The sequence below is a fragment of the Castor canadensis genome, chromosome 15 (assembly GCF_047511655.1).
Source record: "Castor canadensis chromosome 15, mCasCan1.hap1v2, whole genome shotgun sequence".
NCBI classification, from domain to species: Eukaryota; Metazoa; Chordata; class Mammalia; order Rodentia; family Castoridae; genus Castor; species Castor canadensis.
The window spans coordinates 63,782,735-63,854,823 of record NC_133400.1 but is presented as its reverse complement, the minus strand read 5'-3'; the positions used below and the strand labels follow the sequence as shown (position 1 = coordinate 63,854,823).

Below are 72,089 nucleotides of genomic sequence, written 5' to 3'. Positions count from 1 at the left end.
TGATTCTGGTAATTGTATATTTTGATGTACCCAAGCTTTTAAATTTGATGCATTCCTATTTGTCAATTCTTACTCTTTAGTACCCAAGCAAATGATGTCCTATTGAGAAACTAATGCCTATGCTTACATATTTCATGTTTTCCCTGTAATGTCCTGTAGTTTTTTCAAAGTTTTAGGTGTTCCATTACAATCTTTGATGTATTTTTATTGTCAGCTGTTTATGGTGTCCAAGAATTTTTGGGTAGGTTTTTTTGGGTCTTTAAGATACAGGATCATATCATCTGCAAATAAGGAAATTTTGACAGTTTATTTACCTATTTGTATTCATTTTATTTCTTCTTCTTGCCTAATTGCTCTGGCTAGAAATTCCAGTACTATGTTGAATAGGAGTGGGGATGGTGGGCACCCTTGTCTCGTTCCTGATTTTAGGGGAAATGTTTTCAGTTTTTTACCATTAAGTATAAGCTGGTTTGTCATATATAGCCTTTACAATTTTAAGGTACATTCCTTCTATTCCTAGTTTTCTTAGTGTTTTATCATGAAGTGATGCTGGATCTTATCAAAGGCTTTTTCTGCATCTATTGAGATGATGAAGTGGTTTTTGTCTTTGCTTCTATTGATGTGCTGTATTACATTTATAGATTTGCATATGTTGAACCACTCCTGCATCCCTGGGATGAGGCTTACTTGGTCATGGTGTGTGATCTTTCTGATGTGTTGTTGGATTCGGTTTGCCATTATTTTATTAAAGATTTTTGTGTCAATATTCATTAAAGAAATTGGCTTGTAGTTCTCCTTTTTTGGAGGTGTCTTTATCTAGTTTTGGGATGAGAGTAATATTGGCTTCATAAAATGAGTTAGGCAGTGTTACTTCCCTTTCTATTTTGTGGAACAGTTTAAGGAGAGTTGGTATTAGCTCTTCTTTAAACATCTGATAGAATTCAGCACTGAAATCATCAGGTCCCAGACATTTCTTTTGGGGGAGGCTCTTGATAGGTGCTCTTATTTCCTTTTGTGTTATAGATCTTTTCAGGTGATTCATATCCTCTTGGTTCAGTTTTGGGTGGTTGTATGTTTCTAGAAGTCTGTCCATTTCTTCAAGGTTTTCAAATTTATTAAAGTATAAGCAATCAAAGTACTCTGTAATGATTTCCTGCATTTCTGTGGTGTTTGTTGTCATCTCCCCTTTGTATTTCTGATTACACTGATTTGGGTTTTTTCTCTCTTCACTTTAGTCAGGTTTGCCAAAGGTCTATCAATTTATTTATTTTTTCAAAGAACCATCTTTTTGTTTCATTGATTCTTTATATGTTTTTTGTTTGTATTTCATTGATTTCAGCCCTTATTTTAATTATTTCTTTCCTTCTGCTTGTTCTGTTATTTGCTTGTTCTTGTTTCTCTAGGAGTTTGAGCTATAGTATTAGGCATTGATTTGGGATCTTTCTATTCTTTTAATGTATACACTTGTGGCTATAAACTTTCCTCTTAGGACTGCCTTTGCTGTGTCCCATAAACTGGTAGGTTGTTTTTTCATTTTCATTAACTTCCAGGAAACTTTTAATTTCCTATTTTATTTCATCAATGATCCATTCATCATTGACCAATGTGTTGTTCAGCTTCCAATTGCTTGCATGTTTTTTACTGATGTTTTTGTGGTTGATTTCTAGTTTTAATGCATTATGGTCAGATAGAATGCATAGTGTTATTTCTATTTTCTTATATTTGCTGAGGCTTCCTTTGTGCCCTAAGATATGATCAATTTTGGAGAAGGTTCCATGGGCTGCTGAGAAGTATGTATGTTGTGCAGAAGTTGGATGAAATATTATGTAGACATCAGCTAGGTCATTTGATCTGTGGTGTGATTTAGTTCCAGGATTTCTTTATTGGTTTTTTGTTGGCATAACCTATCCATTCTTGATAGGGGGGTTGTTAAGGTCTTCCATTTCCACTGTGTTGGAGTTTATATATGTTTTTAGGTCCTTCAGAGTATGATTGATGAAATTGGTTGCATAGACATTAGGTGCATATAGGCTTATAATTGTTATTTGCTTTTAGTGTTTTTCCCCTTCTGTTAGTATGGAGTGACCTTCTTTATATCGTTTGATCAGTGTAGGTTTGAACTCTACTTTGTCTGAGATAAGTATTGCTACCCCTGCCTGTTTTCAGGAACCATTGGCATGGTAAATCTTCTTCCAGGCTTTACTCTCAGCCAGTGATTTTTTCTTTCGATGAGGTGGGTCTCCTGTAGGCAGAAAAATGTTGGATATTCCTTTTTAATCCAGTTTGCCAATCAGTGTTGGGAAAGTTTAGTCCATTAACATTCAGTGTTATTGTTGATAAGTACGTGGTGATCTCAGTTATACAGTTGTCTTTGTTGATTAAGGGTTTGATAGTGTGTAGCTGAATAAATATTAGTCTTTACTTTCTTGCCTTTTCTTCTCCTCTGGTTTGGTATTGGCTGCCCTTTCATGGTGTTGTTTGCTTTCATTATCTGTGTGCAGAATTTCTTGGGGAATCTTTTGTAGTGGTGGCTTGGTGGTTATATATTATTTTCGTTTCTGCTTATCATGGAAGACTCTTATTGTTCCATTTATTACCTTCCTTCCTTCCTTCCTTTTTTTTTTTAAGGTAAGTATTTTATTTTATTTTTTTTTTATTATTCATATGTGCATACAAGGCTTGGGTCATTTCTCCCCCCTGCCCCCACCCCCTCCCTTACCACCCACTCCGCCCCCTCCCTCTCACCCCCCACCCCCTCAATACCCAGCAGAAACTATTTTGCCCTTATTTCTAATTTTGTTGTAGAGAGAGTATAAGCCATAATAGGAAGGAACAAGGGTTTTTGCTGGTTGAGATAAGGATAGCTATACAGGGCATTGACTCACATTGATTTCCTCTGCAGGTGTGTTACCTTCTATGTTAATTAATTCTTTTTGATCTAACCTTTTCTCTACTTCCTTCCTTTTTTTATAATTTAGGCTTCTTCCTTTGAAAAAGGTCTGTTCATTTCATTTGGGTCATTGATTTTTTTGGTGGTTTAGTTTTTGGAGCTCTCGATATAATTTTGTCATTAATCCCTTGTCAGATGTATAGCTGGCTATGATTTTCTCCCATTCTGCTAGCTTTGTGTCCATTAGTATTTGTTTTGTGAGAGTGGTTGTGTCAATGTTCGGTGCATAGAATCATAGTTATGTGCTATTGATGTTCTTTGTATCAACATGAAGTGATCTTCTTTGCCTCTTATGACAAATTTTTATGTTATATTAGATGTGGTTATAGCCATTTCTGCTTGCTTTTAGACTTACTTTTCTTGGAATACCTTTTTCCATACTTTCACTTTAAGCCTGTGTCTTTCTTTACCACTGAGATTTCGTAAGAAACAAATGTTTAGGTTATGGTTTTTAATCTAGTCTTCCAGTCTGTGTCTTCTGAATGGAGAATTCAGGCCATTAGCATTCAGAATTGTTATCAAAATGTATGTAGTTGTTCCTTTTATTTTGTTGTTCATGTGGTATTTGTGTGGTTCTTTTCTCATTGTCTGATCTACTCATCTTGTAAGACTTTTCTGTTCTGTATTTTCATAGTTGCATTTACCTGTATGCTGTGCTGTATGTGCATTGCTGCATTCATGGTCATGTTTTCTTTTATTTTTGTGTATTGCAAAAACGTTTTATTTTTCCCTTAATTTTGAAAGATATCATTTCTGGATTCAGTAATCTTGTTTAGCGGTGATTTTCCTTTAGGGTTCAGAATACATCATTCCATGCCCTCCTTGATTTTAGAGTTCCTTTAGAGAAACCTGCTGTTATTCTGATGGGTTTGCCTTTAATATACTACTTGGTGCTACCCTCTTGCAACTTTCAACAATTTTTCTTTGGCTTGTATATTTAGTGTTTTACCTACAATATTATGTGGTAAGGGGAACTTTTTTACAGGCTCATCTATTTTGCATATCAAGGTTTTGGAAGTTTTCAGACATACTTTATTTAACAGGTTCCTATGTCTTTACCTTGTACCACCTGTCCTTCTTTACTAATGACTCATAGCTGTGCTCTTTTAATGGTGTTCCAGTAGTCACTCATGTTCCAATTGTGCTTAATTCTTACTTTATATGCATCTGAATGTTGTAATTCATCTATATTGCCTTCCAGCCCTGATATTCTATCTTCTACTTGATCTAGGCTATTGAAGAGGCTTTCCGCTGAACATTTTGTTAGGTTTTTGAGTATTACATTTCTGCAATTTTAACGTGTTTTTTAAAAAATAATTTCTGTGTTTGCATTTTCTTCCTTATTTTATTCACCTGTTCATATGTATTCTGTCAGAATTCATTCAGACAGTTATTCACATCCTCTTCAATTTTTATGATTATTCTTATAATCATTCTTTTTAATACTTTGAGACTCTATCTTCATTACTATCACTACAGTCCATTATTGTCTAATTGTTCACTTTTGAGGAATTGTGTTTTTTTTTCTGATATTTCATATGTTTCTGTGCTGGGAAGTCTGCACCTGGGCCAACTCTTTGGTAGGACGTTTTAATCACCTGTAGTTTTTCAGCTGAAATAGTCTTAGTGTTCATGCTGGGCTCAGTAGCACAAGGCCTCGTGGTTAGTTTCTCACTATTGGGCAGTGAGAAAGATAGACAATAACAAAATCACCAATTCAAACTAAACAAAATACTTAAATTAAGAAAAAAATGTAAACATCATCTGCAATCCCCAATAACATTATTTATGACAGTAATTAATGTTTGTAGTATAGGACACACTAAGAGTTTAAAAATTATTAAAGGCTATTCTGTCCATTTCTTTAAGATTTTCAAATTTATTTGAATATAGGTTCTCAAAGTAGTCTCTGATGATTTCCTGGACTTCCATGGTGTTTGTTGTTTTCTCCCCTTTTGCATTCCTGATTCTACTGATTTGGGTTTTTTCTCTCCTCATATTAGTCAGGTTTGCCATGGATTTATCGATCTTGTTTACTTTTTCAGAGAACCAACTTTTTGTTTCATTAATTCTTTGTATGGTTTTTTTGGTTTCTATTTCATTGATTTCAGCTCTTATTTTTATTATTTCTCTCTTATTTGTTTTGGGATTTGCTTGTTCTTGTTTTTCTAGGAGTTTGAGACGTATCATTAGGTCATTGATTTGGGATCTTTCAGTTTTTTTAATATATGCACTCATGGCTATAAACTTTCCTCTCAGGACTGCCTTAGCTGTGTCCTGTAGGTTCGGGTAGGTTGTGTTTTCATTTTCATTGACTTCCAGGAACTTTTTAATTTCCTCTTTTATTTCATCATTGATCCATTGTTCATTAAGTAATGAGTTATTTAGTTTCCAGCTGTTTGCATATTTTTTGTCTTTACTTTTGTTGTTGAGTTCTACTTTTACTGCATTGTGATCAGATAGTATGCACAGTATAATTTCTATTTTCTTATATTTGCTGAGGCTTGATTTGTGCCCTAGGATATGATCTATTTTGGAGAAGTTTCCATGGGATGCTGAGAAGAATGAATATTGTGTAGAAGTTGGATGACATGTTCTATAGACATCAAATAGGTCCATTTGATCTATTGTACATTTTAGATCTTGGATTTCTTTATTGATATTTTGTTTGGATGCTCTATCTATTGATGATAATGGGGTGTTAGAGTCTCCCACAACCACTGTGTTGGAGTTAATATATGCTTTTAGGTCTTTCAGGGTATGTTTGATGAAATTGGGTGCGTTGATATTGGGTGCATACAGGTAGATGATTATTATTTCCTTTTGGTCTATTTCCCCTTTTATTAGTATGGAATGTCCTTCTTTATCTCTTTTGATCAATGTAGGTTTGAAGTCTACTTTGTCAGAGATAAGTATTGCTACTCCTGCCTGTTTTCGGGGGCCATTGGCTTGGTAAATCTTTTCCAGCCTTTCATCTTAAGCCTATGCTTATTTCTGTCAATGAGATGGGTCTCCTGTAAGCAACAAATTGTTGGATCTTCCTTTTTAATCCATTTCGTCAAATGGTGTCTTTTGATGGGTGAATTAAGTCCATTAACATTAAGTGTTAGTACTGATAGGTATGTGGTGATTCCTGCCATTTAGTTGTCTTAGTTGTTTGAAGGTTTGATTGTGTGTACCTAAGTTGAAGTTACTCTCTACTTTCTTGCTTTTTCTTTTCCTGTGGTTTGGTGCTGCCTGTCTTTTCATGGTTAAGTTGGGTTTCACTTTCTGTGTGCAGAATCCCTTGAAGAATCTTTTGTAGTGGTGGCTTTGTGGTCAAATATTATATTATTTTAGTTTCTGCTCGTCATGAAAGACTTTTATTGCTCCATCTATTTGAATGATAGTTTTGCTGGGTAGAGTATCCTGGGGTTGAAGTTATTTTCGTTCAGTGCCTGAAATATCTTACCCCACGCTCTTCTTGCTTTTAATGTTTCTGTTGAGAAGTCTGCTGTGCTTTTGATGGGTTTACCTTTGTATGTTACTTGTTTTTTCTCTCTTACAGCCTTCAATATTCTTTCCCTAGTTTCTGTACTTGTTGTTTTAATGATGATATGTCGTGGGGTAGTTCTATTTTGATCTGGTCTGTTTGGTGTCCTGGAGGCCTCTTGCATCTGTATGGGAATATCTTTCTCTAGATTTGGGAAATTTTCTGTTATTATTTTGTTGAATATATTACACATTCCCTTTTCTTGCACCTCTTCTCCTTCTTCGATGCCTGTGATTCTCAAGTTTGTTGTTTTGATGGAGTCGGTGAGTTCTTGCATTTTCTTTTCACAGGTCTTGAGTTGTTTAATTAATAGTTCTTCAGTTTTTCCTTTAATTACCATTTCATCTTCAAGTTCTGAGATTCTGTCTTCTGTTTGTTCTATTCTGTTAGATTGGGTTCCGTTTTGTTTTGCAGTTCTATTTCCTCCTTTTTTTTGAGGTTTTCCATATCCTGGGTGGTTTCTTCTTTAATGTTGTCTATTTTTGTCCTGAGTTCATATATCTATTTATTAATCATGTTCTCTGTTTCACATTGGTGTTTATACAGTGCTTCTATGGTTTCCTTTTTTCTTCTTTTGCTTTTTCAAATTCTCTATTTTTGTTGTCTTGGAATTTCTTGAGTGTCGCCTGTACATTTTGGTTGACCATATCCAGTATCTTCTCTATAAAATTCTCATTGAGTAATGGTAGTATGTCTTCTTTTAAATTATTCTTGTGAGTTTCATTAGGTAGCAACACTATTAACAACAGGTGTTCGTGAGGATGCAGGTAAATAGGAACCCTCTTACACTGTTGGTGGTAATGTAAACTAGTACAACCATTCTGGAAAAAAATTTGGAGGCTACTTATTACTACTACTTACTTACTCCAGAGGCACCTGCACACCCATGTTTATTGCGGCCCTGTTCACAGTAGCCAAGTTGTGGAAACAGCCAAGATGTCCTACCACTGATGAATGGATTAAGAAAATTTGGTATCTATACACAATGGAATTTTATGCAGCCATGAAGAAGAACAAAATGTTATCATTTGCTGGTAAATGGATGAAATTGGAGAACATCATTCTGAATGAGGTTAGCCTGGCCCAAAAGACCAAAAATCATAGGTTCTCCCTCATATGTGGACATTAGATCAAGGGCAAATGCAAGAAGGGGATTGGACTTTGAGTACATGATAAAAGTGAGAGCACACAAGGGAGGGGTGAGGATAGGTAAGACACCTAAAAAATTAGCTAGCATTTGTTGCCCTTAACGCAGAGAAACTAAAGCAGATACCTTAAAAGCAACTGAAGCCAATAGGAAAAGGGGACCAGGAACTAGAGAAAAGGTTAGATCAAAAAGAATTAACCTAGAAGGTAACACACATGCACAGAAAATTAATGTGAGTCAACTCCCTGTTTGGTTATCTTTATCTCAACCAGCAAAAACCCTTGTTCCTTCCTATTATTGCTTATACTCTCTCTTCAACAAAATTACAGGTAAGGACAAAATAGTTTCTGTTGGGTATTGAGGGGTGGTGGGGGGAGAGGGAGGGGGTGGAGTGGATGGTAAGGGAGTGGGTGGGGGCAGGGAGGAGAAATGACCCAAGCCTTGTATGCACATATGAATAGTAAAACAATGAAAAAATAAAAAATGAAAATTATTAAAGGTATAGCAATTAATAATTAAATAGTGAAATGAAGGCACTCTGAGGGAAGTAAAAAGGAAAAAAGGAATATGTGTTGTGTGGGGGAATTATATTGATGGAAGGTATAATAATTAATAGTGTGTAAGAACACAGTATAATCTTTACAAAGAAAGAGAATATAGGACCATTAGCTGTGATTCTTCTCTGGGGGCAGCAGTGGTTGGTGGTTGGCTAAGGCACTGGTGAGGACAAATGACTAGGGTGGTGCAGAAGGTACAACCTTGATAGGCCAGGTCCTATCAAGTAGCAGCAATTCTAGGTGGTGGGGTTTCTCCATGGGTTGTGCAGTTCCAGTCCATTACCCCGGTTCTGATTGGGATGAAGCAGCTCCATGCATGTGTGTAAACAGCTGGACAGGGAACAGTCATCTATGTCCACCTAGTGGGTGGGTTTGACCCTACTGAGTTTTTTTTGCTCCCATCATTTACCCTGGGGCTGTAACTTGTCCTAGACTGGATATTCAGGGCAGCAGCAGGTAGTTCTGGCTCATCTGCCATAAGGTTTACACTCCCTGGCTGGAACTTAATTTGCAAATTAGTGTGTGTGGTGCATGGCTAGTTCTCCTACACAAATACCCAGGTAGGGATGTAGTGGGTCAGGACACACTCTGCATAGCTTGCCTGTTCCCTTAGCTAGCGATGGGCATAGGGGGTGTCTTAGAGTGTGTGGCTACTCTGTGATCCCCATGAGTGAAAATTTCCCTGTGCTTCTTTTATAGTTCTGAAGTTCACTTGTTCTGAGTTTACCCTGGTCTATAACTGTTTCTCTGCTGTCCCTTGTTTTTCTACATTTACTTTCCATGAAGCCATATACCTGATATTTTGTTATAGATTATTTGAGAAAGAGGAATGTCATAGGTGTCTCTTGGAATTACCCAATATACTTTGAAGTATTCTTATACATCCCATAGTAAAGTGGATAATTATCTTCAATTGTTTCAAAAAATTGTTCTGTGCTGGGTATGATAGTGTTTACCTATAATCCAAGCATTTTGTTGGCTTAGGCCATGTGACCAGAAGTTCAGGGATAAATAGAAAGACCCTGTCTCAAAAATCCACACACTCTACATGCACACACATATGCATGCAACTGTGCATGTATACACATTCACACATAATTGTTCTTAATGTATAATGGAAATCCAATTGTCTTTAAATAACTATGCACTGTTTTCCTTTTTTCCAATTCCAAAAATTCATGGATGAAGAAAACTGAAATCTTAAATGTAGCACTAACATATATTTATCAAGGAAATTTTTAGAAATTTTCAGGGCTTGATAAAAAATGTTTGGTCATAATCAAGATGTATAATATTTTAAATCTTTTGCCAGTAGAATTTTCACATGACATTATAATAATATCAATAAAATGGGTGCTTGCTGTAAAGAAGAACCACTACAGGATAACTCTAAAGGAAGAACACACTTAACATTACCACCCTCCAAGCTGACAAATGATGTACTTGTGTGTAAGGGAAAAGGCTCATCTGGAAGACCTGTCTCTATAGAACGGCAGACATTTCTCAAACAGAAAGAATCCAGTCTTGAAAATGTCTTTCTTTAATATTCTCTGTACCTGGATGATTTCCAGTCATCTTGTAAGGATTATTTAATTGAAAATAAATTATTCCATGAAAATAAGAGACCAGAAACTGGTTCATAAAGATGAACATACTGTAAATACTCATTAATAAGGAAATGAATTATCATAGTCAAAAATAATGTGGTATGCAGCCATTTAAAAATGATATTAGCTAATTTTTTTCTAGTACTTAGAGCATCTGCTAAGTTGCAGAAAGAAGTAAACTGCTTCACTGGCACTCTATTTTGTCACCAATAAAATTGCTAGTTACTAGATTTCTGTTTGTTTATCACAATGGATAGGAGCTCTAAAATTAGACTCACATATTAATCTGCTTGTTGCTAAGGCATTGCACCTGGAGAACCTTGTTCTATCAATTCTTAACATATTGGGTAAAAATAATTAAAATCTGTGTCAAGGATCCTTAATATATGAAACCGGTAATTGGCAAAATGTTTTTCATGTCTATAAAATAAGGATATTTTCTGAATTTCTACACTTTTACTGTTGTTGCATAATTCAGTATCTTAATATGACTAATTAATTTGTATGTTTATTTGGCACAGAATATCATAGAATTAGATGATTTTGCCAGGATAGGAATACTGCCCTTGAAACTTTTAGTTTTCCTGTGGTCTTTACAAGTCTGAACAAAATGGTAATCAGCTTATATAAATACAAGTGAGAAAATTTTAAGCAGTCTTTTCATTTAGTTTATTAATTTGATGAATTAATTTTAAGCATTATTTTCATCAAATATTTCTGTATTGGCAAAACAAAAAGTTTAAAGTGTTGCAAATATGTTAAATAATCATTATATAAGCATTGAAAAACAGATAAACTAGAGAAAAATCATATCATCCTCAATCATTCCACTAAGCTATGTTTCATTTGGAAGAAGTGTCTATATTCACTGATTGAAATTCCCTTCCCATTGATTCATGTGTGTTGTGTTGAGTGTATGTGTGTGTGTGTGTTGTATGCAATGCATGTGCTTGTAAACTGAACTACATCCTAAGTTTCCATTCATTCTTGAACTCACTCTAGCAATTCTCACTCCCACAAACCCTTAAAAAGCTTACCACTGATTTTCACTTTAATGATCTAGACCTCATTTTACTTGAACTATCAGCAATATTTTACACCTCCCAAGACTTTCTTCCCTTGGACTCAGGATTTAACTCACCTTGTTTGCTACTCATCTTTGATTCCATCCATTTGATCTGTTTTGCTTATTTATCTACATCCCCCACCTTTTACACAAAAGTTCTCCTTTCTCAGGACCTTTGATCTCTTTTCTCAGTACTTTTACTACTTGTGTATGCTTATTATGCACAAGTATAATTTCAGACCTATATATCAAATTACCTGTTTAATATCTACCTTTGGTTAAATATTGGATTTCTAAAACTCAAAAAGTTTGTGAACTTGAGCTCCTGGTATATTTCTTCTTACCTGACCATCATTCCTACTTGAGTTAATGTCAACTCTTCTGGTTACTCTCCCAGAATACCCTGGTATCATTAATGACTCATCCTCTCTTTCATATGTTACAATTATTTGTCAACCATCTTGTCAGGTCTCCATTTAAAGTATTTGCAGAAGCAAGTCATAGCTTCATTATTCAAGGTTCCATAACCTGCTGTTTAGGTAAGTGTAAAAGTCAGCTAGTTGAGCTATCATTTTGTTAATTCTCCTTCAATCAGTTTTTTAAGCACAATGGATTATTGAAAAACTAGATTGTGCCATCCCTCTTCTCAGAACCTTCTGATTGCCAAAAGTGCCTCCTAATTCCTAGAGTCAATATGTGATTTGACCCATGTTTTATCTCTGTTTTGAACTTGTATTTTTCTGTCCCTTTCACTTTTACATGGATTTTCTATCTGAGAGTGTCTTGGCTTATTCCTTTTCTTTCTTTAGTTCTTTATTTAAAGGGCACTTTCTCAGCAAGGCTTTTCCTGGACATCCTGGCTAATACTCTTATCTCACCTCCCCCAGGCATATAAACTTCATTTTCTTGCTTCAATTTCTTCCTCTTAGATAATATATATTATGTGTGTGTATATTCATTTATTTTTCATAGGTGTATACTTCACATTCATTAGTAGAATTTTGTCTAGTGTCTACCATATACTCAGTGCATAGAATAGGAAACAAGATAAGTTAAGTGGCTACTCAATAAGTATTTATTAAATTAGTGAATGGAGTTTACCCATGCTATGGTTTTAAATAGTACATGAATCATCACTTAAAGTTAGATTAACACATGAATTGTCACTTTAAATTAGACTGACATGGGTGTATTCTGAGTTTTAACTTGCAAAAATATGGATTAGATTTTTTGTTTCTCTGTTGTCTGTATTATCTATATTACTGTTTTCACACTTGTGCAGAAAAGTCCAATATTATTGTTACCAGTTTTTTTCTTCTTTTTTTCTGGTATATATGGTAGTTTTAATTACAGTAAAGTGGATCAAAAGAATGGCAAAGTTCATTTGTATTTACTAAGAAAATAGTATATAAGTATAGTGCAGATTTACAATATTGTTAAAAATTGAAACCTTCAATTTTCAATACCTGAAAGTGGAAGACAAAGTTTGAGTTTACAGCTTTGTATGGTAAGAGAGAGCTTTGCTGCTCAGGCAGGGCATATTCTCATATTGCATCCTGCTTCTCTTGTACAGGGTTTTCTGGAAAAGTTGTGTGTAAGGATCAGCCAACTTCCAGAAGTTCAGTGGGTTGACATCTGGGAGAAGCCGGATTTAAAGATCATCTCAGACCTTCAGAACTTCAACTTTAAGAAAGTAAGAGGGTTGGCATGCTGCTTGGGAATTCAAGTGATATCCTTGTGAATAGTTTGGTATTCAAGGCAAGTTTATGGTAGTGCCTTTGTCTTTGATTGGCTGTCTTTCAGGAAGTAAGTGGCTGACATTGATTGGTTGGTGAGGAAGCCCAGTATCATTGATTAATTAAATTGGTTTTAAACTTGCTTGGGTAGCTAATTACTACCAAGATTACAGATCAGCCTTTTTCTATTTTTGAGGGTGTTTTACTACTTGTTTTCTGTTTATAACTTACTCTCAATGAATAGTTCAATTTGAAAATCATCTCATCATCCAGAATTCCTTAATTTTAAATTTGGCTCAAGAGGAATTGTTTAAAAATTGCTTTCAGGAATATCTTCCAATTTTATATGCCCACAAAGGTAAAAGAGTAATCTACAGTTTTGTCAATAATTTTTGTTTTATTTTTGGTACTTTTAGGGATTCATAGAAATAATAAACTCCAAGATCTTTGTGAATTTTGTATGGAAGTTTTAGTCACTTCATATGACTATTCCATGTACATATTTCATAAAAACGAATTGCAATGGGCTTTTGGTGATTACCTTTTTATAACAGAGTTGCTATATAGATGTATGATTTTGAAACAAAGTCCTTGCTTTTAAGCAGTGAGCACCAGGCTGGTAGTGTCAAAGACTAGTGTAGTATTCTTCTCTGGTTACTTCTTTTCATGTATTTTCAAAATTTTATTAAGTTTCTGGATGATGGTTGTGTGCTTATATTCTGTTCTCTAAATATAAGAGTTCCTTTCCACCTTTTATTTTTTCCTCATGAACTCCACTTTTATATTTCTCCAGTGTAAAGTCTGCCGTATGTTCAGATATGACTATTCTTATATTATTACCTCGTATACATTGTATCTTATTGTATATTGATTTGTTTTTAGGTAGAGAATATATTCCAATGTCTTTACCTGGTAATTTATCACTGTTTTATTGAAGTAATAAATGAATTCAGATGGGGAAGATTTAGACTTTTACCAAACTTTTTTTAATCCTTGGCTAGTAGAATTATTAGAAAACACTGATTCTATGAATTTTTAAAGGAATGGTCCTGAGTTACATATGAACGAAGTAAAGGAAAGTGAAAAATGTACCTCCATAGAATCTGTGATTTCAGCACTGATTAATAAATCCACTTCAGTAACCGCTGTTCTGCTGCAAGTGTGAATGAATGAAGTTCAAGTAATGTAGAACAAGAGGAATAAATTCTTTTTTCCATATGAAGGAAAGCTACAGGTAATTTGTTTTCTGGAAATGAAACAGAATTGTGCAGCCTGAAGCTGAGAATACTCAGCCATATCAACACAGAAATGTTGAAGAAATTTGAATGAATGATCATCATGGAAGCCTGATTACAGTAGATAAGTCTAAGCAACACCTTAGAGAAATTGACAGGGGAAAACATTAGTAGTTGGTAACAACTGAAGAAGAATGTGAGATTTAAGAAAGCTTTCCTTTAAAAATGAGGCTTTTAGTGTATGTATGAATACTGTGGGAAGTGATGCAGTAGAGAAGGAAATGTGGGACCTATTGATTCCCATATGGTCAGGGTGAAATTTATGTTCTTTTTCTCTTGAGGCTTCACTCATTGCCTATGTCTTATGGGGTAGACTCTCTACAACTTGCTTTAGTTATTTTTTAGATAGGGTCTCTCATTCTCTTCTTCCTCCCCCAGGTTGGCTTAGGACTGTAATCATTTACTTAGACCTCTGAAAGTGTTGGACTAAGAGGCAATGAGTACTTTGCACAGCTCCTTTCTTCAGATGAGGTTTCCCTAACATTTTTCCTTGGCTAGCCTCAAACCTCGACCCTCATGACTGATTCCTCCCAAGTAGCTAGGATTACAGGTATGAATTACCACATAATGTAAAGATTTACTGGGCTCCAGTTTTAAATTTTAATAAAAGCATAGTACTTGTTTTTTTTTCAAAAAAGTAAGAAACTAAAACACATGTAATTATAGGTCTTAAATAAGTGTAAACAGTATCAAAGTACTATTTTATCCAAAAAATACAGCATGAAGGATAATGTGATTAATTATAGAAATAATGAGTGGATTAAGAAAATGTAGTATTTATTCACAATGGAATTTTACTCAACCATGAAGAAGAATGAAATCTTGTCATTCACAAGTAAATGGGTGGAACTGGAGAACATCACCTTAAGTGATGTTAGTCAGGCTCAGAAGACCAAAAATCTTGTTCTCCATCAAATGCGGACTTTAGACCTAAAACAAATGCAGTGATATTATTGGACATGGGTCACACACTGAAGAGAGAATACATACATGAGGAATAGGGAGAGGTTGGAAACCCAAAACTTGAAAGTGTGTGATGTGCCCACTGTGGAGAAGTTAATATAGTAACATTAAAGCAACAGAGGTTACAATCGGAAGGTGAGTGGGAAGTAGTGAAGAGGTATGGTAAAGATGAATCAATTCAGGTTGTAATACACATGTGCATGGAAACAATGCTAGAAATCTCTCTGTATAGCTATGCTAGCAAAAAGGCAATGTCTTTCTTATTATTGCTTATGTCTTCTCTTCAACAAAATTGGAGATGAGGGCAGAACAGGTTCTGCCTGGAAGTGAGGGAGGTGGGGGGGAGAAGAAGGAGTTCAAGGAGGCAGGGGGCAGAAATGGCCCAAACAAAGTATGAACATACGAATAAATAAAAAAAAGAAAAATTAAAGTTTATAATGTCTTTGTTATGCAAAGATATTTACTTAGCCATTGATAAAGGCATTATTTTGATAAAAATCTGTTATTTTCACCAACACCCGTGCTGCTTCAATATAAATATGTATATATAAATAATACATAACTACCACATAAGTAACTTCAGTGTACAGTGTGCATATGTTGGGATCATTTTAACATAAGATTATTAATTTTATCAGTCAGAAAAGAAACAAAAGCTGTGGAAATCCTTAATGACTCAGCTTCATCATTTGAAATAGTCACAGACTATCATGAGTAGTCTTGCACTAATTACAAAGATATTGTGCAGGTAACTGAACTACTTAGAATGAAGTGTAAAGTTACAACACTGCATAAACATAAGGCTGTTTAATGTATATTGTAGTAATATGTATACATACTGATTAGCACTGTACCAAGGGCATTACTGTGTTATCATGTTCATGTTTGCACTCAAATATGCATTTTTAAAAATTCAGATTTGATCATGCTATCTTCTTTCTTAAAACCCAACTATTTCTTCTCATTTTCCTAAGATTTAAGCATCTCATCCTTACTATTTTATCCTGCATTTCCCTCTGTCCCTAGTGAAGTCCTTCATGTTTGTTCTTGCAACAGAGCATTTTGTTTCAATAGCTGTACTAAGTATGCTAGATATATGATGAACTGCACATACATAAAGTGTGTCATTTGATTTGCATCAGTATGTTTTAATGTCTAGCAAAGTTCAGCATCTTCATGTGCTTATTTTCCATTTGTATATTTTATCTGGTGAACTGTCTTTTGAATTCTTTTGCACTTTTACAAATTAGCTACTTGCTCTTTCTTGAGTTTTAAGAGTCATTACAAATTCTGGATACCATTTCCTAACCATTAGTATTTTTAGTACAGTTTTCCCTCAGTTCATGGCTTGAAAATTTTCCTCTTTTGATTGCTGTTCTTGTTGCCTGAGTGTTTGCTTTTCAGTTCTGGCATCCAACACCAGGTCATATGCTATGCTTCTGCTCTTTCACTGAACCATACCTGCAGGCCCATTTTCCTGTTCTGTGCATAGAAGACTTATTTGTGTATATTAACTGCATAAAATAATATGCTTCACTACAACACTTACTTAATAATTATAAGTTAGTTTGTTATATTTGCTCCCCATATTTATCCTCTTAACAGTATCTTTTGAGGGTACGTGGGTTTGAACTCTGGGCCATGTACTTTCTAGGTACATACTCTACCACCTAAGCCACACTACCAGCCCTAATAGTGACTTTTCAAGAGGAAAAGTTTTACATTTTTATGAAGTCTAATTCATGTGTTTTCTTTAAATTATGGACTTAAATTTTTGTTCATCATTAAGAATCCTTTTTCTAATAGAGTCACAGGCTTTGCCCCATTCTTTTTTTCTAGAAATTTTATATTTTCTGTGTTACATTTTGATCTATAATCCACTTTAAATCCATTTTTATATGTGACCTGAGGTATGGATCAACGTTAATTTTGTGGACAGTTATCTAGTTCCTCTAGCTCCATATGTGGGAGAGGCTGTGCTTTTCCCACTACACTGTCATTGTGCTTTTGTCAGAAGTAAGTTGGCTCTTTGCCTGTAAGTCTATTTCTGACTTTTCAATTGTATCCCAATTACTTATATTGTGTTCTTTCTACCATCATCTTATGGTCTGATTACTACAGATTTGTAATATATGAAAACACTCTCCTGTCCTTTCTACTTTGTTGATGATTTTTCACTGTTGTTTTGGATATGGTATACTTTATATTTCTGTACATTTTTAAAAAAAATTGTGCTGGAAATCAAAGTCATGACCTTGTGCATGGAGGGCAAGTAGTCTAAGACACTGCAACCCCACACTGCACAGGAGTTTTAGAATCAGGTTTTCAATTAAAAACATGCCTTCTGGCTTCCAGAGAATTGTATATTATATTGGGAAGAATTAATCTGAATAATGAACCTTTGACTCCTAAACAAAGTCTATCTTTATTTACATAGTTTGCATTTAATTATCCCTGCAATAATTTTTGGTTTTTAATGTATAAATCTTTCCATATTTTATAAGACTGATTTTTGTTCATATAATTTGGTAAAGTTAAAAATAGTATTTTTCTCTCTTTTTTAAAAACATGTTTATTTTTGTCAACACATAACACATTTGTGGGGAGCAGTGTTATCTCCTACCTGCCTTGGTTTCTCTTCATTCTCTCATGTCTTAGACTTGGGCTCCTTCTCCACTGCTGACACAAGAGCATTCTGTTTACTCTGCCCATTTTACTCTGTGTTATGAGTTCATCCAGATTGGATGATGGCACGGTGTGGGCACTATTCAGACTTTCCTCTAAAATTGCTACACATTATTTTTTCTCAGCCTCAGAAACTTTTCTGACAATCATGTGCGGACTGTTACACTGCTGAATATTCAAAATGAGCCCTCTGCTTTCTTCCAGAGTTCTTTATCTGTACTGCTTTCTTCTCTGTACTGTTGTCTTTTGACCTTGACCTCTCATGGTTTTGCCAAATCCTTCATCCTCTTATCTCAGTGAGCCTCGCAGACTTCTCCTTGTGTCATAGTCTGGAAACTGTCATGACAGGGAGCTGCAATATTGGGGATTTTATACTTCATTGTCTCCATTGCTTGAGATACATTATCTTAAAATTTTTTGTTTCATATATTTTTAGAGGTTTTGGTTTTCGTTGTTTAAGGTACGATTATTACTGTTTTTCCAAATTGCATAGAATCTCAAGCAAAAGAGCCTCAGAATTCTGTAGATCAGATGGAATGCTCTTCCTCCTTTACCTCATTAATTCCTATTCACTCTTCATTTCTCAGTGTGGCTGTCTCTTCTTTGGAACAATCCCTGTGGGCCCGTTGTAGGTCAAATTCCCTTAGGTGTTCTCAGAACAATGTTTGCTTAAATCATGTATCTGAATTTATACTGGCAATTTTTGTCTTTCTTCTCCATTACACTGCGAGTTAAACTAGGGCAGGTTCTCCTCTGTTTTCTCGGTGGACTTTAGTACAGTGTGTCCACATTGTAGACACTCACTCAACATTTTTCAGTACTAAAGGAGTGAATCTGAAAACATAAGACTTCATATACAAAAACTGGTCCTTTGTAAATTTCTGTTTGTTTTCTCCCTGATAAGGGTCCTGATGGCCCAGTAAATCTCTGTGAGGCAGTTCCTTCATGTGAGAAACTAAAAAAAATTTTGAAAGGTCAAAAGGTATACTTAGAAAATTTAAAAAAATGGAAAATAAGGCCATAAGCCCACAAAAAAGCTATCAGCAATAAAAAAGCAAATTCACAGCTAGAGAATGAGAACATGGATTTGAAGGAAATATGCAATTGGAGGTATTATGAAAAGTGTTTGAACATATATACTACAGACATGAATGGAAGTTCTGAAATTGTTGAGTTGCCTTCTGTTTTTTTTTCAGGATAGAAAACTTCTTAGTCTGGTACAGTGTGATGTTCTGGGAAATAATATGACAAATTTAAACTGTGAATACTTATCATATTTCAATGTGTATTTTTAACAATCACTATTTTAATGGCTGTGTTGAAGAAGAGTATATAGGAGTCCCTCTGTTTACTTAGCAATGAGGATTTGGAGTTGGTTTTCACATACTTGTGTTAATGCTGCAAAAGAAAGCATTTATGTAAACTCTTTATATTTCTAATTCTTTGTCTTGAATAAATTCTTTAATATAGTATTATTTGCTTAAAATATGGGAATTTTTAGAAAGTACTTTGGTAAATATATGTATGTTGTTATCAAGAAATCTCTCAGTAAAATGCAGTTTCAAAGCAAGTGTATGATATTGTCTTTTTCATCACCCCCCAATTTTAAGAAATGTATGCAGATGTACATTTTTATTTGTTTACTTATTTTCACAGTTGTGTGCCCAATGAATGGCCTCAGATATGCTAGGCAAGCTTGAATCTACCAGGTGAGACTCACAGATGCAATTTCATCCTTAAGATGCACAAAGTCAACAGTAAGATGAGAATAGAATAGTGATTAAAATATTCCATGCCTCTGTCATAACACTGACAATGTTAATTCAATTTTCTAAGTTGAGAGAGCACATTATATTTCATTATTGAGCTAATTGATTATTGATCCAAAGATAGATTTTCAGATTTCTAACATAATACAAAATAGTAAAGAAGATAATGAAATTTTAGGATAAAAAAAACCTAGAAAAGGGAGAAGAGCTATGAGACTCCTTTGTCTCATCTTGGATCATTACAATGTGAAGAAAACAGATGTGGGAAAAATATGTGATGGTGATATTTTATACCTTAAGTCATTTTTGGCAGTACTTGTAATGTTCTATGAACACAAAATTTTATTTATAATCAATTTATAAGCTTGTCTGCAAGTGACAATTTTTTAAATAAAATGATTACATTAGTCATTTTCATTGAAAAATATTTTGACTATGTAGAAAATATAATTTTGAATTTGTAATATTGCTAGAAAATTAAAAGTGTCTTTTCTATAATACTTAGCAGTGTTGCTCTGCACAGAAACTTGGCAATCAATAAAATGTTTTTTCATTATTACCTTTCAAGTAAATATGACCTTTGGAAGAGTTTTTAGTAAGAAACTAAAAGCATGAGAACTACAATGGAGAACTATTGAGAACAGAGAAATTTTATTAGGATGATGATATTGGATATCGATATATTAATATTGTGAAAAGTCAGATCACAAAATGAGCCTCCTATTGTCTAATAGATGAATTTTAAGATATGCGTATTTAACTGCAGATTTAACTTGAAACAAGAAGCCAAAAACAAAGAAAGGTTTAGCAAATTATTTAAAAACTTATGATCAAGGTAAGAGAAAATGAAAAGCAATTTAATGAAGCAGCTGGAGCAAATTGATAACCCAAAAGCTCTCTTAGGACACTCAAATCAGAACTGAGATTTCTACAATGTGAAGCCTCTTTTAGCAAGTTCCATGCAAATACAGTGAAACAGATAACATAATTACTGCTAAAAATGTCACACCTCTATCTTTATTTCATAAACATTTTTATTGATGTGCTGGGTGGGGGTACATTGCAGCTTTTAAAAAGTTCTTACAATGTATCAAATATATAATACTTAAATTCACCCGTTCCACTCCAGTTTGGAGAAATGATGCCAGCCCCTTATCATGTTTATGTGGAGGTTTGTGTTGTATGTTACTACTTCCACTATTAGGCAAGGATGAAAATATAATCATATTTTTAATGCCAGTCCTTCCTTTTGCAAAGAGTAATCCCACATTTTGATACGAAGACATTTTAACAACATTAATAAGCCATAATATTTAGGCAGATGCTCTACAACTAAGCCCCAACCCACCACTAGATCATTTACAATTATTATGTAGATTTAAGATAACATGAACAGCAAGGTCATTGTAGTTTCTTTATAACACATTTGGCTTAGTTTATTTTTTATAAATATTTAAAAAGTTAGACATTTTTTTCTTTACAGACATTGTACAAAGTGTAGAAATGGTCACACTGTGTAGAAATTTTTTTCTTTACAGACATTGTACGAAGCATAGAAATGGTCACACTGTATATAGTATTTATATCCAAAAGAGAGAAATGAGAAAGTTACTTATGCTTTACCATTGTGGTTTTGAAATGCTACTCTATGGGATGTAATTGGCATCTATTGACTCCATGCCTTTAAAGAGCACAATTTGGTGTTTGCAGTATATTCACAGAGTTGTGGAACCACCACACTGTCCAGTTTCAAAGCTTTCTTCTCCTTGAAAAGAAAACCCAAATCCCACAACTGTCACACTCCAAGATATCCATTTTCCCCAGGCCTAGAATGTCACTAAAATACCAAAATATCTTTCTATATGTAATTTCCCTGATCTGGAAAGTTCATATAGACTGAGTCATACTATGTTTAGTTCTTCACAACTTTCTCCTTTTAGCATAATGTTTTGGAGTTTATCTGTGTGGTAGCAAGTATCAGTACTTGTTTTTTTCTGTTGAGTAATATTCTATTGTGTGACTGTATCACATATCCATTCATCACTCCATTGAATTCTATGAACCTTCATTTACAACACAGACCAGACCCTTGTCATCTGTGGGTACACAATTCCAAGGAGACCACAACTGAGGAAAAAAAATGAATGCTTAGGATATATAGGGCTTGGCACTGTAATATGGATTCATTTTTCCCATAAGATTGCCTAGCTTTTGATAAGACATGTTGTTGCCTTTCAACAAATCCATGAATTTCAATTTATCATCTAAATTAAGCAATTTACTTTTACTTTGTTTTGGGGAGTATATTTTGAAATGGCAAAAGGCAGGGACACAGTGAGCAGATCACACAATGATTTACACTCAGCTGACTTTAAAAGAGGGCTGACAGAGCTTCTGTGCATTCACTGAGCTGCATAATGTACCTGCAGGAATTTAAAGAGGAAATTTAAATTTAAACAAAAAAGGAATTTTTGTTTTTGGAATTTCTTTTGATTTTTATTTATTGTTTTTGATTGTCCTTGGTCTGAACCTAGTGTAATAAATCTATGAAAGTGGAGGCTTACCATATTTTATGTGTATGATTTTACCATCTCATAATGGGAATTTGTTCTTTGGGTTAATTGGCCTGATTTCTCTGTCTCTCCATGTTTACTTATGCTGTCATTTCTGTCTTTTTAGTTTGTACTAAATTGGCCACTTTTATCCAGAACAAGCTTTCAATTTACTTTTCATGAAAAGTAAATTCTATGAATCTCATTGACTTTACTCTGTGCAGAACATATTCTCCCTTAATTTTATATTGCTGTATTGGTTTTCATCTCTAGCATGAGAAATAATCTCACCTATGTACAAGTTTATTTAGCGGTGAACAATATTTGATGTGCATATTGTTTATCCTAATGTAAATTGAAAACATTTGTGTTAGGATAACACCGATAATTTCTTCTTTGTAATGTTGACATACTAAGACTGTTAATTGAAATATTTGTAAAGTAATTAAATATAAATTCAAAGCACTTAACCTAATCGGAGAGAATTATTCTACAAACGTTCATATTTTTCTCACTTTGGAAAAAGAGCTCATTAGTTATGTAGTCTGAACTGAGACTTATAGATTTGTACTAATTTGCAAGTGGAATATTTGTGGCTACAGGTTTTCTAATGTGCCATTCCACATAACCTTCTTCTTACCAGCGCTCTGTATAAAACAGCACAGCATTAACATTTGGTAGCGTGAATTGATTAGGGAGCTTTGATTTCACAATAGTCAGTATTTTCATGTAAGTGTTGTTAGCATCCCTCTGATAGTCAAGGCAGTTATTTTCTAGGTAATCCTGGAGGTGCTTTTTTGCACTACAGTACGCATTCATTCTCTTCTGAATAATACTGAAAGAAAATGAGATATAAATTATTACAAGTGGAAAAATTAGTGGTGACTAGTGCAAGTGTAAAAGTTTCATGAAATACTGGGGATGTATACTCTGTCTCCTCATCCCCATTGACTGCTACTTTCAATGCTGTGAAAACTGATTTTTTGCACATCATATAGAAGACCACTTCCATTGGCCTATATCATATTTACTAGAACACAAAATGTAATCAAAATACAAATGCTAATAGCAAATTTCATGCAGAGCTTCCTGTGTGCCACATGCATTTCTAAGTACTGTAGATATTCTCCCCAATGTATTCTTCTCAGTGGTTCACTGTGTTTGATAGTATTATATGTATTTTACAGGCAAGGAACCTCAGGCACAGAAAATTAACTTCATAGAGATAACCCAGCTCTGAGTAGGTGGAAGTGAGATTCAGACCCAACACTGGGGCATCTGTGTTGATGCTACCATTGAAACTATTTTGTGAATCATCTAGTTGCAATTTAACAAATCACGCTAACTTATGTAAACTTTATATATCACTGGTATAGTGATGACGAATAGTAATCATTCAAATGTAGGAGTTTTTTAAACTGTTTTTGTTTATGTGGTTTTTGGAATAGAAACCTATGAATTTTAACTATGAGGGAATTTTCAATTTTCCCTATTTTATCTATCCAAGCATCTGATAAAATATGATTTACAAACAAAAATAAAGTGCTTCCTCCTTGAGCAGAGGTCAATCTACTTTTCTGTAATGGGCCAGTTATAAATTATTTTAGGACCTGTGGTGATGAGATCCCTGTTTCAACAACTGTTAATGCTGAGGGAACAATACAGAGTCCTCAAAAGGAAAATACAAACATGGGAATACCACTATGTTCTAATGAAAGTGTAGCATAAAAACTGGTGATCAGCAGATTTATACAGGAGTTTTAATTTTTTCTTTGTTTCACTTGCAAGAAGAGCAGTACCAACCCACAGAGGCTGTACAGAACTTTGTGAAAATGGAAGGTCACCACCAAAGTTATAATTGAAAGCAGTATAAAAGTAACTTTACTATTTTATATGGAAAATAAGCAATGTGGTGTGAAAATTACATCAGTTGTGATAATAAGTATTTGTGTGTTAATCCAGGAAAACATTTCATGCTATGTGCAATGAATAATTTAAGACTGTGGAGTGTCTATGCTATAGAGTGCATGCTTTGCACGTTCAAGTCCCTGGGTTCTATCCCCAGCACTCTAATTAGAAATACATATTTTTTGCACATTATCCTTAAATTCTGCACAGTTAAAAAATGAAAGATTCTAAATAATCTGCTTTTCAAATTTTTAAGAATTTATTGAATTACTCTTCCAGATATTTGTTTGAAGTTATATATTGTAATATTTATCTTGATAAAAATTATTTGATAAGATACATTTCAGTCTTGAAGATGACTGTTCCATTTTGAAAGTTCTAATGAGAAAGCAAGCATGAGAAAATGAATAATTTTTAAAAAATCAGGTACCTATAAATTTGGTAAGTCAGTGTCCAATTCATTTCTTAAACTTTTTCTTTCTTTAATAGTGGCATAATAGGAATATGTTAGGCAGTATGGAAAGTTCTCAGTGATCAAAATATTTATTGTATGCGTGTCAAGAGTACTTGCTACTCCTCAGGAAAATACCATTGACACTAATAGATGAAATTGCCTGAATTTGTAAAATTAGTGTTTTGGGTAATGAGATTTTATCAGAGAAGTATTTCTTGTCTAAAATGAATGGTTTATACATACAACATTTTAATAATCCATTCACCATTGATGGACCTGAAGGTTGATTTCACACCGTGGCTATTGTGAATGATGGTGCTCTGAACAATGCTATGCAGTTATCTGTTTGAACTTCTGTCTAATATTTTAGACCAACAATGTCCGAAGCAATTTAGGTAGTACTTGATCTATATTCTGTATCTCTCTGTAATCTGAGCCTTTCAGTGAGGTTTTAAGAGTTACTTACTTGCAGTTTGTTGTCATCATCAAGCATGGGAACATGCTCATTACACAAAAGTTTTTGCAAATGAATGATTTTCTCTTTGGAGTTCAAAAACAAATGCAGCTGCCATTGAGTAAATACAAATGGCTGCTTGCTTGAATGGGACCTGATAAAGGAATTCAGTGCTCTTAGCTTTACAGACTTGGAAACTGCTTTTTCTATTCATCTTTGTTTCACCTATGTTTGAAAGATATCACACTCCAATCTCAGGAAAGACTGATACATGGTTAAGAATGTCATTTTACTGATGTAAGATAGAAACCATATTAACATTTAGCAGCCAAAATAATTCCTGTTACTTATATTTGCCTTTATAGAAATTGATATCACAAGATTGCACTCTGAGAACCAAAGTGGAACAATGACATCCTAATGTGTTTTTTATGTAGCATCTATATTTTTGCTGTTCCATTATACAGACACACATAACAGGGAACTAGAAAATTTGTGCTGATTGGTCTTCCTCATGGCAGAAGAACACTGAAAAAATACAATTTCGACATATAGATCAGTCCCATTTTATTATAAGAATTTTCATACACACAACATAAAAATATGTTAATAAGGGAACTTCTGTGAATGAGAGTGCCAGGAGTCATATTTGTATACAAATATGAAATATTTGTCATACTGAGATATATAAAGGTATCTGAATTTGAAAATTTTATTGGTATCCAAAATCAGTTTAAAGCTCATATGTAAATAATGATGAATTTTCTGTAGATTTTCCAAAATGATCAATTAGAAATATGATAAAATCACATGCCACTATGATTTCTACTCTATTATCCAAAAATTTAAAAGGAGACAGATTTCTTTTGTGGCACTGGGGTTTGAACTGAGGGCTAACACCTTGAACCACTCCACCAGCCCTTTTTGTAAAAGGTTTTTTTCAAGATAGGCTCTCATGAGCTATTTGTCTGGACTGGTTTCTAACTGAGATCTTCCTGATCTCTGCTTCCTGAATGAAGAGACAGATTTCTTTCAGACAATTCAGTCAATAGTCCCTCATGTAGGCAGAAGGCTCACTGTTAGGGGTCCCTACAGTGCAGATCATCTGGGTTAACATATTTGTGGAGCAGTGACAGCTCTTGCTGAGTCTACCTGTGAACCAGAGCATTGACTGTACATCAGAAAGGGACTTCAGTACAAGAGATGCAGAAGGACATGTCTTCTTTGGTAAGAAAATTATTGAAAACAAAAGAAAAGCAACCAATGGAACACCTGTTGCTAAAATAAAAATGTGACCAAGTATGCTGCTTAACATGCTAAGGGTGAGCATGCCTTCCCCCAGGTTTGGAAAAACATTATTTTCCAAGTGAAATCAACCAGAATCAATATAAAATGTATTTTGTTTTATTTTTGGTGTATAATTTCTTCAGTTCTTTATATATTCTTGAAGTGAATCTCCTGTTGCTTAAACATCTGTCAAAAATTTTCTTTCATTCTGCTGACTGAATCTTCAATCTGTTGATGGTTTCTTCTGCTGTACAGAAGTTTTTTAATTTGATGCAATCACATTTTTCAATTGCTCTTATTTCCTGAGTTGTTGGAGTCCTATGGAAGGAGTCCTTGTTGTGCTTTTATCGTCAAAGATTCCCCTACGTTTTCCTCTGGTAGTTTCTGTATATAAAGGTCTTTTAACCACTTTGGGCTGATTTTTCTGCAGGAAGAGAGGCAGGGATCTAGTTTCTGTCTTCTACATGTGGATATCTGGTTTTCCCAGCACCACCTGTTAAAGAGGCTATCTTTTTTGTCAATGTAAGTTTTCAGTGCTTTTGTCAAGAATAAGATGGAAATATTTGATGTGGTTTATATTTAGAACTTCTATTCTACTACATTGGTCTTTGTGTCAGATTTTGGGCCACTACCATGCTGGTTTTGTTACTCTGTAGTATAATTTGAATTCAAGATTGTATTACCTCTAGCATTTCTCTGTTTTTGGTGGCACTGGAGTTGGAAATTGGGGCCTTGGGCTTGCTAGGTAGAAACTCTACCACTTGAGCTATACATCCAGTTCTCTTTGAGCTTTAATTATTATTCAGTCAAAGTCTCACAGGTTTACTTGTGGCTAGCCTTAGACCCCAATCTTCTTACATACACTTCCCATGTATTTGGGATCACAGACATAACCCATCATGACTAATTTATTGATTCAATTGGACTCTCACTAACTTCTTGCCCATACCGGCTTGAACAATTATCCTCTCTGTCTTTGTCTCTTGAGTAGCTGGGATTACAAGCACAGGCAGCAATGCTCAGCACTAGCATTGCTTTTTTTGCTCAAGATTCATTTGGCTAGTCAGAGTCTTTTGTGTTTCCATAAGAATTTTAGTATTGTTTTTCCTAATTCTGTACAGATGTTAATGGAATTGGGATTGGGATTGAACAGGATTTTCATATCATTTTTGGTATTATGACTATTTTGCAAACATTTACTCTGTTGAGCATGAACATGGCAGTATTTCCATTTTCTAAAGTCATCTTTATTTTCTTCTTTAGTCCTGATAATTTCCACTGAAGAGGTCTTTAATATCTTTGGTTAATTTTATGCCAATGAAGTTTTTGAGGCTCTTATGAATGGGATTTCTTTCCAGACTTCTTTTTTAATGACTTTATGGTTGACATATAAAAACCTACTTTTCTTATATGTTGACTTTTTATCATGGAGTTTGCTAAAAGTGCATATCTGATACAGGGTCGTCCAATGGCATTGTAGGGTTTTTCATTAGATCTGCCATCATAGATGGCTTGACCTTTTTTCTGTTTGTATCCTTTTTAGTTTTTATTTTTCTTGAATTATTGTTTTGGCTAGGAAATCAAACAATACTTTGAATAAGAATGAAGATACGAGACATCCTTGATGTATTTCTGATTTTATACGTAGTATTTCAGTTTTTCCCCGTTCATTATACTGTTGGTTATGGGTCTGTCATATATAGGCTTAATCTAAATGTTAAGATGCAAATGATGTACTACTAGTTTCTTTGTGGTTTATTTTTCATTGTTGTGCTGGGTAGGAGTACATTGTAGCATTGACAAAGGTTCTTATAGTATATCAACTATATCATACTTGAATTCAGCCCCCTCCACATTTCTCCTTTATCCTGCTATTCTGCCAATTGAAAAATAGTTTCAATGGGTATATTTTTTCCATTTGCATTTATATGTACACAGTATTTGCACCATAATCCTCCTCTTACACCCATTCTCCATATCCTCTCCCTCCCACTATCATCAACTTTCATCCGCTAGGCAGGACCTGTTCCTCACTTTTGTTCTCCAATTTCACAAAAGAAAGGAAAAAGAAGTGACAATTTTGCTTGCTTAAGATAGCCACATAGGGAATTTCCTGTGACACTTCCATGCATGTATGTATTAATGCCAGGTTTGGTTCATTTCTTCTTTTTTACTTCTTTCTACTTTAGTTCCTTTTTATGGTTGTTTTCAACCAGTTTAAAAGTTCTGTATTCATTCTTGCATATAGCACTTCAAACATATTCACCTTAGTTTCCTTCTTTTACATGCCCCTTGACATTTCTTGTTTCTCATAAAATTGTTACATTGGTTTTAGGACTAAATTCCACATATGAGAGAAAATGTGGCTTTTGGCCTTCTCAATCTGGCTAAATCACTGGATGTTCTCTAGTTCCATCCATTTACCTAAAAATGACAAAATTTCATTCTTCTTTGTGGCTGAATAGAATTCTATTATATATAAGTATAACATTTTCTTCATCCATTTGTCAGTACCTGGGCATCTTGGTCATTTCTGTAGTTTAGCTATTGTGAATAATGCTGAAATAAACATGAGTGTGCAGGTGCATTTATTATCATGGACGGATTTTTTATAGTTTCAAAGATTTTATCTGCCCTTATGGATATGATAATCTGATTCTTGCTCTTGGTTCTATTCATAAGCTGATTTATATTTATTTATTGGTGTGTATTGAGAAATACATGACTCACTGGTACAAAGCTAACTTGAAGGTGAATTTTTTTAAAAATACTGTTGAATTTTAGTTTTGAGCATTTTATTACAGGCTTTTGGAATTATCTTAAAAAAACATTTTAGCCTATTTTTTTTCTTTTGTTGTATCGTTATCTAGTTTCGTTAACCCTATTTTCAGAAAACGAGTTTGGATTTGTTGCTTCCCTTTGTATTTTGTGGCATAGTTAAAGCATTGCTATAAGCTCTACAGACGTTCTGATTCAACTCAGTGGTGAATGTGTCTGATCATGGGCCTTTCTTTGTTAAGAAGATTTTAATTACCATTTCAATTTAATTGCTTGCTGTTGATCTGTTTGTGTTATTTGTATCATCTTGGTTCAATTTTGATAGTTCATGTGTCAAGAAAGTTATCCATTTACGCCAGATTTTGAAACTTACTTGACAATACATTTTCAAGTCATTCCCTAATAATCTCCTGAATTTTAATGTTATCAGTCATAATGTTACTTTCTTTTGTCTAATTTTAATAATTTGGATGTTCTAAGTATTTGTCAATTTTATATATTCCTTTAAAAGGCCAACTGTTTGTTTCATTGACTCTTTGTATTTTTCTTTTTGTTTCTATTTCATTAATTTCCGTTTGGATGTTCCATATTTCTTTCCTTGCAGTAAATTTGGGGTAGGTTTATCCTTGCTTTTTTAAGAACTTGAAATAAGGTAGGTTATTTACTAGAGATCTCTTTGATGTCACAATGAAAACTCCCTGTACAACTAGTATATGGTAATGAAATGATTTTGCTAAAGTTCATTAATTAGCATATTAATTTCATAGTCTTACTTTAAGAGGCAATTATTGATGCAGTCCTAAATACTTCAAAACCATGTCCCTAAAACTTCTTTAGATATTGTGGATAGTGATAATGAGGGTAAGGGATAAGAGACTTTATACTAGGAGGTGGCTTAGAGCTAGTTTATGAAGGAACAGTAAGAAATGATCATAGCAAAATGAAAACCTAAGGTCAAATGCAGATGCTTTGTGACAATTTGCACATGGTTTTGTGTTAGAATATTCTTGGCCTATGTTCTTTATTACCAAACTGCCTTATTATTATTATTATTATTATTACCATTATTATCTTGAAAGCTGCTCTCTTTGGCTTTATTCTTTTTCCTTTTCTTTTTTTTGGTACTTTTACATTTACTCACATGTGTATACATTGCTTGGGCTACCTCCCTCCCTGTCCCCTATCGTGTTCTCCAATTTTGTCAAAGAGAAAACATAGGCATTAATAAGCTTTTTTGCTAGTTTGACATAAAGATAGCTATACAGAGAGATTCCTAGTGTTGCTTCCATGCACATGTGTATTACAACACACATTGGTTCATCTCTGCCAGACCTCTTCACTACTTCCTAGTCCCCTTCCCATAGTGGCTTCAGCAAGTTTAAGATTACTATATTTGCTCCTATACAGTGAGCACATCAACCACATTCAAGTTTTTAGGTTTTCTTCCCTTATATTCATACAGATCAATGATATTGAAGGAAAACAGAAAACTGACAATTATCTTCACATGAAAGCAAACAGTCAAAGTTTGAACCAAGAGATACTCTCAATAGAAAGGGAGCAAGACAAATGTGAATCCCTTATGAATTTTCAAAATAAGATAGATGTACAAAACCTCATTCGATATTTACAAGAGAATATAGTAGGTCATTTTCAAGTAGAAATTTATAAGCATGAGACAGCATAAAGAAAAAATTATGCTGAGGAAGAATTACTACAATTATTCTATTGTTATAGGTTAATTTATCTGTTATATTCTTCTATTCATCTCACTGCAAATTATGTTTTGGATTTACATATTATCTTTGTTTCCTCTACATCTAGCAACTTATTTTGTAGATTTCTAAAGGATAGTTGGCATCTGTTTCTAATGTAAAAATTTCATTTTCCATCACCATTATAACTTAATTGATGTTTCATTAGAGAATCAATTGATACTTTTAGAGCTAGTTTGCAGAAAATAAGACTATTTGAAGGAAAAGAAATATTGGGATATAGAAATGATCCTATTTTCTTGAATTAATCTTGTGTTACATTGCTCTATTTAAAATTTTTGAATTAATTATTATATTCTATGAGTTATACAATCACATGGGTACCAGCATGAGGATGATTCAGAGTGAGTGTTGTAGGTCATTGGCAGAGCATTTGTATAGTGCATATGAGGGTCTGGGTTCAAACTTTGCCCCACACAAGGACAGAAAGATTCAATATTTTTATGACTCATATTGAATGCAGTTGGTATTGGTGATAAATATTCCAAACTGAAACATTATATTTTGTATATTTAACATTTCTCTAGAATCAATGAGTCAAACCTAAAGAAAATAATTACATATTTATTATTTCAGATATGATTATTTTTAAAAATCTGTCCTTTGTACTTGCTTTAGAAACAAGTGGTAGATGAAGAAGATGTTTATCAGTAAATGGAAAATATTTCTTCAAGAATGAGTCAGATGGAATCCATAGCTAAAGAACTGGAATATAGATGCTCTTAAATAAAAGCTCAAGTATATTCTATTAAAATACAAATAGAAAAATATAAGCAGTAGTATGTAGAACAGGGCAAGTGTCAAATAAGCTAAGCAAGTAAGTCAAAACAGAAACAGCAAATTATTGATCTTGCTAATTTGTATCTAAAGTATAATTTGTACTAAAACAGATTAATGAGATCAGTAGTATATGAAAACTATACAATATGATTTTGGAAAACAATGTTAGCAAATGAACTTATAAGTAGCATTTTATTTCAGAAGAATTCCTATTTATTCTTTTGATTTTGTAAAGTAACCTAATCTGCATTTTCTCCAAAGCTTTCTAATTAAGGCAATTGTATTGTTACAAAATCGTTTGTCAACATTTTGTCAAATAGAAATATTTAACAAACATTACTATGGTTTGGAAATTATCTCCTATCGGTTTGTTTTTCATGGTGGTGTGTGATAGTAGCTTTTGTAAATAATTATTTTTGCTAATATGATTTACAAAACACTGAAGTTTTGCTGTTTTATTATTTTAGATACAAACCGTTAGAAATTTAATTGCTAAAAAGCCCATTACTTAGTCTCAAATCCCCAAATTACATAACCCTCTACTAAAGAGAGTTACAAGTGAGATAGATAAGTGTGACAAATGTATCTTTATGAATTAGGTTGTCTAGTATCTCATGGGCCCTCAGCATTGGTCTACAATCCAATTGCATCTTCCTAGTTTTTAACTTCCACCCCAGCCCCACCTTTTTTTCTGTCCTGGTTTCCTATGTCAGAGGGAACTGTCAGGCATGAATGAGTTCTTGAAGCTTTCTGAGTCTCAGTTCTGCTATAGAGAAGAGAGCTGTTGCTCTGTGTGCATGGAATACATTCCTTATGGTCTGGGTGCCATCCCTCTTTGCTCCAGGGAGGCCTGGCCCTGCCAGTTGTCTTCTTTCTTTCTCTATGTATTTACATCTTCAAATTTGCCATTTTCATAGTTTCATTTACCACCTAATAATGATATCTTTCATGTCTCTTTCTCTAGCCCTGACTTATCTTCTGATATCCAGACCCATGTGTCTTCTTCTTCCTGTGGGTTACTACACTAGAATTCATGTAGGCATTTCATGTCCACATTTCTAATACAAAATGCATCATTTCCTCCCCTAGCTTCCATTCCATTTCCTATGATTTTTTTGTTGTACTGGGGATTGAACCCAGGGACTTATGTGTATTTGGCAAGTGCTCTAAAACTGAGCTACTTTCCTATGCCCCACTCCTTTACTTAAATATGGTACCTATTTTAGGTTCTTTTCCTTCTCTCACCCTTTCTCATACAAGAAAATATCACAAACCAGGTAGATCCTTGCATAATCACTTACTTTTTTTGTCATTTTTTCCATTGCATAAATTCTGACATGTTCCTTTATTTTAAAATTTTTTGAGATGGAACCACCCTATGTATCCTACTTTGGCTTCAAACTCCTGATCTTTGCTTTAGCTTCCCAAGTGCTAGAATTATAGGAGTGCACCAACATACATGGCCATGTCTCCTCTTACTTGAACATTTGCAGTGAATTCTCTCTGTCTTCTAAGATCCTATCTTGTCACCCATCCTGTTCTTCACTATTTTCCTGCCATGTACACTTAGTCATCTTGCTATCCTAATCCAGTTTTTTCAATTTTCCTGCAGTTTATAGGATAGTATCTGAGTTCCTTCATCGTAGAATGCACAAAGCTCCCTGCAATTGCTTTCTCCAGACTGCCTGATTTTGGTTCCTGCTGTTTCCAACTCATTATGTAAGTCTCAGAAAAACTTAAGTATTTCAAGATTCTTTCCAATATTTTAAAATGACATAATTTATACTTACGACAGAAATTTATAAAGATAAAGTCATTTAGTTCACCAATAAGATATAACAACAAAACCTACAAATACATTTTTTCAAAGACTTTTTTCTGTAGAGAGAGAAAACATGAGTCTAAGAATTCCAGCTCAAGGGTGTAAAAGGCACCCAGACATATATAGCAGACATAGGATTAGAAAATAGTCACTATTACCCTTCTCAAGGAGACTTTGTCCTGGAACAGCTTCTCTTATCTTGTCAATCTCCTACCTTTCTTCAATTCTTGCTGAAAGACTGCTATCTCCATGAAGCTTGTGAATTTTTCCAGAAAGATATCTGTGTCCTCATTGCACTGTGTCCAGCCTTCATTATATCATAGTGCAATTCTATTTTTTGTCTTTGTACTGAACTTAATGTTCCTTGAGGCAGCAATGTTTGCATCTTGTAATTGGCACAAAATCTGACATACTTGCCTGAGGAAGGAACTCCAGAGATGTAGAGGGGAAACAAGTTGGGTTCAAGGGAAGAGATGTGTTAAGAAAGAAGGGTGAATTTTGTCAGGTGTTTGGTGGTAAGCTAAAGAATTTCCCCAAGTGCCTATTACAGTCGAATGAATGAATGGAGATAGTAAGGTAAGGCCCAGAAAGAGTTCTTTTGCAGGATCAGTTCACATCAGGTAGAGAGTGTTCATCAGTTGCAGTAGGTGAGAAGAGAGGAGGTGGTTAGCAAATGGAGACCAGTGTAGACAACTTGTTCGAGACTTCTAGCTATGAAAATGAGAACATATAGGGTTAGGATAGTGTCTGAATGGCATTTCCCCCTGTTCTTTCCTCCTAATAAATTAATGCTAAGCATAAGAACCATCTGAGAGTGGGAACTGCCATGTCAAGGTTTTGATTGTTAGGCTGAGGAGAACCTCCAGGAAAACCCATGGCCATACTGAAAAGTGCTGACTGAGGAGGTTGTGAGGTGCAGGACTTTGGGCATTTTTCTTTACCACCTTCCCCCGCTGCACATGTGCATGTACACACACACACCTCGCACACACACACACACACACACACACGCACACACACACACGGCTATGGTATCTTCCAGATATTGTCAGGAGTGACCTGGGTGGTGGAGAATCTCTCTTACCACTTCTTAACCATCTACTGCTTGCTGCTTTTACAATCAGTCACATCTGTGTCTCCCCATCCCCATAGTTACTTTATTGGTAATTACTGTGAGCTCCATTGTCTCTACATGTCTTCATACTGATTTGGGGTCACCTTCTGTTGCTTCTTCATTTTCCTGAAACCTGGCTTTTAATAAACACCACCAGCCAGTGACAGCATTTTCAGTTTCTTGTGGGAGAGTTGACACCTGTCCTTAAGCTGTTTCCAGCACTGTCTTATCCTCTCAGCTGTTCTTTAACACCAGAGCTTTGTTTTTTTTTCCTGCTTCTGGACTTGGCACTCTTCTGGAGTTTCAGAAGGTATCAGAGGGTTGTGTGGCTTGTAAAGATCTGTAGGAGAATGATGTCACACTACTCTTAATGGTCTAAAATCATGCATCCCCAGAATATTGGGAAACATTTTTTTCCTAGTAGCTTTCACTTAGTATGATTCTCTGATTGTATGATGTTTTGAAATATTTCTCAAGGCAGTCCAGTATTCATTACAGGAGACTAGACAGACATATATCAGTCCTTTTTTTAAATTTTATTATTCATATGTGCATACAAGGCTTGGGTCATTTCTCCCCCCTGCCCCCACCCACTCCTTAACCACCCACTCTGCCCCCTCCTTCTCCCCACAACCCCTTCAATACCCAGCAGAAACTATTTTGCCCTTATTTCTAATTTTGTTGTAGAGAGAATATAAGACATAACAGGAAGGAACAAGGGTTTTTGCTGGTTGAGATAAGGATAGCTATCAGGGAGAAGACTCACATTAATTTCCTGTGCGTGTGTGTTACCTTCTAGGTTAATTCTTTTTGATCTCACCCTTTCTCTAGTTCCTGGTACCCTTTTCCTATTGGCCTCAGTTGCTTTTAAGGTATCTGCTTTAGATTCTCTGCGTTAAGGGCAACAAATGCTAGCTAAGTTTTTAGGTGTCTTACCTATCCTCACCCCTCCCTTGTGTGCTCTCACTTTTATCATGTGCTCAAAGTCCAATCCCATTGTTGTGTTTGCCCTTGATCTAATGTCCACATATGAGGGAGAACATACAATTTTTGGTCTTTTGGGCCAGGCTAACCTCACTCAGAATGATATTCTCCAATTCCTTCCATTTACCAGTGAATGATAACATTTCGTTCTTCTTCATGGCTGCATAAAATTCCATTGTGTATAGATACCACATTTTCTTAATCCATTCGTCGGTGGTGGGGCATCTTGGCTGTTTCCATAACTTGGCTATTATGAATAGTGCCGCAATAAACATGGGTGTGCAGGTGCCTCTGGAGTAACCTGTGTCACAGTCTTTTGGATATATCCCCAAGAGTGGTATTGCTGGATCAAATGGTAGATCAATGTCTAGCTTTTTAAGTAGCCTCCAAATTTTTTTCCAGAGTGGTTGTACTAGTCTACATTCCCACCAACAGTGTAAGAGGGTTCCTTTTACCCCTCATCCTTGCCAACACCTGTTGTTGGTGGTGTTGCTAATGATGGCTATTCTAACAGGGGTGAGGTGGAATCATAGTGTGGTTTTAATTTGCATTTCCTTTATTGCTAGACATGGTGAGCATTTTTTCATGTGTTTTTTGCCATTTGAATTTCTTTTTTTGAGTAAGTTCTGTTTAGTTCACTTGCCCATTTCTTTATTGGTTCATTAGTTTTGGGAGAATTTAATTTTTTAAGTTCTCTATATATTCTGGTTATCAGTCCTTTGTCTGATGTATAGCTGGTGAATATTTTCTTCCACTCTGTGGGTGTTCTCTTCAGTTTAGAGACCATTTCTTTTGATGAACAGAAGCTTTTTAACTTCATGAAGTCCCATTTATCTATGCTATCTCTTAGTTGCCATGCTGCTGGTGTTTTTTTTATTAAGTTTTTAGCTATACCTACTAACTCCAGAGTATTTCCTACTCTTTGCTGTATCAACTTTAGAGTTTGTGGTCTGATATTAAGATCCTTGATCCATTTTGAGTTAATCTTGGTATAGGGTGATATACATGGATCTAGTTTCAGTTTTTTGCAGACTGCTAACCAGTTTTCCCAGCAGGTTTTGTTGAAGAGGCTGCTATTTCTCCATATTTTTAGCTCCTTTTTCAAAGACAAGTTGGTTATAGTTGTTTGGCTTCATATCTGGGTCCTCTATTCTGTTCCACTGGTCTTCATGTCTGTTTTTGTGCCAGTACCATGCTGTTTTTATTGTTATTGCTTTGTAATATAGTTTGAAGTCAGGTATTGTGATACCTCCAGCATTGTTCTTTTGACTGAGTATTGCCTTGGTTATTCATGGCCTCTTGTGTTTCCATATAAATTTCACAGTAGATTTTTCGATCTCTTTAATGAATGTCATTGGAATTTTGATGGGAATTGAATTAAACATGTAGATTACTTTTGGGAGTATCGACATTTTTACTATGTTGATTCTACCAATCCATGAGTATGGGAGATCTCTCCACTTTCTATAGTCTTCCTCAATCTCTATCTTCGGAAGTTTATAGTTTTCCTTGTAGAAGTCATTCACATCTTTTGTTAGGTTTACACCTAGGTATTTGATTTTTTTTGAGGCTATTGTAAATGGAATTGTTTTCATATATTCTTTTTCAGTTTGCTCATTGTTAGTGTTAGAAATGCTAATGATTTTTCTATGTTGATTTTATATCCTGCTACCTTGCTATAGCTATTGATGATGTCTAGAAGCTTCTGAGTAGAGTTTTTTGGGTCTTTAAGGTATAGGATCATGTCGTCTGTAAATAGGGATATTTTGACAGTTTCTTTACCTATTTGTATTCCTTTTATTCCTTCTTCTTGCCTAATTGCTCTGGCTAGGAATTCCAGTACTATGTTGAATAGGAGTGGAGATAGTGGACATCCTTGTCTGGTTCCTGATTTTAGAGAGAATGGTTTCAGTTTTTCTCCATTAAGTATAATGCTGGCTGTAGGTTTGTCATATATAGCTTTTATAATGTTGAGGAACTTTCCTTCTATTCCTAGTTTTCTTAGAGCTTTTATCATGAAATGATGTTGGATCTTATCAAAGGCTTTTTCTGCATCTATTGAGATGATCAAGTGGTTTTTGTCTTTGCTTCTGTTAATGTGGTTTATTACGTTTATTGATTTTCATATGTTGAACCAGCCCTGCATCCCTGGGATGAAGCCTACTTGGTCGTGGTGAATAATCTTTTTGATGTGTTGTTGAATTCGATTTGCCATTATTTTGTTGAGGATTTTTGCATCAATGTTCATTAAGGAGATTGGCCTATAGCTCTCCTTTGTGGAGATGTCTTTGCCTGGTTTTGGTTCTATTTCATGGAACAGTTTAAGAGGGTTAGTATCAGTTCTTTAAAGGTCTGATAGAATTCAGCAGAGAATCCATCAGGTCCTGGACTTTTCTTTTTGGGGAGACTCTTGATTGCTGCTTCAATTTCATTTTGTGTTATAGATCTATTCAGGTGATTAATTTCCTCTTGGTTCAGTTTTGGATGGTCATATGTATCTAGAAATCTGTCCATTTCTTTAAGATTTTCAAATTTATTTGAATATAGGTTCTCAAAGTAGTCTCTGATGATTTCCTGGACTTCCATGCTGTTTGTTATTATCTCCCCTTTTGCATTCCTGATTCTTCTAATTTGGGTTTTTTCTCTTCTCATTTTAGTCAGGTTTGCCAGGGATCTATCAATCTTGCTTATTTTTTCAAAGAACCAAGTTTTTGTTTCATTAATTCTTTGTATGGTTTTTTTGGTTTCTATTTCATTGATTTCAGCTCTTATTTTTATTATTTCTCTCCTATTTTTTTGGGATTTGCTTGTTCTTGTTTTTCTAGGAGTTTGAGATGTATCATTAGGTCATTGATTTGGGATCTTTCAGTCTTTTTAATATATGCACTCATGGCTATAAACTTTCCTCTCAGGACTGCCTTAGCTGTGTCCCATAGGTTCCAGTAGGTTGTGTTCTCATTTTCATTGACTTCCAGGAACTTCTTAATTTCCTCTTTTATTTCATCGATGATCCATTCTTCATTAAGTAATGAGTTATTTAGTTTCCAGCTGTTTGCATGTTTTTTGTCTTTACTTTTGTTGTTGAGTTCTACTTTTACTGCATTGTGATCAGATAATATGCACGGTATAATTTCTATTTTCTTATATTTGCTGAGACTTGCTTTGTGCCCTAGGATATCTATTTTGGAGAAGGTTCCATGGGCAGCTGAGAAGAATGTATATTGTGTAGAAGTTGGATGAAATGTTCTGTAGACATCAAGTAGGTCAATTTGATCTATTGTATATTTTAGATCTTGAATTTCTTTATTGATTTTTTGTTTGGATGACCTATCTATTGATGATAATGGGGTTTTAAAGTTTCCCACAACCACTGTGTTGGCGTTTATATATGCTTTTAGGTCTTTCAGGGTATGTTTGATGAAATTGGGTGCATTGACATTGGGTGCATACAGGTTGATTATTATTATTTCCTTTTGGTCTATTTCCCCTTTTATTAGTATGGAATGTCCTTCTTTATCTCATTTACATATATCAGTCCTTATGAGTGAAAAATGTTTGTATAATTTACTTTGTGTGAAAACTTCCCAGTTGCTCCATTTATCACAGTGATGCACTGATTTCCTCAGGAATTTCTGTGCCACCTTCTTTTCCTCATAGCTTGAGAGTTAAACACATAATTTGAATTTCTTACAATAACAGACTATAGATTTACTACATTAAACATTTTATGCAGACTTTGAGAAGTGAATTTTTAACATTTCATACTTCTGTGATTCTCAGCTTTTGTCTGTCTTTGAAGTGAAGAACAGGCAAAGTGATGTACAGTCAAAACCACAAGCTCAAGACATAAGAGAATTTTCTGGTGTAAGTCCATTTGTGAAGTAGATGACTGTGAAAGGATACTGGGGGTGCTTTGATCAGACTTTAAAGCACCCTCTTTGCTGTGGGAATAGCTTCCTGTGATACAACTCCTTGATGATGAAGTCTTTAAAAAGAAAGTTTTAGTGTTAACATGGAATTAAATCAACTTTTTCATACCAAAGGAAATTGACTAAGGAAACAATAACCTATGATATAATAGTTTCCATTAAGGAAGCAGAAAGAATGCCTATAATTTTAGCTTCTTGGGAGACTACAATCAGGAGGACAATGGTTTAGGCCAGTGGAAGACATTATCTTCAAAATAACCACAGCAAAAGGAACTGGAGGTGTGACTCAAGTGTTGAGTGTCTGCTTACAAAGTGCAAAGCCCTGAGTTCAAACCTCAGTTCCACACCCCTCCAAAAAAAAAAACAAAAATAAAAGAGGAAAACACTGTAAGAGTTTAAAAACCCATGGTCTTTACTTTGCACATGTAAGTGTCTTTCATCGGCAGGTCTGTTTGATTGTTTTATATGTTTGTATATTATTATCTGATGTTCCTCTCCTATTAATGTACTTTGCATCCAGAATTTTTCTATGTAACTTTTAATGTTGCTGCATATTTCTCTTTATTTATTTATTGAAGATTGAACCTCAGGGCCTCACACCTGCTAGGCAAGCACTCTACCACTTGAGTGATGCCCCAGCCCTTTTGCCTTTGGTTTGGATTTTATGTAGGGTCTTGTGCTTTTAACTCAGAGGGTCTCAGAGATGATCCTTTCTAACCTGCCTCCCAAGTAGCTGTGATTATGAGCATATGTTACAACACTTGACTTGTTTTAAGAGAGGATCTGGTACTAACTTTTGTCCCAGCTGTCCTTAAGCACCATCCTCCAGGTGCCATGCTCTTATATCTTCTCTCCAATGAGTTGGGATTACAGGTGTGTACTGGATGCATTTTATTTTTAGTTATTTTTTGGGAGCCAGCACTGGTTTTTGAACTCAGAGTCTCACACTTCTTAGGTAGGCTCCCTACCATTTGAGTTACTCTGCAGCCCTTTTTTGTGTTAGGTTTTTTTGAGATAGGGTCTTGCTAACTTTTTGCATAGGCTGGCTTTGAACCATGATCCTCCATATCTTTACCTCCTGAATAGCTGAGATTATGGATGTGAGCCAACGGTGGTTTGCCCATTTTATTATGTTTATGACTGGCTATTGGCCCATAATGGCTACCGTTCTCTATTTTCCTATTGCATAGCATGTTTGCCTTTTGCAATTGTAAATATACTAGTGTACTGCATTGAATGTGTGCTATCTTTCATATTTTCAATTATTTCCTTTTATACATTGACTTTTTCCTTTACCTTAAGACAAATTATCCAGTACTGAATTAAGTTAGAGGGTAGAAATGATATTTTTACCCAGGCTGCCACACTATTTAGAACAAATGTACCAGTGCACAGAGCGGCCAGTTGGTTTTTATCAGCCAGCCGCTGTGGGGTTTGTTACGTTGAAAAGCTTGTTTTTCATTCTCACTACTTCACCTCATATTGCTTTAACATATACACATATATATATATACACACACACATATATATACATATATACATATACACACATGCACACACACACCCACAGACACACACACACACACACACACGCACACACACATATATATATATATATATATATATATATATATATATATATATATATATATGTTTTGGTAACTAAAGCTAAACCTCTTTGGAAGTGTTATTCTTTCTTCTTTTTCTTGCTCTAAACTTGTGTGTGATCCTCCATTTCAGCCTTCTAAGTGCTAGTATTATATGCTCAATCCACCATTTCCTTGCCTTTTCTTTTGTATTTTTGTAGAAGGGGCAGGTACTTCTGAATAACTGTTTTAGTCAGTGTTGGCCCAAGACAAAAAATAATTAAGTTCTAGGTTTAGCACCATGTGGTCATAGGCATATTTGAAACAATTCAGAAACTTATGAATTAAATTTTGAAATGCAGTGAAAACTGATGTAGAGAAAACAGTTAATATACCTAATGATTAGAGGTTATGCTATTTAACACACAGTGTATTTATTACATAATTTTTTCTGTAGCGATTCTAAAAGTCATACAAGACTCCAATATTCTTTCAGTGGCTTTCTAGGCATTCTTTTTCTTTTTCTTCTTCTCCTTCTCCTTTGCCCTTCTTCTTCTTCTTCTTGTTCTTCATGCTGAGGATTAAACTCAGGGTCTCTGCCTCTTCCTTGAGACATGTCCCTCTAATCTTTTTCTTTTTCATTCTTGTTTTTCAGATAAGGTCTCAGACTTTTGCCCAATTTCTCTTTATCCACCACACTCTTACCTCCACCTCCTGGGACCACATGCTCAGCTTGCTCTTTGAGATAGGATCGCTAATATTTTCCCAGGTTGGCCTCATAAGCTCCACCACAGCTATTCTTTTTGTGCCTTTTGTTGTTTTGGTCTAGTTTGTTGATCTGGAAAATGCAGGGATTAAAACTGAATGTTTTACTAATTCCAAGCAGTGCTAATTTTCTTTCATGAGAAAAAATAGCAGAAGATCAAACAATATAATTTCATTGGAGATTTGTACAGCATGTTGGTTTAGCCTAAGGAGAAATAAAAACTGTTAAAGAGTTGGAAACAGGGAATGACTGGGTCATTTTATGAAAACTTCATTCAGACTGACATGCACTATTGAAGTAACTGAGCAACTGAATGTACCTCCCCTTTAAGACCCCAAGAGTCCAGCAGGTTGTGGAGATGAAGGTTCCATGAGATAGAGGCTATCCATAGCTTTCATGTGATAGGGAATATTTGTTGTTCGTATTCCTTTTTTTCAATACATTTAAAAACATTTTGTTAAATGTAAAAGCTTTTGAATTAGAGAATGGCAGGAATGGATTCTGGTGATCTGACATACAATTGGTTTAAGTACCGTAAGTAAAAGGTGAAGTAACAAATTGGGGAAGAAAGGCAGGCAATGGGCATTTTGGAAAGAAATGGCTGGAGGGTATAAGTTTATAAAATCAGAAGGTTAGGAGGATGGGATGTTTTGTCAAATGCATTTTCTTTCTTTACTTTCCTAATATACGGATGCACCTTTTGTATTTCACATGAATTTACAAATGGTGGTTTGGATTGGACAGGTTGGTTCAATTGGCCAAACAGGTAAAAAGAAAAGTCTACTCAGTTATCTTCTTATTTCAGGGTCTTGTATCAGCCTTTGCTCAGTTAGATTCCTGGGAAAACTCAAGTTAGCTCATGGTGCTTCTTCTGAAAGCTATATGGTGGTGCTGTCTGTCTCACTGTAAGTAGAGATCAGTGTCCTTTGAAAGGGTTAAAGGTCTCCAATATCAGACTCTTTCCATCCAGAATGAACATAGTGAAATGGGAAAATGATAGAAATCAGAAAGTTTTTGAGTTCTGAAGTGAACAGAGAGAAGACAAAGCATGCAGTGTACTTAGCAATGAAAGTAATGTGTAAAATGGTGGATCTTGAACTGCTACTGTGTAAAAACAGAAGCCATGAGCAGTTGACTTTTTGGAAGATGTTCTTGCTCTTTGGTCAAAAAGTCTTGCAAAATGTTGGCATATATACAAGAGCACTGAAAATAAAACAGAAGATCTGTTAATCTTGAGCAATCTATGGTGCATCCATATGTGGAGTCATGGGTGCCCAGTTGTTCCCTACACATCTCAAAACAATACATTGAATTAGAATTATTTCACTTCAGGATGGGGGTTGCAGCATGTAAATGTGAAGGAAGAAACCATAAAGAATCTATTGATAAATTCAAATTCTATAAAATTAGCAAGAACAACTCAATATTTGTTTGTCAGAATCCCACAAACAAGATGGAATGTTGGAGCCACCAGAGCAACCGTGCCTGTGTGAGCTGGCATTTGGTGTTGTATGAAAACTTCAAGGAACTGTGACAAAGGTCTTAGGACCAGACCTTGCCTGTGTGATTTGGTATTTGGCCTTGTGAGAAAGATCCAAGGAACTGAGGCAAAAGTCTCAGGACTAGATGTCTAGAAAAATAACATTGCTCAAGTTTCCCCAGATGGCTTCGTGTCCTTCAGATGTAAATAAGAAGGTTATGCTGACCGTGTGCTTCTCCTGCCTCTCTGTTCCCATTTTAAAAGAGACATAACAAAAATAGAGTTAATTTTAACTGTGCTTCCTTGTACTAATGTAACCTTTTTTTTTTTTTTTTTTTTTTTTTTTTTTTTTTTTTTTTTTTTTTTTTTTTATTTTCATTTTTCTTTTATTATTCATATATGCATACAAGGCTTGGTTCATTTCTCCCCCCTGCCCCCACCCCCTCCCTTACCACCCACTCCACCCCCTCCCGCTCCCCCCCTCAATACCCAGCAGAAACTATTTTGCCCTTATCTCCAATTTTGTTGTAGAGAGAGTATAAGCAATAATAGGAAGGAACAAGGGGTTTTGCTGGTTGAGATAAGGATAGCTATACAGGGCATTGACTCACATTGATTTCCTGTGTGTGGGTGTTACCTTCTAGGTTAATTCTTTTTGATCTAACCTTTTCTCTAGTTCCTGGTCCCCTTTTCCTATTGGCCTCAGTTGCTTTAAGGTATCTGCTTTAGTTTCTCTGCGTTAAGGGCAACAAATGCTAGCTAGTTTTTTAGGTGTCTTACCTATCCTCACCCCTCCCTTGTGTGCTCTCGCTTTTATCATGTGCTCATAGTCCAATCCCCTTGTTGTGTTTGCCCTTGATCTAATGTCCACATATGAGAGAGAACATATGATTTTTGGTCTTTTGAGCCAGGCTAACCTCACTCAGAATGATGTTCTCCAATTCCATCCATTTACCAGCGAATGATAACATTTCGTTTTTCTTCATGGCTGCATAAAATTCCATTGTGTATAGATACCACATTTTCTTAATCCATTCGTCAGTAACCTTGACATGTAATACTTGGCATGATTTTTCTGACCAAATGCTCTCTGTGAAAAGGGAGTTTATAACAAGCAGAAGTGATCTTCAATAAAGTGGGTATTGAGAAAGACTCAGTAGTCCCCTCATCTTTTTCAGCTCCAGTCACCCAGATCCTGCCAATAAACTGCAACAATGGGAAACTAAACAAATTTTAACTTCTTAGATATGTGCAGAAATCCAATAAAAACCAATCTGGTCATGGTGCATAAATCATGTGAAAATAAATAATGTTTACCAAGTTGCATGAAATCACATGACATTTTTGATCATTCAGAATGCTAAATTCTGAGATTATACCTTTGAATAAAATGATAAATGTTTAGGGAGATTAATAGTACCTTGTCTTTGTTATTAAAGACAAGATAACTATGTCCTATTTTAACTTTGAGTGCCAAGGTGATACAAATTTATCAATGTTTCCTTGCAGTAGGTCTGGTTTAGCTTGGAAATTAGGTCAGACTATTCACATATAACTTTTTTGAATACTATATCATTTACCATTGTGATACAGATTTTTTCATTTTTTTCCTCTGAAAGTTCAAGTGAAGTGTCCTGTTTTTCTTTTTTCCTAACAGATAAAAGTAAATGTTTAAAAGCAAATGCCAAATCATGTGAAGAATGTATAAAAGCAGGGCAAAATTGTGGGTGGTGCACAAATTCAGTATATAAGATTATTTGCATCCATTTTGATTATTGAGTGTTGTTATTAAGTACTAGACATGAAATTTCACATAAATCCTTTTCATGGACTAATGTGTATTGGTTGTTGAACACATTGGTCACCAGACACATGTGGATATTGAGCCCTTGAAACATGGGGTTTACAAATTGAGAACTGCCTAAGTCACAAAACATCCCAGATTTTAAATACTTGAGTACTAAAATGTTAATAATGTTCAAATGATAATACTTTATATAAATATATTGAATGTTGAAATTAATTTTTTTCTTTCTCTTTTTAAATCTTGAGACAGGATCACTTTTATAGCCCAGACTGGCTTGAACTCAAGATCCTCTTGTCTTGGCCTCCCAAGTCCTGGGATTACAGGTGTATGCAGTTTTCAGTCTTTTTCTGAAAGGAAGCCGATATTCCTGAATGCCATCTAATACTTTTTGTCACTCCTTTCCCTCAGTCAATGTGTACTGCATGTAATTTGGCACAAATTTTGCCTCTTGGATAAGGAAATGCCTGATTGCTTTCCAATCATCTCTAAGTTTATTTTATAAGCCTGTCACGTACTCCAGATTCTATTTCATTACTAATTATTATTTCATTACAAATTAATTTTAGGCATTCAGTTCTTAGCAACTTACATTTAGTAAAATACTTTTTAAAAAAATAGAATTTTGTGCATTCATCTGACCATGTGCATTTTTTCTTGTCAGGTTTTGGGTCATTTACACAAAAAATTGTGATGCCTTATTTTAATACAACACCAGCACAGCTCAGGAACCCTTGCACAAGTGAAGAGAACTGCACCTGCCCATTCAACTTAAAAAATGTGCTCAGTCTTACCGATAAAGGAGAAATCTTTAATGAACATATTGGCAAGCAGCACATATTGGGGAACTTGGATTCTACAGAAAGTGGATTTGATGTGATTGTGCAGGTTGCCATTTGTGGAGTAAGTACATTTATTTTTCACAAGGGTCTATTTTATTATTTTTGTGGATTTTAAGTGCAGTTTTACCATAAGTTACTAAAACTATGACCTCAATTACCATTTCATTAGATTGTCCTGAGAAGTACATGGACTAACTGTAAGTGTTTTTTTGGAAAGTTTCATCATTATGTCCCTGATTAACCTGGGCAGTTACTTCTTTTCATATAGTTTTAAGAACAGCATGCTAACCATTTGAAACAGTGTACTACTTAATAGTACTTTCACTGGTGTTCCTGGTGTTTGAAAGAGGCTCAGATATCCTAACTTCTGGCCTTGTATAGGAGATGGAACTGATGTCGTATGATGTATCAGTGGGAACCTTAACACTGCTCTCATGGAATACTGCCTCACACTGTTTTCTTTTGCTCAGTTTTCTTCCACTCATTATCTTTGAGAGACGTCTTTCTTCTGTGTCTTGGTAACTCAAAAAGAAGGAAAATTTGGGGCTGATGGAGTGACTAAACGGTAGAGTGCCTGCCTAACAAGTGTGAGTCTTGATTTCAAACGTAATATCACACAAAAACATGAAGAAACTTTTAAATCCCTAATTTATAAGCTGTATAGCAACATATAGAGAAATGATAAAGCATCTGCAGTTTTAAATTGCAAAATTTTCAGTGGTAACAAGTTCATCTCTATTGGAACAGTGATTCGCAATCTATGACCCAGGTACCAGCTGAGTATTTTGAAAGTAGAAGTTTCTCTCTCTGTCTCTCTTTTTCTCCTTGATAAGGTCCTAACTGATATCCAAGATAATAAGTGAAGCAGTATAGTAGGTAAAATGTGTGGTAATAAACAACTTTCCCACTCTCCCTGATTCGAGGTAGTTTACTTAGCATCTCTAGGAAATGTTTTCTTTTATTTTTAAAAGTAGAGTAACAGTGTAGTATAGAACATGTGGCTACCATGAAGTTCCAGTGCACTGATCTGTGAAAAGTGTCAATACACACTCAGGAAATATTAACTACTATCTTGTTAGTTCTGATTTTCACTAGGGTGATTGCAGTTTAAAGTTTAGTCTCAGCTTTTAAGCTGAGGAAAGAGTGGTCTTTGAGGTAGTACCTAGAACTGCGTAGTACCTGGTACCTCTTTTCTTTCTGGCCAGTTGTTTGTGATCACTGTGAGGAGGGCATTGTCAGAGCTGCCTCTCTCTGTGCCTTATTCTTTGGGATCACACTGACTCTAGCACCCATGGTTATGGCTATCTTTCTGAGTTTGTCATGCTCTGCTTCGCTAGTGGGAAGAGAGACTGATATTCTGCTTTTGGAAAATGATTGCCATTAATAAATCTAATATCTGCCTTCAAGGAATTTAGACTTTTCTGGGAGGGGCAGTACGGGATTTGAAGTCTTGCTAGGCAGGTGCTCTACTACTTGAGCCATGCCCTAGCCCAGAATTTAGTTGTAAGAGGACAGGTGGATTAGGGCAATTTAAATTTAGACAAATATAATTTCAAAACAGAGAGATAAGGATTTGGTTGCTACTTTAAATTCTTTGTTGAATAAATGGAGAATAAATTACACATGAAAAATTCAAAGTGCTGATTGATGAGTTCAAATGGGTGGATTTATGCAGACAATTCCTGCAGCAATTTTTTCTATAGTTATAAAAAGGAAGGCTTATTATGGAAGGCTGATAATGGAGGCAGATGGAATATAAGAGAGAGCAAGTGTGTGTGGCAAGAGGATGGAACAGGACCCCACAGCAGAGTAAAGAATATGGGGCAGAGACGCTTTTATTCATGCAGCAGGCACTCCTGAAACCTCTACAAAGAGACAGGAAGTGTGCTAGCTTCTTTGAGTAAAATCAATAAACAGTTTCTAAAAAAAGCTGCGTTGTCCATATGGACAACTAGGAAGAAGTTGCTGAGCAGTGATGTGGAGGAGTTTCTCTCAACAGGTTCTCTGCTGATTAGCAAGATTAATAGAATTGAGGGAAGAGAAGAGAAAACAGAATTAGGTAAAAATATAATGGTAGCTTGCATGGTTTCTGTTGAGTTATTGTGAGTAGCATTTTAAAATTGAAATCTCTTACTTTTCAAGTCACCAATTAGCTGGAGGAATGTCACATGGTTGCTGTTGTTTGCCACAGATGTGGTTTTCATTTGCTGGAGACGGGAAACTTGGCGGCATTGTTTTACCAAATGATGGACAGTGTCACCTGGAACACAGTGTATACACAATGAGCCAGTATTTTGTAAGTGCTTAAGTCCTAACCTAGCAGGTGTGTTAGTGTTGAGTTTTAGTGTCTGATGTTAATAGTATTGTGGGTAACTGGCCTGTGGCTTGTGGAAAGTCAAGGGTTTGTTATTTGGTAAGTATAGACCATGATTTAATGTCCTAGCATTTATTGCTATTGGTGAAGATGTGTGCTGTGCTTGCTCCTTACAATCACACAAGGGTGAAGGGTGGAAGGACTGGCTGAGACAAATAAACAAATTATCTAGGGTTACACTCTTGTACTACATTTCTCCTACTTATGTTTCCTACATAGCTGGAATTATAGATATATACCACCATGCCTGGCTTCTTTGCTGAGGTGGGGTCTCCAACTTTTTGCCTGGGTTGGCCTCTAATCATAATCCTCACAAGGTGGGATTACAGGCATGAGTCAACGTGCCCATTCCTAATCTTGTTCTTTTTCTTAAGTGATAGATAATAGATCCTTTAATAATGAACAGTCCTATAATTATGTGTCTTACCATTTAATGTACATAGACTATCTTACTATTTAAGACCAATTTAATATGGAGGCTCTTATACCTGCATAAAAGTAGAAGATTAGAGACCCCAAAATACACTACCCACCACAGCAATTATTTGCATTTATTATAATTTGGAAGCAGTCTTGTCTAAGAAATCCAGTTACATATGCAAATCATTTTTGTTTTCATAAACTATGGTAAAATTCACATACTGTAATCCTAGCACTCAGGATGTGGAGGCAGGAGAATCACAAGTTCAAGACCACCCTGGGCTATGCAGTGAACCCCTGTCTCAATAATACATAACCAAGCCAAAGATCAGAATACATTAGAAGGGTGTTTCACATGCTAAACAGTATTACTTCATTTCATAGGATTGCCCTTCCATTATTTACCTGATCAGAAGCTCAGTGAAAATAACACAAAGATCATTTTTGCAGTTACTGGAAAATTTCAGACCATTTATAAGAAAAATATATGTGAGATAAAAGGAACAAAGTTCTAAATCTTTTTTGTTTAGTCATTTGAGGCAAAATTACATGTCTGTATTGAATAGGCAATGGCAATGCATATGCAGACTGAATTTTATAAAGTGATTCATGTTCATTTTTATTCATATGCTGTTAAACTAGTTTTCTTTCTACTGATTTGATTCCTAAAGTTCCTTAGGAAATACTTAAAGATAAATTCTACTTGCCCAGTGAATTAGTTAAATAAACACTTATATTACTCATATTTTATCTTTTAATTATAGGAAATGAAAAACTTGATCCCTAATTCAGCAGTGGGAACTTTAACTGCAAATTCTAGCAAGTAATTCAGCTGATCATCGGTGCATACAATGTGAGTACATTTAAGTAAGATCAATTTTGGAGAAGACATTGCTCAAAGAAAGTAAAACTTCCTTTACACACAGTTAGCCAGACTAGAGTGCAATAAAAAATTAAATTCTCTATCTGAAGGAAGAACTTTATATTGTCTCATCATGGTCCAGGCAAAGCAAAAATATGCTGAAAGCATGTGTAGAAGATTCTGAACATCTTTCCGTATGTCTTAAAGCAAAGATATCCTTTTTGGAGCAGGTGTAGAATATAACTTTCATTTAGATAGACAGGATTCTCCTGGTCTTCTTTTTCGTCCCTTTGTAGATCCACCTATTTTGATGATGAGTTTTACTGGACAAGCTTTTTTGCCTTTTCTTCTGTTGCAATATATTCAGGGAATAGAATTTGCTTATTTTAAAAAGATTTATAGGATTTTTTTTTCTAACATATGAAAGTGAGTTAAAACTAAAACAAATTGTTTTCCCTTTCTAGAGTTAATTCAGTAATGTTTAATGAGTAACATTAAACATTGGATAATAAGTGTTTTAAATAAATTCGGGCATGTATAATATTATGGTAACTATTGTGCTTTACATATACCACTCTTAAAGACGCCTGCTAACTCTTTGGTTGAATTTTAGATATCTTTTACCTTATGCCATGGGTTTTGGAAATGACCAAATGTTTGGGAAAGACCCATGACAGAGAGGGATTTTGCAAATGTTTCCACAATTCCAGTTGTTCAGCATCTTTCTGTAGTTGCTTGCCATTGCAACCTCCTCTGTTTGTCCTTAGATATCTGCTATTTTAAACAGGGGCTGTCTTTGTTTTTCTGGGATATTGGAGGGCAGTATTGACAGATCTGAGGCCTCCTGCATTCTAAGCAAGTGCGACTGAGCGCCTCTCCAGCCCATTAGAATTTACCAGGGTTTTTCTTTCCAAAACTATAGTGGTTCTAAGCAAATTTGTTCTTAGACCTTAGAGTAGATCATTTTCTATGCTCCCTAGTTAGCTGAAATGGGCAGGGCCAGAGGACAGCCATTGCCAGTTGGGAAGGAAACCATCTGTTCTGCAGGAAGCCTCCTCCTACGTAATGTCAGTACTCTGCACTGTTTTAATTGAAAAATTTACAAGGAAATGCTTCTTACCTTGTATATGTTATTTTGAAGATTGGACTCTTAGTAGTTAATCTGTTACTCTGGATTTTCTCATCACTAAGGTGTATTGGAGTACAAAATATTTTTTGCAATATTTTATGCATTCAGGTGACATTTTATTTGACTTCCTTATCATGATTAGTGTCCTGCCTCTTTTATTAGCATATATTAATTGTACAAAGGGGTTTCATTGTGATATTTCCGTACCTGCATGCAGTGTACCTTGATCAAATTCACCCTCTCTATTACGCTTTTTTAAACAAATTTTAATGGATTTCATTATTTTACTTTCCTACATGTGTTCCCTCACCCAAACAGTCCTCTTTTATGCTTGTGTTGTGATTCAGACTTTCTTTTAGTCCCTTTCCTCAGAAGTCATTTTCAAAAACAGCAAATTGCAAGAAGGTGTAAAAGTAAATATCAATTATACTATAAAAATGGGATAAATGGTACAGGAGAAAATGGAAGAAAGTTTTGCGATCTCTCCACTGAAGATGAGGTATGGTGTATAAGCATTTTCTGTAGAAAAGAAAAAATATTGCTTATTTATAAGCAAATTCATGTTTTAAAAAGTTTTATCTTTATGAAATATTTTTTCATTACTACATTGTTAATTTCATCTAGGTTTTTTTCTTTAAGGTTCAATTTGAAATTAGCATAACTTCAAAAAATGTCAAATAAGAATTCTGAAACCATTGAAATTAAGCCTCTGGGCTTCACCAAAGTGGAGATTATTCTTCAGTTCATCTGTGAATGTAAATGCCAAAACACAGGCATTCCTGAAAGCCCCGTGTGTTATGAAGGAAATGGAAGTTTAAGTGTGGAACTTGCAGGTAAGCTGAGAGCCGTGGAAGAACAACAGAGAGCTGTGCTGCTTTGAAAGTTATAATCACACTGTCTGTTGAGACTCCTGTAGAAAATCTCAGTGTGGGACAAATAAATCCTTTCTTCCACCCACTATTGCTCACCATAGGATCATTTTGAAGATCTTTTCTCACTATTTTTCTTAAGAAAAACAGCTTTGTAAAATGAAAGGTTTTATACTTATGTAAGGAGTATATTCATACTGTTAAGACAGTATTTGGAGGGCTAGTGGAGTAGCTCAAGTGGTAGAGCCCCTACCTAGCAAGCCTAGGAAGTGTGAGGCCCTTACTTCCAGCCCCAGTACTGCCAAAATAGAGACCATTTGGGGTTTTTATGATAGTGTTCTCAGTTTTTTAGGGCAAAATAAGACTGTGTGAAATATATTTATAGGAAAATGTTTTGGAAAAGTATATCAAATTAGTAATGGTGACTTTTTCTGAGAAGTAGCATCAGAAAGCAAAAAATAATGCTTACATTGTACTGCATTAATTTTGTATCACTGAAATAATGCTATAAAATTAGTTAACTGTAAAATTACAAAGAAAGTGTTACTTTCTGAATGTAGACTCTACTAATGTTTGTTTTAAGTACTTTCACACTGAGGTTACTTTTTAAATTAAAAATTAATACTTCATGCTGTTTTTTTGATTGTTGTTTTGTTTTTGGTTGACGCCCACCCATGTATTCTGAATAGAGCTTTCTTTCAAATGATGGAACAGGACATTTTTAATCTAAATGTCAGCTCCAAATGACTATGCTTAGAAGGATTATTTGCCATAAGAAAAATGGTGGACATTGCTCACCATAAATTAATTGCCCATGTAAGTAGCAGTTTAAATGTTCCAGTTTTATTTCAATATTATAAAAATCAAGCTTGTCTTGAAGATCTCCTTTGAGTAATGTGTCTAACCAAGAAGATTATCATCAAAATTCTTCACCTTTCTTCCCTTTACCTACAGAATACAGAATCAGTGTATACACAAGCATTAGGTGTTCTAAAAATATAAAGGGTTTCAGCAAAGTCTGTCAGACAAGATAAATTTATTTTTAAATAAAGTGTTAATAATATTTTCAGTGAATTTTTCTGTTTTTTCAATTTTTGGAGTTGTTTGCACCTTTGATGTAAAAGGTTAGCCTATTGCTTGAGGCTTAGAGTTAGTGCACTTATAACATCAAACTAATAGCATTTCATTTGAAACTTTGTCTTAACATTCTCCATAAAAATAAGTTTATTTTGTTATAGGCAAATTTTTGTTCTCTTCACTTTGACAAAATGACTACTTTCTGAAGATAATTTTCCTTTAGACCCTTGCATGTTCCATAAGAACTTGAATGGCTCTCAGGCTTGTGTGTTTCTTGGTGCACAGGAATACTTTAACATACATATCTGTGGCAAGAACATTCTCTGATTTATGGTGAATTAAAGAGATTATTCAATTTTGTATCCTTTTCATGACTTGGTATTATTAAGTTATTTTTATTTTATGTGATTGCAATTTGGAATCTTTCTCAGGTGCAATGATGGATGAGTTGGGAGACATTGTGAATGTAGCACAGATGAAGTTGACAGTAAAGAAATGGATGCTTACTGCAGGAAAGAAAACAGTTCAGAAATCGATAGTAATGAAAGAATGTGTGTCTGTATACCGTGTGTTTATAGAAAGAGCGATAATATAACTGAAATTTCTTCTGGCAAATTCTGAGAGTGCTGTAATTTCAACTGTGATAAATCCAATGGCTTAATTTGTGGAGGTGAGAAAATCATCAGAAATGGTCATAGAATATGATCCCTGTGAGTTTGTTGCAGCATCTGAAGAGTAGTCATTGAATCAGCAGTAAGGGACAGCATTTAGGGTCAGTTCATCCTTTCTTAAACTCTTTTTCATTGTTGTTGCTTGTTTTTACTTTTACATCAATGCTGTGACTTTTTTTATCATTTTTCAGAAATGATATTTTTATTTGCAGGAAATGGTGTTTGCAGGTATCGTGTGTGAGTGCTACCCCATCTACACTGGCAGTACATCTGACTGTTCTTTGGATACTAGTCCATGCATGGTATCAATTGGACAGATCTGCAATGGCCAGGGCACCTGTGAGTGCAGTGTCTGTAAGTGTAAGAACGGAAGTTTCAAGGGCGTGCTTGTGACATGTGTCAGACTTCCTTGGTGTCTTGTTGAACATAAGTAAGCTTCTCCTAATTGCTTGAAATATTATTTACTGTCTGCTGACCTAAGTATGTATCACAGTCATCACTAGACCCAGCACACATGCTAATGTATAATACTATAAATAAAAACAAAAGCCCACTTTTTTTGTTCTTAAACATTCTTACTCATTAAGTAGTATATGCCATCTGAGACTTGTACTTTGAGTTTGATATGAAATTGGGGCTTCCTATATAATTAAATTCATGTAGTTACCTTCAATAAATTGACATTGCTATCTTTTTTGGTGTGGGACAAGAGAGCTGGGAATAAACCCCAGGGTTACATGAGCTACCACTGAGGAGTAACCCCAGCCCAAGTACTACCTTTTGACTCAACAAAATTAAAGGTTTTTTCCCCTTGAATTGTAATTGTGCCAGTAGTACATTGTTTAAATTATGCTTTACTTACATATTTAACATGTTGCAGGAATAGTATTATTACCTCTGTTTCTTTGAGATTTTAACTGAAACTTTAGTAAAATAATAAAAATTTTGTTGGGGAACTCATGTTTATTTATTGATTTATTTATTTTTTTGCCATGAAGAAATTTACTTGTTGAAAATTATGGAGCTTTCCAGCAAAATTTATCAGATTTATTTATAATTGTTATAAAGTTGAGTTGGTAAAATTGGTTCATTGAAACATTTGGCTCTTGTTATTGCTTTATGTCTTTGCTTTCATGTTAAAAATTCACGCATAAATGAGAGAAATGCCAATTGCTGATATCTGTCCCCTTTTGTCCACTCCCAGTCACATAATTCGGTTATTTTTCATCTCATTAGAGAAAAGGATCTAAGGTTCAGAACTACCAAAAGTAAGAAGAAGTTTCATTTTTCTTGAGAATGAAATGCTTCCCATCACACTAGTTTCGTTTTTTCAGTATTTATTTATTTATTTCACTTTCAAAGGTAAAATGTGCAGATACATTTCCATTCCCAATGTGCTAGAAGCAGCTTCCTATTGTCAAGAAATTGGTTTTTCTGCAGTGAAACATGGATATTCATTCTAAATGAAATAAATATAGACTTTAAATCGCCTCAGCTCATTTTAGGTCAGTTACCCTGTCATAGAATTTTGTTAAAGATGTACAGGAAAGTGGCTTTAGAGCTTTTAGGGCTTCAGAGTTGTGGAGTGATCTTTTGGACTGTGTGTTATTAATTTGAACATGAGCATAAACTACAGTATAGCAATTCTCAGTCTGAGTAAATTACATAGGATACCAAGATATGAATTTCTTTTTAGCACAATCTAGAATGAGAAATGCAATCCATGTTTATTCCACTTCACACATACACTTATATAAGTGAAATAAGTTTTAGGAAACGATATTTACCCTTCTTTTTTTGTTTGATCTTTTGTTTATTTGTATTTCAGTTTCTTTGAGACAATCTCTCTATGCAGCCCAGGCTGGCCTAGAACTCACTATGTATGTAGCTCAGGCTGGACTCAACGTCGCTACCCTCCTGTCTCCACCACCCAAGTGTATGCACCACCACGCCTGATGCAATATTTACCCTTCTTACAACTAATCACTCCCATCAGTCTAGTTTCTTAAGCCTGTTCTCCATTTTTGCCCCATGCTACCTGGCTATCTTTAGACTGAGTGGATAACACATGGGTTGGTGTCTTTAAAAAAGTGGAGCAGAAATGATCCCTGGCCTCCTGCAAAGTAGCAATACAGTGTTCTGAAAGTGCAGGTCTGTTTTGAAGTCCTGTGCAATTTCTCACACCAGACTCTGGAAAAAAGCTTGGAATTAGAAGTTTAGTGAATTTGTGATAAGGTCTAATTCTAGGAGCTGGTCAGTACCAACCTGTAAGAGGAGGCTCCTTCAATGTCCAATAGAGGGCGCATTTTTGTGGGGAGTCTTTGTAGCCAGTTGCTTCTTGGGCTGTACACACAAGTGTAATTTTTGGAGTCATGGATCAGAGAGCTCCATAGCATCACCTTTTCCTATGGTTGAGGCTCCACCAGTCATCTTGGCGCTGATATTAGTGACAGCTGTGTGGTCACAGTTACTGAAAACTAGAATTTCTTGAAGTAGACTTCCCATCCAAAATTATACTATGCCTCTGTTTATTCAAGTTCTTTTTCATTGCTTTTGGCCCAATATATCATGGCTGTAGCATACAGAATACTCTTTAAGTGAAACTCATCTTAAATAATGCATTTTAAATGTATTTGGACCATAATCCTCCTACACTTCTTGCTGTTGCTGGGATGACAGATGCATGCCAACACACTTGCTCTTTTTCTATTGAGATGGGGTCTCACCAGTGTTTTTTGCCTGGGCTGACCTGGAACTTTGATCCTCCCAATCTTAATCTCCCATGTATTTTGATATGACAGGCACACACCACTGTTTCCATCTATTTAGTAAGATGGGTACTTGTAAACATTTGACCTGGCCTGGCCTCAAACCCTGATCCTCCTGATCTCAGTTTCCCAAGTAGTTAGGATTACAGGTGTGAGCTACTAGTACCTGGCTAATTGGAGTATTTTAAGATTAAATGCAATAAACTGTTCAAGGCATGGAAAACCTTCCCTCACAGTTAATTAGGAGGTGGTGATCAATTAATTATGCTTAATTCTGAACTTGGTTTGTCTTGGACATGGGGAAAGATAATTTGTTAAAAGTTAGTGTTAAGTATTGAATTTGTTCCACTTCTTGAGGATGAAATATTTTGTAATCTTGGTTTATTAGTAGCTTATTTTAGTTGTTTTGAATTTTCTACATTCATGTACAGATTTTGTGTGAACATATTTTAGAGAATATGGTAAGCATATGTTTATAGCAAACTGCTAAAATTTTAAAAATACTCTGCATTGTTTTGCCTTATTAGATAGGTGTATGGAAATATTTTCGCCCTTGCCGTGCCTCCATATCTTTCATTTTCTTAATATTTTTTGAACATCAAAAATTTTATTTTTTCCAGTACTGTTTCAAATGCAGGTTCTTGGGCATGGTTGTCAAGGACTTTACCACTGAGCTACACCACTAGCCTTGGAAGTTTTAGGTTTGTTTAAGTACATTTTAGCAAATTTTTTTTATGGATCTTGATTATACTCTTCTATTTAAGAACTCCTTTGCTTAATCCTGGTTGTAAATGTTGTTTTCCTGTGCTACTCTTTTGGGTTCTACATTTAAGCCTGTAATCTATCTGAGTTTACCAATTAACGTGGAGTAAAGTTCAGGTTTTTATTCTTTACATGTGGTTGACTAATAGTTCTAGCACTAGTTGTTGAAGACTGTCCTTTTCTACTTTGGTTGAAAATAAGGTGACCGTTTTCTCACTCTGTGATCTATTCCTTTACTCTGTGTCTGTCTTTTATTCATTCACACGGTCATAGCACTTTGAATAGTTTTTGTTTTTTTTTTTCACTTAATTTCTTAATGATAAAAAGATGTACATATTAATGGAATAATGTGATCGTTTGATACATGTACATGTTTTATAATGTTTAAACTATGTTAAACATAGCTACTCACACATTTATCATTTCTTTATAGAGAAAACTTTCAGTATACTTTTCCAAAGGTCTTATTTAGTTTTGAGGGGCTGGGAATTGAACACTGGCCCTAGTATTAGTTTTGTGCTTTTTATGATGCTGGAGTTAAACATGGAGGCCTCTGCTTTCTCTAGGAAAGTCCTCTATCACTTGAGCCCACTTTTTTTTCATGTTTGATAGCATCTCATATTTTTGCCCAAGACTAGCCTCAGTGTACACTCTTACTACCTATGCCTTCAGGTAGCTGGAACTATAGTACACACCACCATGTCCATTTTGTAGGTTGAGATGGGTGTTGCTAACTTTTTGTTAGGGTTGGCCTTGAGCCATGATCCTCCCAGTACAGAACTGAACTCTATGAAGATATCATGTGTCTGCTTTCTATGCAAGGATTGGATTACTGGATCATATGGTAGTTGAGTTTTTAATTTTTGAGAATCATGTTTTCCATAGTAGCCATACTAATTTACCTTATCTCTAAAAGCATGTACAGTTTCTCTTTTCTTCACACCCTGATTAGCACTTATTTTTGTGTATTTGTTAATAGTTGTTTGACTGTGGTCAGATGATATCTCATTTTGGTTTTGATTTTCATTTCCCTGATGGTAACAGATATTAAGCATTTTTTCATATGTCCTTTGATGATTTGTATGTCTTCTTTTGAGAAATATCTATTTAATTATCATTGTTAAATTGGTTGCTTTTATTTTGTTCTTTTCTGTTGAGTGTTTTCAGTTATTTATATATTCTAGATATTAGTCCCTAGTGAACACATGATTTGAAAATGTTTTGTCCTATCCTATGGAGGTCTCTGAACTCTGGAGATCATTTCATTTGCTGTGCAGAATTTTTTTAAGGTGCTTTATTTGTCTAATTTTGTTTTTATTTTTCCTGTGTTTTTGTGGTGCTTCCTAAAAAGTCTTTTCCTATTCCAGTGTCCTGAAGCATGCCACCTATGTTTTCTTTCATTTATGCTTCATTTCATTTTGAGTTAATTTTCATATCTGGTGAGAGGTATCTAATTCCATTCTTCCGCATGTTGATATACCCAGTTTTCCCAGCACTGCTTATTGAAAAGACTGTCCTTTCTCCAGTGTGTGTTATTAGCACCTTTCTTAAAAATATGTCTTGGCTATAGCTGTGAGGGTTTATTTCTAGGCTCTGTATTCTGTCCTATTAGTCTGTCTTTTTTTATGCCAGTGATCATCTATTTATCTGCAAAAGTCCTGCCAGGATTTTTGTTGAGTTTAGTGATCGAACTGCTGGGAACTGACATTTTGAGAGTATTGTCCTCTAATTCTGAACATGGGATATTTCTCTGCTTTTTAAGATCTTTTTTGGATTTACTTTAGTATTGTTTAGCAATTTTTAATAGAAAATCTTGTATGTAGTTTGTTAACAGTATACATAAGGTTTTGATGACTTTGCTCAATTGTGTTTTTTTAAATGTGCAATCTAGAAATAAATTTATGAATGTGTTGGGAAGTACCTGATTTTTCTTTATCATATATCCTACAACTTTTCTAAACTCACTTGTTAGTTCTAATTCCTTTTTAATAGTTTCTTTGGAACACTGCGCATTGATTTATCTTGAGTATTAAGTGCTGTTTATTTTATAAGACTTTGTGGTTGTGTTGTTGGAACTTGTGCCGTTGGAACTTGTGCCTGTTAGATTGTTTTTTGCTTATTATTAATCTTCCTGTTTTCTAGACTGTCCTACTGGTCCAGACATCATTCCAATTGTGGCTGGTGTGGTTTGTGGAATTGTGTTTATTGGCATTGCCTTATTGTTGGTTTGGAAGCTTTGAATGACAATTCATGACACATGAGAATTTGCTAAATTTGAAAAGGAGAAAATGAATGCCAAATGGGACACTGTAAGTTGCAAAACATCTAGGAAGTAAGGTGGCACATAAAGTAATTGTAACTCTTGTTTATTAATGGTAATGCTGATTTTTGATCACTAAATTTCTGTCTAAACATTTTATTTCCCAAATGTTATTCACAGTATTTACATTTAACACAAAACATGCCAAGTATATCCACTGAAGTAAAACATTATAAGCATGTATGCTATGTTGGCTGGTGGTGGCCATCGTTTTTATTTCCCAAAGAAGTTTCATCCTAAGTGTAGTGTTCTGCCGTTTTGTCTATTGTAAAATAGAATTTTAAATAAAAATCCCCCCTTTCACTCTTTTTCTTTTTTTGAATTTATATGGCCTTCTATAAAAGGCACATTTATAGGGGCAAAAATCAGAACAGTGGTTGTTAGACTTGGAGTGGGGGAGAGGGTTGACAATAAAAGAGATTTCAAAGGTTCTTCTTAGGATGATCTTATAGGCATGTTGATGCATTTTAAAACTCATGAAACTCTTATGGTATGTTTTATGTTATGCAAATTATACCTCAATACACCTTTCTATATAAAAGCAATATATAAGCAATTAGGTGGTTTGTGATTTATTGGGCTTTCTTAGAGTTTGTTATGTAATCTGGATTCCATTTCTTTTAAAATTTCTTTTTATTTATTTTTTAATTTAAAATGTTTTAGTGTTGCTCGGTGGGGTATGTTGTGACATTCACAAAAGTTCTTACAATATATCCCCTTTCCTTCCATTCCTGGAATGGTTTCAACAGGTATCATTTTTCCATTTACATACATGTGTATACCATGTTTGTACTATATTCACCCTCCCACACCTTTTCCCCCACTTTCTTCCCCATCCAACTAGCACTACCAGTAGATACCATTTCTCTATTGGCTATGTTTTTTACAAAAAGTTTTTCTCCAGTTTATGGGTTGATTCTTTTTTTTTGGCAATATGGGGTATGAAGTTAGAGCTTTATGCTTGATAGGTATGCACACTTCCTCTTGAGTCACACTCAAGAGGATTATCTTCTTAATATTATCTTTTTTTAATCAAATTTTTGCCAGTGCCAGGGATTGAACCCAGGGCATTACGCATGCTAAGCAAGCACACTTCCACTGAGCTACATCCATAGCCTTAATTATGTCTTTGAGAAATTGTAAATTTTCATAAAATCTAATTCATGTAGTTGTTGAATTCTGAATTTTGATTTTTGTGTTACACCTAAGAAATTATCACATAACACAGGGTCAGGAAGATTTTCTCCTAGAAGTTTTGTAGTTTCAGATTGGGTATTTAGATCTACAATGCAGTTTGAGTTCATTTTTTTTGTATAGTATGATGCACTGATATGTGGATCCAAGATCATTTTGTGGACATGATCCAGGTGTTCCAGCACAAAAAGTTGAAAAATCTGTCCTTTTTCCACTGCATTGCCCACAGTACTTTTTCAAAAATAACTTGATGTATTTATGTATGGAGTGCATTTATGCACTTTCTATTGTATTTCATTGACTGATTGGCTTTCATTTTACCATTATCATGATTTTTTTCAGTATCATAGATTTATAATACATCAAATATTTTGTTCTTTTCCAACTTTTATTTTGGGATTCTAGATCTTTTGATTTAGATTATTTTTATTCACATGATTTATTTTGTGTGTGTGTTTTCTGTGGTACTGAGGATTGAACCAGGTGACATGATCACACTCTTCAAGTTCTCTCCCACTTAGGATAATCCCCAACCATCGTATGAATTTTAGAATCATCTTCTCAATTAAAAAGAGGAAACTTGATGGCCCCTGGGGAATTAGACTAGGGAGCATAAACATCTTAATAATGACTTTTTGAACTCCTGAACTAAGAATATACCTATATTTACATATTTTCCATTTAATTTTCTCAATAATACTAAATAATATTTTGTAGTTTGTAGTGTGTTTGGGGTGGTTCTGTGCTATGGAATATTAGACATGATTCTTCCTATCCAACTGCCACCTTGTGCCATTTAATCATCTTCTTTCAATCGCCACTCTTCCACACCTCTCTTATGCTATGTAAATCTCTAATTCTATGGGATTTTTCTCCATGAAATATACACAGAGGTTTATTGCTTCTATAGACATTCTTAAAGTGTTTGATTCCTGTATCTTTGTCTGTTTTCTGTTTAATTGACTCTACCTTTGATATTGTTGTATGTTTGGATTCCTATAAACAAAATACCATAATTTAGATAGCTAATAAGTGGCCTAATTTTTCCCAAAAGCCTAGAGGTCAGGAAGTCCAAAATGAAAGCATGAGAAGTTTGATGCCTGGTTAGGGTCTGCTTTCTGTTTGACAGATGGTCAACTTTTTGTTTCCTCACATGGCAGAAAGAATGCATGAGATCTGTAAGGTCTTTGTTTTTGGCAATCATTATTCATATTTATTATCACACTGTCAAATATTTTCAAATTATTTCCAATACTACATTTGAGAAACGTGTCTGATTATAAGAGCACTGGACTTATTCAGGAGGGATCTAGTATCGTTACATAATGACTTTCTAAAGGCCCCACCTTTTAATACCATTAGCTCTGTGATTAGATTTCAGCATATGAATTTCGAGAAAGTACAAACATTTTGACTATAAAAATTATTGTTTCCTTGATCAGCTATGTTTGTGTTTAATTTGCTCTTTCCTATTTTATTTTTTGTCTAAGTTTTGAACTAGCATACAGTACAAGGGGTTTCATTTTGATTCATTTATTTCAGTTGAGGGCAGTGGTTGGAGAAGGTGACACACACCAGGATCAGTGGAGGAGGTCCTCAACCTCTCACTTTGTCCATCCATGACCTCCAGATGCTGTGTTCTGAAAACCAGTTTAAATGCCTGTGTGCACTTGCAAACACTAAGGGCTTTGGAAACTCATCCCACAAATAGAAGCTTTCCTTCTGTGCATGTAAAGTGGTCCCAGCCCATTGCTGGACCTTGCTAGTAGAGTGGAACAGTTATTATGTCCTTGGTGTTTGAAGGTTAATTGAAGTGCAGTGCATTTTGCTGCCCTGGTGCATGAGTGTTGAGAGAATGGTGATTTATATTTCAGGCCATCTTATGGGTGAGCCTCAAGTTGCTGCAGTTCACTTGGTTAGACCCCAAGTTATCAGCTGCCCCCAGGATGACTGAGTCCTTGCCACTACTGTCGTACATTCTCCCATATATTGTATTAACAATTCTTAGCTTTAATCATAGATAACCAAAAGAACTTGGAATTGTGTACTGAATTTCTAAAATGTTTATCTAGTGGGTTATGAGGCAAGAGTCATTATCAGTGAAAGACTTTTTTAACATTTCTTCTGGTCAACTTAATCACATCATCAACATTTTGTGCCTTTTTCCAAAATTTATTGTTTTAATCTCAACCTCAGACTGTGTCATTTTACCCATCCCTGATTCTTCTTATCAGCCTATAAAATCTCTGCTCATTTGATGTTCTACTCCTAGATCATATTCCTTCTTCTTTATTCAGTCACCCCTTGTCCTTCCATCCAACTTTCAGTTCTTTTTGTCTAATGTAGATGGTTATCCCACCTCTACAAAAAAAAATACCCACAGACAGCAGCATCTCAAAGCTCCAAAGACCTCTTTATTGCTCATTTACTAATTAGTACATTTTTTTTCATTTTTCTTTTATTATTCATATGTGCATACAAGGCTTGGTTCATTTCTCCCCCCTGCCCCCACCCCCTCCCTTACCACCCACTCCCCCCCTCCCCCTCCCCCCCCTCAATACCCAGCAGAAACTATTTTGCCCTTATCTCTAATTTTGTTGTAGAGAGAGTATAAGCAATAATAGGAAGGAACAAGGGGTTTTGCTGGTTGAGATAAGGATAGCTATACAGGGCATTGACTCACATTGATTTCCTGTGAATGGGTGTTACCTTCTAGGTTAATTCTTTTTGATCTAAACTTTTCTCTAGTTCCTGGTCCCCTTTTCCTATGACCACTTGATCATCTCAATAGATGCAGAAAAAGCCTTTGATAAGACCCAACATCATTTCATGATAAAAGCTCTAAGAAAACTAGGAATAGAAGGAAAGTTCCTCAACATTATAAAAGCTATATATGACAAACCTACAGCCAGCATTTTACTTAACGGAGAGAAATTAAAACCATTCCCTCTAAAATCAGGAACCAGACAAGGATGCCCACTATCTCCACTCCTATTCAACATAGTACTGGAATTCCTAGCCAGAGCAATTAGGCAAGAAGAAGGAATAAAAGGAATACAAATAGGTAAAGAAACTGTCAAAATATCCCTATTTGCAGACGACATGATCCTATACCTTAAAGACCCAAAAAACTCTACTCAGAAGCTTCTAGACATCATCAATAGCTATAGCAAGGTAGCAGGATATAATTAGTACATTTTTAAATTTAAGTTTTTAAAATAAATAAGATTAAATAAATATAAATCTATATTCTATTAAAAGATTTTATATATTTATGTATCTATATGTTTATATAAATCTATGTATATATATATATGTAAAAATCATTTGGTGTCTAAAGTGGTACCAACAATCTTAGCTGCTCTTACATTACATAGACATAGTATCGAAAATTTCCAGTTCTTTTTCCCTCTGGATGAAAAATTGCAATTTTCCCAAGAAAGGGTATATGACAGCATGCTCACGCTCTTGCTGAGCTTTCCTTTTCATGGCCTCACGCTCTGGCCGTTGCTCTTTTGTGATGGGGCTTGACATTACTGGTTCAGGAACACTGGGCTTCCTCCATGGAATTGGTTGCAAGCTGAAATATTGCAGTAGAAATTGGATTTGAAGCTAAGGTGGTGGCTGGAACTTGGTCACAGCAGTGGAAGATGGCTCCCACTGGAAAGAAGTGCAAGATGATGTTTTGCAGGGTGAAGGTATAGCAGCAGCAGACTGAGACACACTAGGCTGGGGAGGCTTGGTCAAACCCAGTAAAGTTTCACTGGATGAAATTGGCTGAGCTGATTTGGCAGGACAAATCAAAGGTGTGTTGGCACTAGCTGGTTGAGATGCATTGGCTGCCTTAGATTGAGCCAAGTTAGAATGAGGCTGGACAGGGTAAGGTGCTGTGAGACATTTTGAGGCAAGAGACTGTGGCCTCCAATGAACAGTTTGAGGTTGAAGCTTGTCCAGACTTGGAAAAACTAAAGGTACCAATTTGACCTTTCTAGGCGAGGGCAGCTCAAACTGGGATGGAGATGGACATTCATTGCCAGCACTGCTGTATTGTTTTGGGGCTTTGACTTAAATTTTTTTAGGCCTTCTGCCCTCATGTGGGGCATCCAGCTGTGACTTCATAGCTGGAGTATACTGGAAGCCTTTGGTGGTGCTTGAGTTTCCCAGGGCCCTACAAGAAGATGGGCCAATGTTCTTATCATTCTTCTTTTCAAGTGCATGAAAAACCTGCACTGACTCCAGCATGTGCATGTCCAGGGAGCTTCAAGGCTTTTTAAAGTTCTCTTTGCAAAGCTCATGTTGATTTCTCTTTTGCTTTGTCTTGGGAATGGTTGTCTTCTCTAACTTCCTTTTGTTCCCTGCTTATTCTCTTCACCCTTATTGGAGATGTTGTCTGTGATCTTTTTGGTCTTTTCCTGTCCATGGTCTTTAGCTTTTCTGGCCCTGCTGGATGTGGCCTTTGGAGGTTTAATATGAGAATGCTTGGTTTTTTTCACAGGAGTCCTGTCACTGGATGCAGCACTGCACACAACCACTTCTCCCTCCAGAAGGTACTCTGGGTTCTGGTGCTGAATTTTGCCCTTTGAATCTTCATGGATAATTTCAGTGACTCCATCCTTCTTTCTGATTTGCTAAGTGGGATCCTTTTCAACTCTTGACTTTTCCACCTTGATATTCCTTGTATCATTGGCTTTGATGGCTGTGGGAATGTTGGGCTGGTCGAGACCTGTCAATGAGTTGAGAATGGGTGGGAGTTGAATGTCTGCAAAACCATTGCTAAACTCAATCTCATTTTCAAATGACCCTTGGTCCTCAAGACTTAGGCTACTATTTCACAAATTGGCATTTTCAGAACCAGACTTCCCCTCTTAGACAAAGCGTTAACTCAGGCCAGAAACTGTGAATGTCAGGAATTTCTAAATGGAGTAGTGGAGGAGTGTGATTTTTTATTGGGATCCAGAGGCTTTGAAAGCTCTAGAGTCATCCAGAGGCTTTGAAAGCTTGGTTTTAATTTTAACCAAATTCTCATTGTCTACTTGTTCTGAGTATGGGGCTGGAGACAAGGCCAAGATATTGGTAGAACTTGGACTGGAGTTATTAGTGAAATATCTTCAGCTCAAGTGTTGGGTTACTCACAAGTATTTGGGCATTTATTCTACTGCAGGACTTTAGGGATACTGTTGCTTATGGAAGACAAGATGTCTGGCTTAGTGGTTATAATCCTAGGAATTCTCCATTCCCATTTTCCATCACTAAAATGTAGTCAAGGAAGAAGTCAGTCCCTGGTAAATATGATCTCCTCCCTACACACTAACATAGCAACCAAGCCCCTGCCAACAGTGAGCAAAGCATTTTTATTGACTCTTCTTAAGACCATGGATAGGACCCTGTATTAGGAGGTAGGTGGTAACTACTGGAGTTGCTTCTGCTCATCTTTTGATGTAAATTGTCTTTATATTTCATAGGATTGTAAGTGAAAAAAAATGAAAGTGATTTTAAAAAGATGAAATCTTTTGTGCTTGGGGTGTGGCTTAGTAGTAGATCACTTTCTCACTATGCTTCTGGTCCTGGTTTTAATCACAAGGACATAAAAATGAAAACAAGTTTCATAAGAACTAGCATTCTCATAGATGGCACACTCAATTCTCTCTGACCTCCTTGTGAATATAAGAATATGGTGAACCATGGACTAGAAGATAAGTGGAGTTCTTTCTTTCTCATGAAGTACATAAAGAAGGATGTGTACTCTGTGTTTGAGATCCTTTGTACAGGATCACTTAAAACAAGGAAATTAAAGTTAAATTGAACTTGAAGGTTTTGATGTATTTTCCAAGGCAATACAAACAGTACATCATAGAAGAGAATTTATTACAGTGTAGGGGGTTTGACAGGGCAGAGAGTCCTCATGCAGTTTTCTTCTGGGGAGCTCAGAAATGCAGCATGTATGGCCATTGCAGAGTACTGTGTTTCCCATTTATTTATTTAATTATTGGTGTTGGTGGGTTTGAACTCAGGGCCTAAACTTGCAAGGCATGTGCTGTGCCACTTCAGCAATGGTTTGAGCACTCCACCTTATATAGAATGTGAAACTGTAGAGTGTTGAGTGACGCTAGTAGTTGAAACCTCACAATTTGGACTCTAGGTATCTGTGGACTAAACACCACTCATCTGAAGATTTGATTTACCTTTTGAATGCTAATCATTCTTTTTCCTTTGCCATTTGTACTCACCTTGTAAAGTCCTTTCTGTGATGGGTTGAGCAGCCACAGAGTGGAAGATTCCAGAGGTGAAAGCAGGTGTTAGGATGTTCGTAGTCTGAAGCTCCTTTAGCACCATGACCATTTCTGGTTGAGGGACAGAGGCCCTAATCATTGCATATGAAACAGTGCCATAGGATTGCAGATAGGAGCCATGTTCTAGAGACACCAGAGGCTCCAATGTGTTTTCTGGTAGGGAAATGACAGGCTATGTCCTTGATTTAGAATCTGAGACATTGTCCCTTGAACAAAGTTGGCAGGCAACGATGGATACAGGGGAACCACTGTATTGCCAGATAAATTAGAGATGTAGCTCTGGCCAGTAACCTCAGATGACATAGTTATGCTGTAATGTTGGTAAAGGTAGGCACTGTCCATGGGTGACTGGAAAGAGGTGTTTGAGACTGATAGCATTAGCCATGCTGGAGTTATATCTGGACCAGAGACACTGGAGAAGTTGTAGAGTCTTCCTGTTAAAGTAGCAGCATTGCTTAATACAGGATGAGAGACCTGCAGATAATTTTCAATTCCAAGTAAAGGTGGACTTTGGAAATCTGTAGAACAAAAGAGGGTGATGGAAACCAATGACATTGACATACTCTCACTTTATTTGCTGAACAGTATTATTTTAAAGTTGTTGTAACAAGAAGACTCTAATAACAATACTCAATGAGATGCCAAAAATTAAACAGTGTAGGATGCCTGTAACTGGTGAAGCAGTTTGTTCCTCTTCTGATAAACTGCCTTATATTTAATTTGGCACAGAAGACACCCTGTGGCCTGGTTTCTACATTGTTGCCTGTGTTAAAAGCAGCCTTCTCTTTACTCTTTTTCCTTGAACTTGAACTTTATTTCATAACTATGTCCTAGAATTGAAGCATTTTAGGACTAAGATATCCTTTGACAACTCATAATATTAAAATTTTATAAGTAAGCAAACTGAGGGCAAGAGAGGGCAAACATTTGAATTCAAGTTCTGCCATCAAGATCTTCCTGGAGCTACATGCTGGTGGCACAGGCTTGTAATGCTAGCTACCCTGGAGGCAGAGATAAGGAGGACAGTGGTTTGAAACCATCTCAAGAAGTAGTTCACAAACCCTTTCTCCAAAATATGCAACATAGAAAAGGCTGACAGTGTCTCACTTGTTAGAATGCCTAAATAGTAAAAATGAAGTCCTGAGTCCAAACCCCAACACTACAAACAAAATATCTTCTTGGTATCTGTATCAAGTTATAGAACCTGACTCTCTCACTAGGATATTATCCTTTGAAAAGAAGACCAAAACCTAGGAAACCAGGAGAAATAGAACTTTTAACAAATGGTTTTTGTTTTGTTATTCAATAGAAACTAGTATTACTAGCTATCCTATGACTCAAGCCTGTATTTGTAGCTACATATGTGGATGAGATCTGGAGTATTGTGGTTTGTGTCCAGCATAGGCAAAGAAAAGCTCACCAGACCCCATCTCAACCAATTGCTGTGTGTGGTGGCACATACCTGTCAGCCCAGCTATGACCAAAAAAAATATAACAGCAGCATCACAGTCCACTCTAGTCCAGGATAAAGTGAGACATATTTCAAAATTAACTAGAGCTAAAATGGCTGGAGGTGTGGCTTCAATGCTAGTGCTCCTGCACAGCAGTCGTGAAGCCCTGAGTACAATACCTAGTACTGCCAAGAATAAAAAAGAAGAAGGAGGAAGGAAGGAAAGAAGAAAGAATGAAAGGAAGGGAGGAAGGCAACAGTATGCTATCACCAATTTTACCTTTAGTGTCTCATTTTTTGTGTGCAAGTCACATGTCATCTTGTAGAGTTCACTTACAACAAAGACCAGGTGGTAAATGTGAAGGGTCACTCTTAACCTCTTAAAAGTCTGACTTCTCATCCTAAGTCAAAATGACTACCTGAGAGTTAGTTTCTCAAAAAAAAATGCATTTTGAGAAAAATTTTATTTAAATGTTTTCACCCACAAGTTATTCATGCAGTATCAATGAATTGTTTTTAATAATTCAACTATTATTGAACATTATTATTCAATATTAATATTGGTAACTAATCCAACAATAAAAGTAACATACATGATTTATATGGAGGAATACATACTAAGCTCTGCAAAGACAGACAAACTACAAAGAACTATAAAGAATCAATAGATATTAATGAAAATTTGGATATGTAGTCAGTATAAAAACATAATAAATTTACTAATAAATGAAGTTGTTACCACCCATATAATATTATGTAAATGAATGTTACCTTCTTTATTTTAATGAATATTATTAAATTAAAAAATATCCACAATAGATGATGGTTTTGGATTAAAAAAAATTTTTTTGAGACATGGTTTTACTAATATTGGAAGTTAGGCTGGGCTTAAATTTACAATCTTCTCACCTCAGTCTCTGAGTGGCTGGGATTACAGGCACCAGACCACCTCACCTAGATTTCTTTTGAATGTACCTCTAACCAATACATACATACAGAGAACTACATCATTAAAAAGGGTGTAATAAGCAGAGAATGCAGCCAATGTAAACATTTATGTAGCCATATTTAATGTAGACCAACATTTCAATAAATTATAGTATTAATCTGAGTGCATCTGTAGCCCCAGAACTCAGGAATGCTGAGGTGCGAGGGTTGCTTGAGACCAAGTGTTTGAGGTCAGATGGGGCCACAGAGCAAAATATCATCTCCCAACTAAAAAACAAACAAAACAAAATAAAATGGTGTAAAGTGGAGAGTAAGGCAATAAATGTAAAAGAATTCCATTATTGTGCTCATTCATATTTTTCTGAATTTTATCCACCATGTAGTAGATATTAATCCCACTAGACATATAGTTCAATTAATATAACCACATGAAAATCAGAAATAAACACTAAAAAGTGGTAAAAAAAGATCACGAAAGTTTTTATATATTTATCCTCAAAGGCTAACTAATAATCATCTTCAACTTACTACTTACAGGAATATTTCACACTAAAGTCTGAAAAAATTGCCACTAAAATTCAACTAAAACAATGAAAAAATGATGGGTGGGGTTTCTTGAAACTTGAACTGAGGGCCTTACAATTGATAAGCATGAACTCTGCACTTCAGCTACACCCCCAGCCCAAAACAGTTGTTTTAAATATTGAAAATCTGAAAGATTTCTCAACATTGTTTTAGACAAATGTGGAATTAGAGATGTGCAGACTGACTTTTTAGTCTAAGAAAGTTCTTTCTTTTGATTCTTATGTCTAAAAACTGTTATGTCTATTAATAACTATGTATTCTGTTTTAGGAAGAAAGTTACTGGGCTGGAGGCTCTAGTGGTAACATTTGCCTAGCAAATGTTAGACCTTGAGTTCAAACCTCAGTAATGTGAAAAAAGGAAAAATATTTTTGAAAAGATAAAAAGTGGCTTTAGCTTGAAATTTTCTTCTGATTGAAGTTAGATTGCATGATTTTTAAAAATCCATGTATTTTAATAATCAGAATAAAATAGGACACTGATAATTCTGTTACACCAGACTTCTCTAGAGCCCTGTTTCTTAGTGTATTTATTAGAAGAATCGTTTCTAAAATATATTTCTAAAATGTTAATATTCAAAACTGTCAAGTGTCATGTGTGTCCAGAGTCAGTAGAAAAAATACAATCAAATGTGACTTTTCTGATGAACTTACTTTATGGATGATACCCTGTTCTACCCTTATTTACCTTACTAACAATCAATACAAGCATTTGCTGAAACTGACTTCAGTTTGTTTTGCTCTGAGTAGATTTAACTCTATGATTTTTGTGTTAATTTAAAAATTGTTGGTTCTCTTCAACATTCTGTCCTAGACCATCTCTTTTTTCTTGAGAATGCCTCCCTATTCTGCATCTCTTTCATTCTTGTTTTTTCTTCCCTCATTTTTATATTTTCTTAACTCTTTCCAGTTACTCTCAACTTATCCTTAATGAAAACAATTCCAAACTTCTTTACTCTAGAAAATCTTCACTTCTATAACTCAGTCTTCTCTCTCTTCCCTTCATATTTTGTTTTTCACTTAGATTAAACAGAAAATTCACAAACCCATAAATAATTTTGATCAGCCTCAAGTTGAAATATTAAAGTGGAAATATTAGTGGAGGGAGACTGTTATAGATGAAACATCCTGGCATATAGTACTAGTTTTAAAATACCATTTATTTTTTCTCTTCTTGTGGTGAAACTAACACTCTCAAGAAGTCTTCAGTTTCATTATTCACATGCCCTTTAAGACTCAATATAAGAGGAGAAAGAGGAACTGAATGAACATGGGCAGTACATTATCCTCACATACCAAATGAGGAAACATTGTAAATAATCAGTCCAAATTTATATAACTATTAAACATCTAAGCCAAAATTGAAATTATGTTCCCATATTCCTAGTTCAATACTTTCTCCTTTTATTCTAAGCTGCTTTGATACTACTACTAAATTTTTGGTCAGGGAGGAAATCTAATTTTTTCACTAAATTTAAAAATCCTGTTTTTTAAAAGTTTCTTTCCTTACCTGGCATGGTCAGATTAGAGTTAACGTCAACTGGAGATAAGGAGATGATACTTGTCTGGGTAGCTGAAGCTGAACAATACATGTATCAAGTCTGATGGGCACTTGTAACTAATCACTGAACACTAGTCACTTGCAGTGATTCAAATTTGTTTACAGACAACTCTATGGAAAACCCAAGATACTACCAGGTGGCCGGAGGCTTGGTGGGAAAATGATGTCATAAGGTTGGCAGTTTAAAGGTATGAAGTAGCCAATAGCAAGATCAGATTCCCAACCACAAAATGGGATTGGTCATGACTAATAACAGTAGAGGTATAACAGCAGCTTAATGAGTGAGCTCTGAGAAGGTGAAATCCTGAACAGCAGTCATGATAGTCCGTCTTTCCCCTGTTAGGGAAATCATCTCAATGTTTATTGTAAATGTTCATTAATAAAGTTATTCATAATTTTATATTTAACATTCTAGCAGATATTACTCTTATGGACTGCATATATAGTTAATATCCTTAGGGAGGAAGGAAACACATTGAGGTTTAGCAAATGTAGTTATTCTCAAACTATTTCAATTGATTGACCTGAGTAGTGAACTTACTGGAGAAGGTAAGCATTAAGGAGTACTTTTTGGAAATACCTCTTCAAGTAAATATTTAAGATTGTTTTATTTCACATTGCTCATTTACATCATTCATTAGTATGTTTGTATACTATAAAGTGGTTTTTAATGGTTGATTTTTTCTGCTTTATTCTTGTCATTTTTTTAGGAATCTATATTGTTAAGACACATTAAATATTTTTCTTATAATTGTTATTTATTTTTAAGCATCATTAACAAACTTGACCTTATGAATTTTGTAGAAAAAAAATTAATAAAGAAAGGGATGTGGAAAGGCACTGTGGGGAATAAAAAGGCACCCAAATGTAAGGAACAGATTTTTGCAGTCAGCCCAACTTTATCTCAATTGCTTTTGCTTTTCATACCCTGGTTAGTGATTCTCTTCCTGTGATCAGAATACACTCCTAAATATACTCGCAACTGTAACTTTACCTCAATAATTCACTTTACTGACCAGGCTGCTTTCAATTACACAAATTTTTAAACACATTTTTTCTCCTCTTTGTCATTGTCCTATTTCCCCCTTAAACCACTTCACCATGTGAGAGAAGTCATTAATGTCTTTACATCTCCAGGCAAGGTCATCACGGTTCTCTTCCAATTTCACTGTCCATGGGACTGTAAGAGC

General features: G+C 35.1%; 1 pseudogene; it reads left to right on the top strand.

Annotated features, from left to right (window-relative positions):
- Positions 1 to 41,981: 41,981 nt before the first annotated feature.
- On the top strand, positions 41,982 to 53,448 carry LOC109676577 (integrin beta-1-like; annotated as a pseudogene).
- The last annotated feature ends 18,641 nt before the right edge of the window (positions 53,449 to 72,089 follow it).